Genomic DNA, 72,089 nt, shown 5'->3' on the forward strand with positions numbered 1-72,089 from the left:
TGCCTCTTTCCTTGAAGATGTCTCACCGATTGCCCTCATTTCATAGGCAGTCAAGGAGCCAAATAACTCATCCATTGTGAAGGTTTTCAGATCCTTGGCTTCCTCTATAGCAGAGGCCTTAGTATCATACTTAGATGTAAGTGATCTAAGTACCTTTTTGACAATAATTTCATCAGTAATTTCCTCTCCAAGTCCTCTGATGGTGTTCACAGTTTCATCTACTCTGTGAGGGTAGTCTGCAATCTTTTCTTCATCTTTCATTTTCAAGCCTTCAAGATGACCTCTTAAAGATTGTAGTTTGGCCTCTTTGACTTTGGAATCTCCTTCAAATAATCTCTTCAATTTATCCCAAGTTTCCTTGGTGGATGAGTAGAGCATAACCTTAATAAACTCATTATCTGACAACCCACTTAGAATAGCATGTTTAGCCTTTGCATTGTTCTCATACTCCTTAGCATCTAGATCTATGGGAGGAACACTAGGGACAATATACCCATTGTTGACAGACATCCACACATAAAAACCAAGAGAGGAAATATAGGTCTCCATTCTTCTTCTCCAGAAGGCATAGTTAGTTCCATAAAAAATGGGAGCTTTTGAGGAGGCAGACTCATTTCTTGGCATTGTGTTCTTTGACTAGAATATACTCAAGCTAGAGAAATCTTTGATCAACTGGGACCCTAAGGTTCTGATACCAATTGTTAAACACAATGTACCACTGAGAGGGGGGTGAATCAGTGGTTCCTAAGAAATCTTTATCTTTTAAACCAAGATTTGATCTCACTAGTTAACAACCTAAGCACTAAACAATCAAACCGGTAAGATATGAGAGGATATGAAAAAGGCAAACACACAAATGCACAACTCACAACACCAAATATACAAGGAAAACCTAGTATGGGCAAAACCTCGGTGAGAAATTATGCAGAGTCTACTACTCCAATCCAACCTCACAATAGAACAATGGATTAGAATGATTTAGGGCACCAACCCAAGGAGCACCAACCCCTGCACCAAGCACCAACTAGGTGTAATACAATGAAATACAATTTAATGCAATAATAGCACCTTATTGCAAATGAGTTTTGTAACATCTGATCAAATGATGTATGTCGATTACCAACCTCCTCTGTTTCAGTGGTTCTTCCACTGCTGATTATCAGAATGCTCTCTTTGATCACTTATCGATTACTCTCTACCTTTCTTCTCTATCTCTGAACCTCACCCTACATAGTATCACACTTGGATGCCTTCTTAACCTTTCAATCCCTATCAGTACGCTTGACTGTTAAGACTATAATAGTTCACTAGTTACTATTTTTCTTCTGGTTATAACCTCTCACCAGTTCAGCCTGCTAACACTCATACACTTTGATTTTCAGAAAGATCTTTCTCAAACTGACTTCTCTTTGCTTTCTTAGATACTCACTCTTCTCACCACTGGCATTCAACATCAAAAAATTTAGTCTTCGATTTCACTTATTTATATTTGATGGTCCCGCAAAAAGCAACATTCAAATGCCGACGTGCTAGGTTTTTCCTCTACCAACTCAATCTATATCAGATCTGATCGGATCTGCTTTTTTGGAATGATAATCTGCATCATATCAATTAGCACTGCCATATCCTTTCCTTCCAATGCACGTTTTCTATTTTTAGACATATGTAGCATGTGTTTCGGCCTTTCTCTGTACATCACTATTAATGCTTCAATTGTTTCATAAAACCAACAACCACAAGGATCAGATTGTCTTGCAGGATCAGATTAGTCATTTTGCCTCTCTGTCTTCCTCGAGCTGCAACATCCTACCATCATTCCATAATTTACGGGTTCTTCATTAATGTCGACCTGCTCATCAAACTACCACATCGTTGAAAACTTCACCGACCTCTGCGTGCTTGCTACCTGGTGTCCACCTATGCTCAGACTACAAAGTCATTTTGACATCCTTCACCGACCAAGACTTACTACCGATTCAACTCACCTTACCGGTATAACCTAACTTCACTTATGAACCTTAATACTTGATGACCTCTTCTTTGTCGATTGATAAACTTAGCCTTTCGTCAAACATGTTGGTCCATCCACTGAGTCCATTTACCGATTGTATTATACTTATCTTTTTCTACCGGTGATCACATCCCTATGTTCTTCTTTGCTTCTTTACTTCTTTTCTTCTTTGCTTGCTTGCCAATGGTCCTGCTTTACCGGTAGATGTTGCACTTCATGTTTACTGGTAACATTCCTTTTATGTCTACTTACACACTCCATCCTTCATACTAGTTGACATCACGACTTACTCATCGGTGACCATTCCATACCAGTTGACATCAATGACAACCTAATGCCAACAATATTTAGGTTCAATTTTAGAAATCAAACATACCTCTTCAACAACTATCCTTCTTCTAGTCATCATGCCTTTATTTTTATCACCAATGATCTGATTTTAAAAATGATTCAATCTTACATACCTTAGAGTCTTCTGATTATTTTGATTTATAGGTTCTTGCACTTCTTCACTGGCAACAACAATATCCGGATTAACAGCCTCCACTGGATCATTTTGCTTTGATTCTTCAGTCTGAATTATTGTTGAAACAACATTATCATCATCATCATATTTGCATGCTCTGATTTCTTTTCCACAGCTCTCATCAACTTTCAAATTTTCATTTTTCACTATCTTTATTAGTCTCTTATTGTAGAACTGGTAGGCTTTGCTCTTTGTTAAATATCCCAAGAAAACAATTTCATCACTTCTTGCATCAAACTTTTCTATATCCTCATCTCTCTTGATATAACACTTGCTCCCAAAAATTATGAAATATCTCACAGTAGGAACATGACCAAACCATAACTCATAAGGAGTCTTACTGGTATCACCTTTTATATGTACTCAGTTGAATGTGTAGACAACACTGCTAACAATTTCTCTCCAGTAGATCTGCAAAATATTCCCTTCAATCAACATAGTCCTTGCAACATCCAAGATAGTTTTGTTCTTCCTTTCAACAACTCCATTCTATTGTGGGGTTCTAGGAGCACATAATTGTCTTCTAAACCCATGCTTCACACATAATGAATCAAACTCACCAAAACAAAATTATCCTCCTTTGTCAGATCTTAGACATTTCACCTTCAATCATGTCTCAGTCTCAACCTTTTCTTTGAATATCTTGAAATTGTCCAATGATTCTGATTTTTCCCTAAAAAAGGAAACCGACATCATCCTGGAATAATCATCAATCAACAACATGAAATATTTGTCACCCTATACACTTCATATACTTGTAGGTTCACATAGGTTAGTATGCACAAGATCTAGTAGTCCATTGGATGAATATTTCTTACTTTTGAAAGAAATTCTTGTTTGTTTTCCCATTTGACATTCCTTACATACCGGATTAGGTGGCTTAACAATTTTAGGCAAATATCTAATAGCTTGAGTAAAACTAATCTTAATCATTGAATCAAAATTAACATGACACATTCTCCTATACCACAACCAACTTTCATCAATTTGAGCAATCAAGCAACTTTTATCACCGATAGTCAAATGAAAGATATTTCCTCCAGTCTTAGTTCCTGATACAATCTCTATACCAGAGGCATTTAGGATCTTGCATTTTCCATTCTTGAATTGAAAATGATAGCCTTTGTTAGCCATCTGTCCAAGACTTAAAAGATTATGCTTCAAACCTTCAACATACAAGACATCATCAGTGTTATGCTTACCATCAAGGGAAATAAAACCTCTACCACAGATCACACAGGCTTTGTCACCTCCAAACTTACTATTCCACCATCATATCTCTCCATGTTCACAAATTTTCTTTTGTCACTGGTCATATGATGTGAACAATCATTGTCAATCATCCATTCATATTTTTCTTCAACTTTAGAAGGTAAATCTTTCTCCTCAATAGTGCAACTTGTGGAATCAACAAGTATTGGTCCATCTTCTTTGATATCAATAAACACAATCTCATCTCCTTCTAATTCTTCATCTGTAACACCTTCATCAATAACATAATAACAATTCTTCTTATACTTATACTTTTGATTAGACTTGTAAGGTCTATCATACTTCTCATGCTTCTCATATCTATCATTCCTATCATTCTTATCATATTTGTCATGCCTATCATATTTAGACATTCTATTCAGGCATCTAGAAGAAAAATGTCCTATCTTATTGCAACTGAAACATTTTAGAGGCAATTTTCCACCATACTTACCAGCTCCCTTAGGCAATCTCTGGGCAATCAATGCTTCAAGATCATCCAATTCTCTTTCTTTCTCTCCCATCTCTCTTCTCTCTCTTTCATATCTAGATCATTCATCAGGATCATATTTTTGTTTTCCAGATATAGATGCTCTAAATGTTGTCTCAAACTTTCCATGTGATTCACCAAATTCACTCAGTTCAAATGCAGAAACTTTTCCAACTAACATATCTCTTGTCATAGTACTCACACTTAGGATCTCATCAATAGAAACTACCTTATGTTTGTAAGTAGGAGGCAATGATCTCAACAACTTAGCAACAATTTCATCTTCTTCAAGGGTTCCACTAGCACATCTAATACCTAGGACAAGTTCATTCACCTTAGCCATAAAGGTGTTTATGTTCTCATCTTCTCCCATCTTCAGCATCTCATACTTTTCTTTCAAGCTCTACAACTTAATAGCTTTGACTTGTTTATCTCCTTCATACAGGGTCTCAAGCTTCTTCCAGATCTCATGTGTAGTTTGAATTCCCATTGAATTAGTCATCTCTGAATCAGTCAGGACACTCAATAATACTTCCTTAGCTCTAATGTTATTTTCAAAATCCTTGATCTCAACAACAGTAACCGGTCCATTCTGAGGAATAGAATAGGCATCCTTTGTAATCTTCCAGTAATCCTCTCCAAGACATCTCAAGTGTAGCTCCATCCAGTTCTTCCATATAGCATAATTACTTCCATTGAATCTCAGACTCTCCATCTTAAAGATAACACCTCTAGTTGCCATCCTGGATCTCCTCAAGCAGTCAACCTTCTTTTGGAGGATCTAGCTCTGATACCAATTGTTGGCAACAACAATGAAGGAAAATTGAGAGGGGAGGAAGAATCATTTTTCACCGGATTAACAAACTTAACCACACAAACAAATCTGATAAACTGCACCAACAACAAAGATAAGAAAATTGATAGCACAACACACAACACCAAGATTTTGACATGGAAAACCCAATTAAGGGAAAAACTACGGTGAGAACCTACCGACAATAAGATGATACTCTGCAGTAGTATGTGAAAATAATCACTATAGGAATGCACATGCATTCAAATTCACTACTCAAGATATAATAACCTGGAAGGCTAAAACCTTAGGGAAGTCTCACTGACTTACAAAATATTCAGACAACAATCCAGAATTAAATGAACTGAAAGAATAGAATCTGCAAATGCCTGATGAGAGTTTTGATTAAGCATATATGTCTTCTCTACAACACTCCAATATTTGCTAAATCACAATATCGAAGGATGTATTTTCTTGTTCATACCTTTACCACTCTCTGATAATGTAGACACCACATTAATAAAAAAATTACATGACTTTACCATCTATTTATACAGTTCATCAACCTTGACTACAAGGTCGGCCAAACCCTCAACTCATAATTAGAAAATTACATCACACGATACAAATATTGACCACCAGACCAATATCATGATGTACATGACATAACATGGACCTAAACCAAATGATCAAACATGCAACACCACTAGAAATTATGCCAAGATCCACCACAACACGCTACACCACCAAGAATACCACATAACACAAAGAACATTACTAGATCAACAAAATCACCAAAAACTTGCACAACAATCAATACAGACGATCAAAACAAATAGGACATAATTAAGAAACACCAGCAAGCATGTTAGAATCATCTGTAACATATGCACCAACACCAGTTATCAAATCTTTATCGATCAACATTTGAAACTCAAGAACACTCAAACAATAAAACCATCACAAGGAAAGATAACTTGCGGGGAACCAAATCACGATCCATTTGAAATGAAGATACACAAGAACATCCCAAACAATCTCCCAAAAACTCAACTCAAGGTCTGATCACACCGACATATACCAGAGGAAATACTAAACTCTTGCAAAGCATTGATCAGAAAAATCAAACTGCAAACCGGATCATATGATATGATCAATTAAGTTTTCAGATCATAGAAACCAATACGAAAAGATATAATGATACTAGAAATAATCAATACATCTAACCATGATCCCCATAAACCAGTTTGCAACCACTAGAGAAATAAATTATAGGAATATGTTGACATCAATGACAACAAAATATCCTAGCAGCAGGAATGTCCAACAGGTTCATTATAGAACACCAATGAAACATTCCTATGATAACCTTTAGCATAGAACATAATTAAACATTCATCCATGAGAGAGAGTAGTTGATACCAACACCACACTTCTTAAACATCATTCAAAGATTACATAACTTCTAATTACATTAATTATTATTACATCAACCTCCTAGAGGAGTATTCATAAAATAATATTGTTACAACTACAATGATATCCATGATATATAACATTTGCTAAACATCATTGAAATATCTGTTGGTATTTTGGTATGGTTTTATCATTGATGTCAACACCTACTGAAAACAAGCACTTTGGATCCAGCAATATTCACCGGCAAGCAGTAACTATTGCAATAGTTACTGGTATATGGTTCACTGGCAGGATATAATGTTCACTGGTACCTGAAATGATATGGAAGACACTTGGTAATGTCGAAGACATCGTATGGACACTTTGTTTTGAAGGATTGATCATTGGTATATTCATATTTGCATATTTGCTTTTACTGGCAAATAGGTCCAGGGTTATCTAGGGTTATACCGGCAGGTTTATCTTTTCCAGATCAGCATGGCACGCTATGGAGATGATTTATTATTGATGTAAGTGCATTTAGTGGACATGTTTAATCAGTTATTGCATCAGATATTATATTGTTTGTAAAATGTTTTTATTGTAATATCTTGTAGAGCCGACCTACTAAAATTGGTCTTAGGGTATGGTATAAATGTAAGATCTTATTTGTAAGATCAAGTGTGGAATGCGAAAAAGAATTGAGTGAAGGTATATGCGAGATTAAGCAGAGGTATACATGAAGACATCATTTGAAGGTGAAGTTAGGTTTTTGTAGAAGCATATCAGCATTACACCGGTACTGAATCTAGCATATGAAGATGCTATTTTGTGCAGTACATTCTTATTGGATTTAACCATCCAAATGTAGTCAGTGTGACTCCCATTTGTGATTGAGTAGTGAGCTCTAGGTTGTTGGCCTTTTTGCATGTATAGACCCCTTTTGGTACACTTACTATCTGCAGTAGTATCATCTGATTGTGGGTAAGGTTTCCCACCGTGGTTTTTCCCCTTACAGGGTTTCCACGTACAAATATTGGTGTTATGTGTTGTGGATGACTTTATGTTTATGTTTCTTACATTAATCCTTACCGATATAGCAATTTACTAATAACACTATCTATCGGCACACTTAACTAGTTTACTGGTATTAAGCATTTAGTTGGTTAATTGGTTTTTGGTTTGAATTTATTAGACAACTGATTCACCCCCCCCCCCCCTCTCAGTTGTCTCCAGGACCTAACAATATCTACAACAAGAAATGAGAGAAACTAGAAAAGAGATACAAGATCCACCAATGCACATAAACAAGTCCATTGAATGTCGATGGAGGTAGGCAACACCCACCCGATCATGTGGAACTCTAAGACCCACCTCTCTTGCTAGGAGATAGCACAAGAAACAAGGCTAAAAATACCAACATCTAACAATACACAAAAGATACACATGGAAAAGCAAGACATACCGCAAGGTTCCACTGGAGGCTTCTACAACACCACATGGGATAGGGTTCTAAGAAACAATTAGGGAAGAGTTTCATTGCATATCCTCACTTAGGTTATCCTATAAATTTTACCCTCTCCTAACTCGAGAGCTCGATCCCCATGGAGAACTCATGCAAAATTGAACAATCATTTTCTGACAGTAAGGAAGTTTGATCATGCCATATAGGTCTTCCCAATCTCATCTTGTGCCTAAATGAGCACTTTAGCCCATGAGTGGGGTACCAAAAATTATCTTATTAATGTAAAATTATACCCACCCCCTAATGCATTAAATTAGGTTATCACTTGATTAAGAAAATCACAATGGGTTATCTTGGCTAGCCACTTTAGGGTCTTAGCCCCCATTGAGATCCAGTCCCCCTAACTTGCACCTAGACACCTCTAAACTAAGGTTTCAAAATAGGATTACTACACATCATAACATCTATGGTACACATAATGAATCATCACAATTCCATCTCATAAGAAAACGTCACATAAACTGAAATAGGACTTCCAAATGACCCTATCAACAAAGGGTAAAGTCCTAAATTTGCAAATGTATGTATACAAGTTAATTCTTTATCATCAAATACTAGGATTAAGGACATGATCACTAATACAAGCCATATTAAGCCATACTAACCAAAAAAACATGATCAATAGGCATAAGACCAGAACAAGCCTTTGGAACTAACTAGGAGTCAACCAGACAAAACAACAAGTAGGAATTGTTGAACACAATGTACCATTGAGAGGGGGGTGAATCAGTGCTTCCCAAAACTCTTAACCTTTTGATCCTAAGAGTGAGTATCGATTAGCAATGCAAACACTAAGTAAAGCTACCGGTGAGATGAAGCAGGACATCACAAAGAAACCACACAAAGGCACATCACATGACACCGATATCTACGAGGAAAGCCCAAGATGGGAAAAACCTCGGTGAGAAAAACTACTAGAGTATACTAGTCCAATCCAGCCTCACAAAGAAAACACTGGCTACAACATTTAGGACACCAACCCAAGGAGCACCACTCCTACTGATTTAGGGCACCAACCCCTACTGATTTATGGGGACCAACCCAAAGGAGCACCAACCCTTGCACCGAGCTCCAACTCAATGATAACAATACATAATATCAAAATAATACAATAGTTGTATCTTGGTTACAAATGGGTTATGTAACCTCTGCATGTAATCTCTCTCTATTGGTTTCTCTCCTACTCAGCTTTTCTAGTAGTATTCTCTGTCTTCCACTCTACCACCTCTCTGCCAGTTTACACACCCCTACCTCACTGGTTCAATACTATCTCCTATCACACAACCTCCTCCTTTTTCGATCTCTGCTTACTCTCTTCCTCTCTCTCCTTAGCTTGTTGCTGCTACCTTACTAGTTTAGGCTCTACAAGTTGTCTGTCTTTGCACCTAGTTACTAGTGACTTCCTCAGTACCAATAAAACCCTACTTTGTCCTTCAACTTGTTGGATCTCCTTCAACACTCTTCCTACATGCTTCACTCTTATATGCTTTCTTCACTCTTCTCTTCCCGCTTCACTCTTCTCTATCTTCATCTTACTGGTGCAAACCCTACCGGTTTATAATATTGTTAAACTCTATAACAGTTTATCGGTTCCCTTGGCCTTACAGGTTAAACCACTTTCAATCCTCTTACCGATTGCACCTCCAAATGCTTAGTTGTGTCACTCTCAAAGTTATATCTGTTAGGTCCTGGAGACAACTGAGAGGGGGGGGGGTGAATCAGTTGTCAAACAAATTTAAACCAAAAACAACTTAACCAACTTAATGCTTAATACTGGTAAACTAGTTGAATATGGCGGTAGACAGTTTTAACAGTTAATTGCTATACCGGTAAGGATTAGTGTATGAAACTTAAAGACAAAGTCATCCACAACACATAACACCAATATTTGTATGTGGAAACCCTGTAAGGGGAAAAACCACAGTGGGAAACCTTTACCCACAATCAGATGATACTACTGCAGATAGTAAGTGTACATAAATGGGGTCTGCACATGCATAAAGGCCAAGCACCTAGAGCTCACTGCTTAATCACAAAATGGGAGTCACACTGACTACAGTTGGATGGTTAAATCCAATAAGAATGTACTGCACAAAATAGCATCTTCATATGCTGGATTTAGTACCAGTGTAGTTCTGATTGTCTTCACAAAAAACCTCCTTTAATCTTCAAATGATGTCTACGTGTATAGCTCTGCTTATTCTCACATATACCTTCACACAATCCTTTTTCGCATTACACACTTGATCTTACAAATAAGATCTTATATTTATACCATAACCTAAGACCAATTTTAGTAGGTCGGCTCTACAAGATATTACAATAAAAGCTTTTTACAAACAATACAATATCTGATGCAATAACCGATTCAACATGTCATCTTAATGCATTTACAACAATAATTAATCATCTCCATAGCGTGCCATGTTGATCTGGAAAAGATAAACCTGTCGGTGCATAACCTGGACCTATTTGCCGGTAACAACAAATATGCAAATATGAATATACCAATAACCAATTCTCCAAGACAAGATGTCCAAACAATGTCTTCGACATTACCAAGTGTTTTCCATGCTATTCCAAGTGTTAGTGACCATTATATCTTGTCGGTGTACAGATACCGGTGACTATGCATGAGTCACTTGCTTGCTAGTGAATGTTGTTGATTCTCCAAAGTGCCAAAGTTGATAAGTGTTTAGTAGGTGTTGACATCAATGACAAAACCATACCAAAATACCAACAATCTCCCCCTTTGGCATTGATGGCAACACAAGATGGAAAAACCATCAAAGTGCCAAAACAAAAATGTCAAATACCAAAAACCAACAATCTCCAAAAAGAGATCATAATCAGAAATCAAAATATAGATACAGAGAGTAATAATCTCTCCCAAACAACAATCTCTCCCCCTGGGAGCAACATGTGTTTTCCTTGTGTTTTTCCATACCAATCTCTCCCCCTTTGACATCAAATGCCAAAGTTATTACCAAGCCAAGTTCATATACAAAATACCAATCAATTTAGTATACCAACTACTCCCCCTGAAAAGTAGCTTCCCATCAAAGCCGAAATAAAAGATTTCTCTGTTAATTCTGCCAGTTGATGACAATCATCAACTTCCTAAGTCTCTACTGGTGGGGGTATGACCCCAAGCTGATCTCTGAGATATTCAAAAGTCTCCTTAGGCAGAGGTTTAGTAAAGATATCTGCAATCTGCTCTTTAGTATTCACATAAACCAGTTTTATTTCTTTTGCTTCAACATTTTCCCTTAGAAAATTTAGTTTGATAGAAACATGTTTGGTTTTGGAATGTAATACCGGATTCTTAGATATATCAATTGCTACAATGTTATCACAATAGATAGTAATAGGTTCCTTGCATTTTACCTTTATGTCTTTCAACATTTGCTTGAGCCATAGTACCCGTGTACAGTTAGTTGTTGCTGCAACATATTCTGATTTTGCTGTTGATAAATATGTACAACTTTGTTTCTTACTCAACTAAGAAACTGGTCTATTTCTAAGAAAGGATTACTTTGAAATCTAGAAATAATACATACTACATTCATAATATCAGGTCTGGTTTGTGTCAAATACAGTAAACCTCCTATCATAGATTTGTATCTAGTTGGATTAACAGGTGTAGATTCATCCCTTAGTGATAGTTTGTCATTTGTAGTCATAGGTGTGCTGACCGGTTTAGAGTTTTCCATCCCAAATTTCTTTAGTATCTCTTTTAAGTACTTGGATTGACTCAAGAATATACCTTTATCAGTCTGTAAAATCTGCAATCCTAAAAAGAATTTTATTTCTCCAATCATAGACATTTCAAATTCTTGCTGCATTTTAATAGAAAATTCTTTACATAATCCATCTTCTCCTCCAAATATTATATCAACAACAAATACTTCTATAACCAGGATGTCATCATTAGTCACTTTATAGTATAAATTGTTGTCTGCATTACCTTTAGAAAAACCAATCTTCAAAAGATACTTATCCAATCTTGCATACCAAGCTCTTGGAGCTTGCTTCAATCCATACAAAGCTTTTCTTAAAATGCAAACCATATCTTTGTTATCTACCAAAGAAAATCCATCAGGTTGTTCAATGTAAACTTCTTCTTCAAGATCTCCATTTAAAAATGCACATTTAATATCCATTTGATATACTTTGTAGTTCTTATATGCTGCAAAAGCCAAAAATAATCTGATTGCCTCAATTCTAGCTATCGGTGCAAAGGTTTCATTGTAATCAATTCCTTCTTTCTAAGAATATCCCTTACACACTAGTCTTGCTTTATTTCTGATAACCTTACCATCTTCATTAAGTTTGTTTTTGAATACCCATTTGGTTCCAATTACATTTTTATCTTTAGGTCGAGGAACTAATGTCCAAGTGTTATTTTTCTCAGTTTGTTCTAATTCTTCTTCCATAGCTTTAATCCAAAATTTATCTTCACATGCCTCATTAACTGATGTTGGTTCAATTTGAGAAATAAGACATACCTCTTCATTTGCCAATCTTCCTCTTGTCATAACTCCTTTAAACTTGTTTCCAATTATCCGATCTTCAGAATGATTCAGTCTTACATACCGGGGTGTCTTTGTTTGCTGTTATTCCTTAGTAACTGTGGAATCCTTAGATGATACCGGGGTAACTGGATCTTCATTCTGTACCGGTGGATTTAGTGTAGGTTCATTTGTCAAAATTTCTGTTGCCAGTTCAGAGTCTATATACCTTGAAGTTCCTCTGAATTGTTCATCAATCTGTACATTTGTACTTTCAACGATTTTCTGCAATCTTTTGTTAAAACATCTATATGCCTTGCTTTTAGATGAATAACCAATAAATATTCCTTCATCACTTCTAGGATCAAATTTTCCAATATACTCATCTCTTCTAATATAACATTTACTTCCAAAAATTCTGAAATATTTAAGAGTAGGAGTAATACCAAACCATAGTTCATGACGGGTCTTACCGGTTTCACCTTTGATGTGAACTTTGTTGAATGTATAGACCATTGTAATGACTTCCTCTCTCCAATATACATGTGGTAGGTTTGCTTCTGATAACATACTTCTTTCTGCATCCAAGATAGTTTTGTTTTTCCTTTCAATAACTCCATTCTGTTGTGGTGTCTGAGGTGCTGATAGCTGTCTTCTGATTCCATTTACTTCACAGAATGTATTAAATTCCTTAAATGTAAATTCTCCTCCTTGATCTAGTCTTAGACATTTGATTTTCTTACCAATTTCATTTTCTACCATTGCTTTGAATAGTTTGAACTTTCCAAGTGCTTTTGATTTTTCTCTAAGAAAAGTAACCCAACACATTCTAGAATAGTCATGAATGATTAGCATGAAATATCTATCACCTTGTAAGCTTTTAGTTCTATTCGGACCACATAAATCAGTGTGAATTAAATCAAGAGCATTATTGGATTTTTCTGGAATACTTTTGAAACTAGCTCTAACTTGTTTTCCAAATTGACATTCCTAACATACTGTATTGTGAGGTTTGACAATTTTAGGTAAATCTCTAACTGCCTTAATAGTATTGATTTTCACCATGCAGTCAAAGTTTACATGACAGAGTCTCTTATGCCATAACCAACTTTCATCAATATGTGCAATTAAGCATGTCTTTTCACTGTTATTCAAATGAAAGATATTACCTCTAGTCTGATTGCTGGTTGCAATTTCCAAACCAGTTCTATTCATGATTTTGCATTTTCCATTTTTGAATTGTAACTAAAATCCTTTCTCAACTAATTGACTAACACTCAAAAGATTATGCTTTAATCCTTCAACATAGTAAACATTGTCAGTGTTATGCTTACCATCAAGAGATATTGTACCCTTACCTTTGATCAAACAAGCTCTGTCATCTCCAAATCTCACTAAGCCTCCATTGTATTCTTGAAAGTTCAAGAATTTACCTTTGTCTCATGTCATATGATGTGAGCATCCTGAATCAATGATCCATTCATTCTTTACTTCAACTTTAGCTACCAAGGCCTGTACTACCGATTGAGTAGTAGGTGTCGGTTGATCTTCTGTTATAGCAACAAAAACCCATCCATTGTCTGTCGGATCCTCATCAGAATAATCAGTCACACCTTCATCAGCAATGTAACAAGATTTGTCTTTATTCTTCTTAAATCTGTATCTCTGATATTCAGGGTTAGGCTTGTATGTTCTTCTAGCTTCTTCTCTTAGTCTAGCATGTCTATCAGGGCATCTTGAAGCCATATGACCAATCTTATTGTAGTTAAAACATTTAAAGGGTGCTTTACCTTCAAACTTACTTCCAACTGGACCTTTAGGCATTTTCCTTGCAAATAGTGCTTCAAGTTCTTCAAGTTCTTCATTCTCTTTCCTGCTTTCTTCAAGTTCTCTTGCATAAAAGGCTTTCCAATCAGATTTTTCAAATGATGGAGCAGATGATGTTGATGCTTTAAAGGCCAAATCTATCTTTATAGTAGCAACAAGACCAAATTCTTCAATTTCAAAAGCTAAAAGTTTCCCAATCAATGTATCCCTAGTTACTGATATATTAGGCATTGTTCTTAACTCATTTATAGTAGTGACTTTCATTTTATATGCTGGTGGTAATCCTCTTAAAACTTTTGAAACAATTTCATCCTCACTTAAGGTTCCTCCACAACATTTAATACCCAAAACAATCTCATTTACACTTTCCATATAAGCAGAAATCCTTTCGTCTTCTTCCATTTTCAAATGTTCATACCTGACCTGGAAGCTTTCAAGTTTTGCAATTTTGACTGTGGAATCTCCTTCATTCAGTGTTTCCAAATGATCCCAAATAGCTTTAGCAATAGACCTATCTGATAGTCCCATGATTTGTTGATCAGATAATACGCTCAAAAGTGCTTCTCTTGCTTTGCAATCATTTTCCTCATCTTTTCCCAATGTAGGTAGATTAGGCTGACCAGGAGTAGGAGCAGTATAACCATTCTTTGTAACATCCCAGATATCCTTTCCAATGCAATTTAGATGTGTCTCCATTTTGATCTTCCATATGCCATAGTTGGTTCCATCAAGTTTAGGACTGTCCTTCCTTAAATAGTTAGTAGACATTGGATCTCCTCAAGCTGTTAAACTTCTGCAAAAGAGAACTAGGCTCTCATACAAATTGTTAGGTCCCAGAGACAACTACGAGGGGGGGGGATGAATTAGTTATCAAATAAATTTAAACCACAAACAACTTAACCAACTTAATGCTTAATACCGGTAAACCAGTTCAATATACTGGTAGACAGTTTTAATAGTTAATTGCTATATCAGTAAGGATTAGTGCATGAAACATAAAGACAAAGTCATCCACAACACAATACACCAATATTTGTACGTGGAAACCTTGTAAGGGGAAAACCACGGTGGGAAACCTTACCCACAATTAGATGATACTACTGCGGATAGTAAGTTTGCATAAATGGTGTCTACACATGTAGAAAGGCCAAGCGCCTAGAGCTCATAGCTCAATCACAAAATGGGAGTCACACTGACTACAGTTGGATGGTTAAATCCAATAAGATTGTACTACACAAAATAGCATCTTCATATGCTGGATTCAATACCGGTGTAGTTCTGATTGTCTTCACAAAAACCCTCCTTCAATCTTCAAATGATGTCTACATGTATAGCTCTGCTTGTTCTCGCATATACCTTCACACAATCCTTTTTCGCATTACACACTTGATCTTACAAATAAGATATTATTTTTATACCATAACCTAAGACCAATTTTAGTAGGTTGGCTCTACAAGATATTACAATAAAAGTTTTTTACAAGCAATACAATATCCAATGCAATAACCAATTCAACATGTTGGCTTAATGCATTTACAACAATAATTAATCATCTCCATAGTGTGCCATGCTGATCTGGAAAAGATAAACCCGTCGGTGCATAACCTGGACCTATTTGCCAATAACAACAAATATGCAAATATGAATATACCAATAACCAATTCTCCAAGACAAGATGTCCAAATGATGTTTTCGACATTACAAAGTGTTTTCCATGCTATTCCAAGTGTCAGTGACTATTATATCATGTCGGTGTACCAGATACCGGTGACTGTACATGAGTCACTTGCTTGCTGGTGAATGTTGCTGATTCTCCAAAGTGCCAGAGTTGATAAGTGTTTAGTAAGTGTTGACATCAATGACAAAACCATACCAAAATACCAACAATATCGACTCTTTTCATTCAACTGACATCACACCTTTTGGCAACATCAATCTATTTGGTCTTCTTCTTGCATACTTATAGCTGAGGTTTCCCGTCAAAATGTAGCTTCAAACTATTGGTGCGCTAGGGTTTCTTCCACTGATCACGAGGAGTGTCAGATCCAATCAGATCTCATTTTGCATGAATATCAACAGCCTACAAGAAGTTGGGAATCACCTACCATATCTTATTTCTTCTAAGGCAAGTTTATAATAACTGGCAAACACGGACAGTCTTTTGGCTTGGCACATGGTCAATCATCATAAATGGTTCGACGGTTTGCATCACCAACTTTGATCTGCACCTGGACACTCTGCATTGATCGATGCATCCCATCGATCACCTCTATTCAATCTTCCTCGAGCCACACACCTCTGCAACACATCCCTTGATTTACGAGGTCTGCATTATTATCGATCGACTCTGTAACTACTTCGTCGGTGCACACTCCATCTACTACCTCATGCATGTCCACCATCTCAACTCCACATGGCATCTTTGTTGTCATTTTCTTTGGCTCTCTTATGTTAGTCCGACTTGGTCACTGACTAATAACACACAACTGGTGTATGCTTCACACTACTAGTCCATCTTTGCCTATTGACACTCTAACCTTGCCAGTATATCTTGCCTTACTGGTTAACCTTCTTACCTTTTCTTTGTGTCGATGGATCATGTCACCCCGATCATCACACATACCGGTTCTCATCTTTGTGTTGTCATTGTATCATATTGACCGGTCATTATCCTTGCAAATCAACATTCTCATCTTCATCTAATGGGAGCCTTTCACTTGTGTGCTTTCTTGCATACTGGTAGCCTTGTGTACCGATGGACACTGCATCTTAGAATATGCATAATAACATCATGAAAGTAGTCTTCAACAATCATTTCATCAATCTACATTTGCATTCCGGTTGCACTCTCTGTCTACAACTGGACCTTTCCTTCTCCTTCATCTGACAGGTTCTCCTCTTAGCCGGTTTGTTAAAGTGACAAACTCAACACTCCTTGTTTGTTGTGGTAGCTCATCTGCTTACTTTGTTGATTAGCTACACATCAATGATCTCATATGTTGGAGGCTCACACATATCATCTGTTTGATGGAGGTAGATACACCGTGGTTCACAATCTGCCAATCACTGGTGGGAGAGGATCTATGTCATCTGTTGGCCAATGGTGTGACTTCCCTGTTATTGGGTAGATGCAATTTATCTACTGTAGTCACATAAATCTGTCCATTTTAATTAAATTAATATTTTCTATTTATTTGATTAAAAATCCACTAGCCATCAGTTAATTAAATTAACATTTAATTAATTCATCTTCAAACATTCTCCTATTAATTAAATAAATTATTCATTTTTTTTTTATTAATTCATTAAACCAAAATCAAAATCAATTAAATGAATAAATCCTATTTATTCAATTTAATCCTCTTTCCTCTTTTAAATAAATTAAATAAAACATTTATTTAAATCATTCACCCCCCCCACTTGCATTTTCCTACAAATGCAAGTTGCAACCACAAGTTGAAATAAATTAATTTTATTCTAATTAAAATCCTATTTTTCCTCACCCACCAAACCCACTCGCAATCCTAACCCCCTTCTAGATTCTTCTAAACCCTTCCTAATTAACCTAATCCATCTCCTAATTATTGTCACATTCCTAAGCAACTTGGAGTCACTTCTCAAAGACTTCAAAGTCTTTGAAAAGCATTTAATGCTTTGTGTGTTCAACAAATCAACCTCTAAAGTCTTCCAAACCAATTATGGCTCTTACAGGACCATTTATGGTTAACCCCTAACTCAACCCTCATGTGACCCATGTGTCTTCTCAAGCATTTATTGCTTTGACCATGGTTATCCCTTTAACCTTTGCACAAGAGTTTATCCATTGGATAAAAGCATTATTCTTTGAATAATGAATTTATTCATTCAACCCAACCTTGACCTTAACTCCCAAGTTAACTCTCAGGTCATGTCAAGCATTTAATGCTTATTCCCTCTCCTCTCAACCTATCTCATATTGACACTTGTCATCTTGGGATTGGGTTGAAAGTCCTCACATGGATTGAATATCATTCAATCTTGACCCTTGTTGAGATTACTCAAACTCAACCATCCATTGCTCCATTTTCCCTATCAATAGAGCCCATTTCTTCATAATCCAGATCTTGAAAATTTGTATGCATCTAAGTTATAGAGAATTTTAGAGAGCATTTAGCATAATTAGTCATATTCACTCTTTTGGTTAAAATTAACAAATAGCATTTAGATAACTCATCTTTCTTTGGTTATTAAGCTTGCATTTGCATACTTTTCATAATCATCTATAATATTGAACCTCCATAAGGTATCCATAGTGCAAAAAGCTGCTGAGAGCTACACTAGTTTGGAACTTGGAGATGAGAGGAACAAGGGAGGAGCCACTATGAACATTTTGGTTAGCATTTGGAGGAGTTTAGTTTACCTCCTTTCTCTTTGTATGCTTTTCACTTCTTATTTAGTATCTCACTTGATATGCCTGTGTAGAATAATCTTTTGTTGATAACACTAACGTTTGTTTCTTGTGCTCTTGTGTGTGTTGCCATCAAACAGATTTTCTAACCCATTTTGCAGAGCATCATTTGGTGAACCTGACGTGAATCCAACAACAATTTTTTTTAAAACCAAACTAACTTTTTGACTATTTAGCTTGACACATAGGTCGTGCTTTAGCGCTATTGCCCATGTTGTAGTGCTTTTGACTATTAAGTAGCGCGTTTGTCCATATTTTAGCGCATTTGTATTGCTGTCTAAGTCTTATTCTTTAGCGCTTTTGTCTATACTTTCGTGCGTTTGTGTTAAGTAGTGCTTCTGTTTTTACACAGAGTAGCGCTATTGTAACAGAACGTTGTAAAAAAGGCCATGTAACCGATAAAATAATTTTTCTTAGGCTTGTGGAAGCCCACCATATGTTCAGATTTTACTAACTTTTCGATTCATGTGCAGGTTTTAAAACTCACCCTTTTTGTTATTTAAGATCAAAACTTTCATTTGGTATTTTTAAAACTTACAAAACAAATTTTTGTTTTTCGTGCAAGTTAAAAAACAAAAACTCAAACACTCCATTTTGGTGCTTAAAATCAAACAAATCTTCATTTGGTGCTCTAAAATTTACAACACAATTTGGTTTACTTGCAAGTTAGGAAACAAATCTTCATTTGGTGCTCTAAAATTCACAACACAAACTTTATTTCTTGCAAGTTAGGATTAACTTTTATTTGGTGCTTAAAACAAGACAAGGCAAATCTCATTTCTTACATCAAATTTAAGAAAATTCACAATTAGCACTTCAATTTTTGTCCAAATAAAAGAAACAATCAACTTGTCTCATTTTGCAAAATGATTTACTTCATGCATACGTGTTTCAATTTCAGTTGACCGGGATTTCAAATTCTAGTTTACTCAAACATATTGCCTTTGAAGTTTAAAAGAACATCATGGTTGTTGGAGCAACATCTCCAATTAGATAGAAAATCATTGCAATGACAAGTTAAAAAGAACAAGTGTATTTTGTGTTTGGCACACTTATACAAAAGAGTTTGTCGAGTGGTCCTACTTCTAACATACACTATCCTCTCCCTTGGCTTTCGTGGTCCTAGGTGCAAGAGAAAAGTACTAGTAACACTCAAATTTTATCTTTTTAAGAGAGGCCTGCCAAGAGACACATCACTCTTGGGAATGACCTCGCGCGGTAAATCCTTCGAGCCGCTATAGAAATCATGTGAGAGCAAAAGCTGTAGCCTTGGGTATAGCTGTTCCTACAGTGTAACTTGCCGAAAGGACAAATGGGCCCCACCACAAGTTACAAGGCTCTTAAGTGAGTCATTGCAGAATGAACTTATGTCCAAAAACATCAAAAATTAATAAACACCTTTAAGTAGTAGCCCACCCATTCTATTGATTGAGGATATTTGTGAGAATTTCAGTGCAAGAGCATAGATGGTTTTGCTCCCAAGATACTCACCATACATATTTCCTTAAGTAGAAACATAGCTTTTTGAAAGGTTACTTGTAGCCTGATAAAAGTGGTGACTCCCCCATCATAGGGATCATCTATTTGTTATGCTCGCACAAGACTTAGTATATCACATCCTTACCTACCACGGCGAGATTCATAAGGTATGTAGTACCAAAGTCGAAGAAATATCAAGATGTGGGTTGAAATTATCGCAACTGGCCATTTGACCTTAGGGATAAAGAGTGTTTGAAGTGTTTTCATTTTTGAGTCAAGACCAGTGCAAATTGAGCCGACTTCAAGCTTTGGAAACACCTAAAATACATTTGAAGGAAAGGGTCATAAAAAGTTCAAAAAGATTGGGTTGATCTAGACCCATACTTACTTGTTCCTTTTGAGGCAACATTCTTGTGTTTGTGTGCTTGCTTTGTTTTCTTGTCAAAGAAACATCATAAACCCAAATCAAAATAAGTATTCATCCAACACAAACATTTTCAAAAATACCAAAAGATCAAAAACAAAGAGCAATAACAAAAAGTATCAAACTATATGACCATTCTTCACATCTTGAGAAAGAAGAATCTTCATCAACACATCAACTTGAAGAAAAGACCATTGAGCTCAAAGGCTTTTATCAAAAGGAGGAAATTCTTCTATCTTAATAGACAAATCTTTGTCTCTCATAGAACCTTCTTGCATCACATGCATCTTTACCTTCAAGGGAAATCAAACGAGTTTGATCAAGAATCATTAAACCGCAGAGCTTTTACTCAATATAGAGCTTTGAGTTATCATCAAAATAAGGGAGGCAAGATCAATCTTGTCTTCTTTCCAGATATTTGTATCACATATAACTCAGCTAGGGTAGAACTACCAACCCTTGAACAAGAAGAGGAAGAGCTTGTTCCTTTTGTAACACAAAGTTTCTATTGAAGTTAAAAATCTCATTCATTATCATATTCATCTCATCAAATCCATTCCAACTCTCAAAACATTAAACGGTTTTTGTCCTAAGTTCTATTTCGATGTTGCTTGAATCAAACACAATACATCACTTTTAGAGTGTCTCTACATCTAGGATAAACTCATCCTAAGAGACATTTCTATGCAGGTTAAAACTAGTCTATGAGTGAATCCTCTCATTACTAGGTAGTTGAGTCTGTAACACATCTCAGATCTCTCTAAACCTTATCACTTCAAACTTTGTCAATCAAAACACAACAAGCAATTCAAGGAAGAACTTTGGTAGCATCTACCTTTAGTGCTAGAGATCTGTATGAAAAACACTTCACCAAACATCAATCTTGCATTTCATCACCAACTCATCATCGTTTTCATCAAACTTCAACAAAAACTTGTAAACAAAATGGCTCATACCAGATCCCGGTCTAGACAACAAGAAATTGAAGAGGAAGAGGAGGAAAATCTTAATGAATTCCAAGAAGCCCTTGGAGGAAACGCAAATGATGAAAATCCAAGTACTCCTACTCCTATAGCAATAGAAAGGGCACAACACAACCCTCTCTTTAATAGAATTTTTGATGAAATACTCAGGAGCAATGCTGATGCTCACTTTGTAAGACTTGCTCAAGAGGGGGCTAAACTACCCTCTTACTTTGATGTTGCAGAACTAAGGCAAGCATCAGAACGCCAAAGTCGTAATGAGGATGAAAGAGGTCAAGATCACATCAGATATAACCTTCATCAAGGTAGTCCCCCACTTCCTCCTCCTCCAAATGAAATAGACATGTTGTGGCAGCAAGTCAAAAATCTCACCCAACAAATTCATAGTCGTGTAAAAACCAATCAATTTTTACTCAATGACATTTGTCCCTATCCCTTTGATAGGAATATTCATATGCCACCTTTTCCGTGAGGGTTTGAAACACCCAAGTTTGAAAAGTACAGAGGAAAAGAATATCCTCGTGATCATGTTAGAGAATTCCATTTAGCTTGCCTCGAAGTCGCATACGAGGACACATACCTAATGCAACTTTTTCCCCAAAGCTTGGGAGGAACAACCACATCATGGTTTTCCCAATTACCAGGTGGCATTAGGACATTTGAAGAACTCAACTAGAAGTTCCTAGCATATTACTCACACAAAATTGAACGTGATGTCACCATGGTTGATCTATGTAACACTAAAAAAAAACCAGGTGAGCTATTTTCAGTCTTTCTGCAACGATGGCATCAAATGTCTAGCAAACGTTCCCTTCAATTACTCGAACAAGAATTAGTGGAAATATTTATTTCCTACTTAAATGACAAAATGGAATTTCACCTAGACGTAAAAGACACAGACTCTTTCAATGACATGATCACCAAAGGCTTAAAATGTGAGCGGGCTCTCATCAAAAAGGGGCTTATCAAGATATATAATGAGCCAAAGGATAGCCCTCGCCCATGCTTCAATAGTGACAAGCCTAACTTCTAGAACAAAAACAAAAATGTCATCAATGATGGGGTTGTGGATGCAAGAACCATCAAAAGTGCACAACCTGTTGTTCAATTTGCAAGACAAAACCCCCCACCCAAGAATAACACAGTTTCTCCTCCAAATCAAGGACACAATACATCTCAAGAAGAACCCAGACAACGCCAACAAAATTTTAAACCAAAACAAACATACACTCCCTTAGGGGAACCCATCAAAATAGTGTTATGTCAGTTGGTTTCTCAAAATCTGGTTACCTTACCCAAAACATCAAATTATGAACCTCAAGTCAAACCTTCATGGTGGAGGGATACTGAACATTGCGATTTCCATCAAGGGAAAGGGCATAAGACAAGCAATTGTCACAGATTGAAAGATCTTATTCAGGATCTTATTGACCGAGGTGAAATCAAAATCAAAGGACATGACCCAAAGACAACAAAAAATGATCATCTCATGTTTAAAATTCCACTTCCATCACAAGATCAAAGGGGTCCTTCCACTTCAGGGAGAAACACAGATACCACTGATTATATGCAAGCCGGGTATAATTACACTGTGAATCACCTATATGATGCCAGTGAACAAATTGTAACTATTACCATCAAAAATCCCAGCTCCACTTGCAATGTTGTGACACGTCGTGGCAAGATTACCATAAAAGCAGCTCCACAAGGTACCCCATCTATCCCAAAGTAGTATAACCTTGTGGAACAGTTAGACAAAATGCCCGCACTGATATCTAGCTTAGAGCTATTACACCTATCTCCAGCCCATAAAACAATCTTGGATCAAGCTCTCCAAGAAGCATCAGTCCTTGTAAACCTAAACAAAGGTCAATTCTATGCTATGGCTGGCAATCTAAGATCATCACCTTGTCTCACTTTCTCTGAAAGTGACAACGCATCCTTCCAGCAACCTCACAACGCCTCACTCCACATTGAAGGGTTTATCAACCAACATAGGATCAAGCGAGTCTTGATTTATAATGGAGCGAGCCTAAATATCTGTACACTACAATTAGTCATAGCTTTGGGATATGCAATTGAATTAGTGGATCCCGGCAAGAAGATCACAATCAAAGCCTATGATGATGCAGAGTGTTCATCCAAAGGAGCCTTTGTGCTACTAATCCAAGTGGGCCATGTGGTGAAACACATCATCTATCAAGTTTTGGACCTTCCTCTGCCATACAATTTATTGTTAGGAATACCTTGGATACATGTCATGCAAGCCGTTCCATCCACCTACCATCAGTGTATCAAGTTCCCGCATAATGGTATAGAAATCACAATCTTGGGCGATGCAAACCCTTTTGCATATTGTCATAATATAAGTCATCAACCAGATATTACCATTCCCAACAATAGAGAAGCCATCTCATCCACATCATATGTAAGTAAAACCTTTCTTTCCAATTCAAACACCACTATACCCAAGCAAGAGAAGCTCAAGATGAAAATAGCAGAGGAAGGTCCTGGGGAGTACAATTTGAGCCAACTCTTTTGTGTTGGGAAAATGCTTACTTCTCCTAGAACTCATGGTAAACCTCAAAAGTTACTTCAAGAACCACTGGCCAAACTAGCATGTACTCTGATGCCTTTCATCCATGGAAAGAGTCAAGAAGAAGAGACCAGCGATGATGACTTAGCATAATGGATCTATAAAAATCCCATCACCACAGACATTCCACAAGCTAAGCTTCCCACAGATCAGTATGGTAAAGGCGTCTCATTATGCAAATAATGGGTTATGATGGTCAGAGTGCTTTGGGACCTTGCAAGCAAGGATGACATGAACCATTGCAGCCATAATTAAAGCCCAAAGATAACACAGGACTAGGATTTCAAAAGGAGATCCTTCCTAAACTTAGATTCAAAGGGAAACCCAACAAACCACTCTATCAGCCTATTATAAAGAGGTCACCTTTGGTTATATCAACAACACCACGCACCACACCAACTGCGCCATTAAGGCTAAAAATCCCAGCAAAACCATCTACAACACCCATCATCGCACCAATCAAACCAATGATCCCATCAACAGCAGCAATAAAATCAAAAGCACCATTAGCAGCAACAATAACATCAAAAGCACCATTAGCAGCAACAATAACATCAAAAGCACCATTAGCAGCAACAACTGTATCAGAACCCACAGCAGTATCTATGACACCACCAATTCTAGTAGAACCAGCAGAGTCCACACTACCAATACTCCCCATATTGGATTCATTGATCCCCGTAATCCTTCCTGCAACACCAATCAATTCATCTACAAAGGTACATCAACTGATCACACCTGTAGTGTTTAACTCAAAGGACATCCCATTATGGTATAGTAATCGTATACTAGAAAGCAACTCAGAGACTGACTCACATGAATGGGAATTTGATTCCATCCAGCTTAATACTTCAGATGAGGAAGACACATCACTACCTCCACCCCACAAAGACATCCCTTTTTACGGAGAAGCACAGATAAAGACCTCTTGGGTTCTTGAGCTGGAAAATTCTTCCATAGACCCTACGTCACATCCTATGCCTGATTCTAATAGGGAGAGTACCATCAATGACCTTCACCACAACATCTTAACCCTCACTGACACATCTAACGAACTTAACCTAATCGATGAGGTAATGCCCATTATCCATCCTGAACTCATCGAATGGAACCAACCTAATCCCCCATGTCTTGACCATTTCCAAAATGATGAGGTGATCATTGACTTTTTGGAACTACAAGATAACATACCAAGTGGGGATCACAAAGCTAGATTAACCATTGAACTTAAAAATGCATCATACTTTGGGGCGAATGCTACAAAAATATAACAATTAAACATGGATCTTCCAGTGAAAACCACACCGTGGCACTGTTTGATCCCACAAAAGTAAAAAGAAAGAGTGTATCCAATGGTGAAAAACTCTCTGAGGTGCCTGAGGATGAAAGGTTTGGCATTCTCCCCTCTAGTACATAGCAAGAAGATCAACAATTCTCATTGAAGAGACAAAAGAATACAACGTGGGGACTCCTGAAACTCCTCACCACATACATCTGGCATCTCTTTTAACTCTGGAGGAACAACCTAAGTTTGTAGAGTTCTTCCAAAAGTGTCAGATCAACTTTGCATAGTCATATGGAGATATGCCTGGTCTTGATCCTGATTTAGTCATGCATCACCTCACCATCGCAGAAGGAGCCAAACCTGTCAAGTAGAAGCTTCGCAAGATGCATCCCCAGATGGCGGTATTAGTCAAAGCAGAACTTAAGAAACTCCTGGATGTTGATTTTATTAGACCAGTTGATTATGCGGATTGGATATCCAATATTGTGCCTGTCAGAAAACCAAATGGGGGCATCCGTATCTATAATGACTTCAGAGATCTGAACAAAGCATGTCCTAAAGATGACTCCCCCCTACCAAACATCGACATAATAGTGGACCTAACAACAGGACATGCCATGCTTTCACTCATGGATGGCTTCTCAGGGTACAATCAGATAAAGATCACACCAGAGGATCAACATAAGATGGCCTTCACATGTCCATGGGGCACATACTATTGGAATGCAATGCCTTTTGGTCTAAATAATGTAGGAGTGACCTATCAAAGAGAAATGACCACCATCTTTCATGACATGATGCATACCATAATGGAAGATTATGTTTATGACTTACTGGCAAAATCACTCACAAGAGAAGGTCATCTGGACATATTAGAGAAAATCTTTGATAGATTGGAACAATATCATGTTCGACTCAACCCAAAGAAATGTGTCTTTGGAGTAACCTCTACGAAGCTTCTAGGTTACATTGTCTCAAGCAAAGGCATTGAGGTCGACCCAGGAAAGGTCAAAGCAATCATGGACATGAAAAAACCAAAGAACATTGGTCAGCTAAGGACATTACAAGGGCACCTACAATCAATTCGGAGATTCATTGCACAACTGATAGATAAGTGTCACCCCTTTACACACTTGTTACACAAGAACATCCGCTTTCAATGGGATACCAGATGCCAGCAAGCATTCTAGATGCTTAAAGACTACCTCATGAATACACCATTGTTGATCCCACTAGATCTGAGTAAGCCTCTACTACTCTATATATCAGCAACAAATACAACATTGGGTGTACTATTGGCACAACACAATGCAAAAGGGAAAGAGTGTGTTGTTTACTACATCTCTCGCACACTAGTCAGCTATGAACTCAATTACACACCTATTGAGTGAGCTTGCCTAGCAGTAATATTGGTAGCCACTAAACTAAGGCACTATCTGTTGACACAAAAAGTACAAATTATTGCAAAGATCGATCCACTCAAGTACTTACTCAGCAAAGCAACATTGACAGGCTGCTTGGCCAAATGGGTGATGATTCTAAGTGAATTTGACATCGAATATGTGGACCGTAAGGCTATTAAGGGTCAAGTAATTGCAGATCAATTGGCCGATGCACCCCTCATAGGTGATCATCCTCTCATTTCCAATTTTCCAGGTGAAGAGATATTCATGATCACAGAAGCACAACCCTGGAAACTATACTTTGATGGTTCATACACTAGGCATGGCTCGGGGGCAGGCATTCTGTTTATCACACCTCAAGGTGACAACATCCGGAAGTCTTACAGGCTCACATTTCCATGCACAAACAATATAGCTGATTATGAAGCCTTGATCACAAGACTGAGGCTAGCCATACAATGGAAGTTACAAGAAATACAAGTATATGGCAACTCCCAACTGGTCATTTGACAAGCAACAAATGAATATCAGACCAAAGATGACAAACTCATACTGTACAAACAAATGGTGGACAAATTAAAGGCATCATTTACCACTATCACCATTGAACAGATACCTAGAGATCAGAATCGAGTTGCTAACGCTATGGCTATCATTGCATCTGTCCTAGATCTTCCACAAAATTCAACACGCTACAAGTTCTTGGTAGAACAACTTTGGATTCCTGCTTATGATATCCCCGAATCTGAGATGATATGTCACCTTGTCAGTTCTGAATCCCCATGGTATGGTGAGTTCTACACCTACCTCCGCAATCACACACTTCCTCCTAACCAATCTAATAACCAACATAAAACCTTCATTCACAAAACCACTTGATATACCATTATTGTTGACACCCTATACCGATGCAGTCTTAATGGCTCTCCTTCGATGCCTAGAACAAGATGAGATAACAAAGGCCTTGGAAGAGGTACATGAAGGAATTTGTGGAACTCATGCAATCAGTCCATCACTAGCCAAGAAACTCCTATGCACTGGATACTATTGGTCATCCATGGAAAAAGACTCTTACTACTTTGTCAGAAAGTGCAAGAAATGCCAAGTTCACGGAGACCTGATACATGCACCAGCATATGAATTGAAACCAGTCACAACAACATGGCCTTTTTGTCAATGGGGACTTGACCTTGTGGGTAAAATCCATCCATCTTCATCCAATGACCATAAATTCATTATTACCGCCACCGAATACTTCACAAAGTGGATCAAAGCTGTTCCACTTACCCAAGTCACTGGCAAGCAGATCACCTCATTCATCCTTAATTACATCATCTGCCAGTATGGTGTACCCATGTTCATCATCATAGATAATGGTCTTCCTTTCAAAAATCAAGATGTTCGTGAGCTCTGTGAGAAGTTTCACATCCAACACTGCTTTTCCACTCCCTATTATCTATAAGGCAATGGTTAGGCCGAAGCATCAAACAAGAACATATTGAGAATCCTCAAGAAGATAGTCAATGATGCTATTCATGATTGGCATGTTCAATTGAATCCATCACTATGGGAATATCTAAATAGTATTCAAACCCCTACAGGCACAACTCCTTACTCACTAGTCTATGGAACAAAAGCCATCCTTCCTATTGAGGTCGAGATACCATCTCTATGGGTTTCCTTGCATAATCTCATAGATGATGAAGCATACATAGTGTCACGTCTTCAAGACTTGGAACTATTGGATGAGAAATGACAAGCTGCATACAATCACCTCAAATCCTATCAGCAGCGCATGAGCCAAAGCTATAATCACCGAGTTAGACCTCGTACATTTGAGGTAGGTGATCTTGTTCTTCGAGAGAATCCTCATAACCAACCAAACAGAGAACATCAGGGAAACCTCAAATCAAACTGGCTGGGTCCATATGTTATCACTATTGTATTTGGGTCTGGGGCATATTAGTTGGCTACTTCAGAAGGAGAACCACTAGCAGATCCAATCAGCAACATGCACCTCAAACGGTTTTATACATAAGCTGTACAGAGCATCAGGCTCCCATACATACCGGAAAAACACCAAAAACATTCAGATAAATGTCTTGAAGAAAATACAAAAACATCAAAATAGTAAAGAAAAATCATGCATCCAAATGGTGAACAACCACTTTGGTGACACCTTGGATAAGTGCGATGGTGAAAACCTTGCAAACAGACACCACTCATAAAGGCTATGGCTCCATTGTCTTTCAGACTTGTTGTGATCACATTTATTTCATCCATTTGTCCATCAGTCCAAAACCATGGCTTGTTATTAATCTGCAATCAAGGATAGTCCTTCATGCGTCTTGCATCCCGCTTTTTCATAGTCATGTCTAAACTGGGGGCAATACCCTTAATCTAGTTGATGGAAGTGGATTATGCAATACTTGTGATTCATTAAGTTCTTCATTCAAAATTGTCTCACAAAATCCAAAAACATTGAAAAACAATCATCAAAATACCAAAAACATTGGAAAACTATCTCACAAAATCCAAAAACATTTTGAAAACATCAAAATCAAACAAAAACATGGCAACACCTTGTACATACATTTTTCAAAGCAGATACCAAACAAACATTGTCAAATACTCAAACAATGACCACTTGTCCGATCAACCAAACAATCAACATCTATACACAAACTGTCTAAACAAGGATGCATCCTTCCTTACCAAAACAAAGACAAGATCACATTTTCTTAGACAAGAAAATTTTGTTTAAGCTATCAAGTACTTGGTTAGATTTGTGGGTTATTTATTGAATTATATCAGGTTCCTACACTACTCTGGGATATCCACAAGTGATTAGAGTGGTCGGGATGGTTCCTAGGCATTATTTGCATGTCTTCTATGAATTATTCCGATGAAGTATTAGGGCACATCCTAATGGTGTCTATGTGGGAAGTTCACTAAGCTACGTGATCATATGCAAAATACAGTCATGGATCACTATGGCTTGCTGACTACAGTGTATACTGCGACCATATGAGCATGAACCATTATTGAGGGTCCATATTCTTTATTCTTTATTTATGTTGTTTGTTTGCAGGTACAATGCTCCATCCTTGGTTCTTAATGCCTCATCCAAGTTCGATATTATCATGCTCAATGATGAAAATAGAATCACTATGGATCATCATTCCATCTCATCTATTTATATTACATTCTGTTGCATATCACCCATCCATTTACTCATTCATTATTCATATGCATGGTTTTGTATGCAAGTGTGAACAAAGTTAATATGAGCAGTTATGTGAAAATTGAGTTGGTCTTGGATAAAATCATGACATAGTACTCTGATACATCATCAGTTCATCATGCAAAGTCTACACAACCTTGCATTCATCTATCATAATCACATCTTCATCATTACATTTAGTTTCATTTGCATTGAGTGCATTTTATATCATTTAGTTGCATTTAACTACATATAGTTCATTATCATTTATTGGCATTAGTCTCATTATATCATTTCATCATTACACAATCATGACATTTAGATTCATTTATATGATAAAATTGTCCATGTTTGCATTTACTATCACTATTAACCATTACTATGCATTATCATCATTTAAACACGTGTGTACCATACATTTGTTTAGTTTTCCATAGTTGCATACATTTATATGTCTATCCATTAGTTAAGTGCATTCATTTATCCATTTAGTATATTATTATACTCATTCATTTAATTTCATTTAGGATTCATTACAATGCATTCATTATCCTTTTAATTGCATTAAGGTGCAGTTATTCGTTACCCATGAGTTGCATTATCATTACATCATCATTTCACTTCATCATATTTTTTGCCATTTAGAATCATAACAAAACCATTTGTCTCAACACTAGTTTATACATTATACATATGCATTCATTTAGAAATCATCATTTAAACATTTGTACTTTACATTTGTTTATCCATATCACACTCATCTAACAAACATGTAGATACATTTACATAAATAAATCTTTCATTCAACACATTATAACCTCATTGCATATCATCATCTCATTATCTCATCAACATAAAATCCAAAGTACCATCATAATCATCATTTCATTATGCATATATAATCATCATAGCATTTGCATACATGAGACATTAACATCAACAAATCATGCATATCAACCTGCATCTACATGTTAAGCATCACATCATCAAATATGCATATAGACATCATCTAGGGATAAATCATCATGAAACATGCATGAACATAAGATCATCATATAGAAAGTACAAGTATCCATCTAAGCATAAATCATAAGATCATCATCCCGCATAAGCATCCAAACATATCATCAAAATGCATATCAACACAAAAACATATGGGATCTCCTCATTTATCATCTCATATCGACAAAAACATACATGTATCAAAATACAATGAAGTCCAAAATATTGGCTACCAAGAGCCATCCAAGACGCAGTCCAAAATGAAAATATAACAGCATACAAAAATACTCTCTCAAATGCCACTCTGACCGGATGCTGCACCACCATCACCACCTTCTCCCCCACTAGCCCCCACATCACCTGATCTATCTCTCTATGGAGGACCCATCACACCACCATTGCTCTACATCCTCTGCAATTGCTCTGATCTTGCTCACCACATCTGGGAATAGCTCAGTGCTCGCTGACTACCTGGAACCACCTACTCATATAACCCTCTCCAATACTCTATCTCAGCCTATGCTCGTTGAATCTCCCTCATCACCTCCCCAGTAGGACTCTCTGATCCTACTCCAACTCAGACTCTCTTCTACAGCTCTGCTAATCTCTCCACTGCATCATCCCTCTCCTGCAGCACTACCGTCAGCTCTAACTCTCATGCAAATAGCTGCACATCTCTAGCTGCTACCTCTGCCTCCATATCCTTGAGCCACGTTTGCAAGAATAATATCATATGGTCTCGTAGATCTCCACCTATAGCTCCCTCCCCCATATCCATAGGTGCCTCTCTAGTGGCTCCCTCCCCCATATCCATAGGTGCCTCTCAAGTGGATCCCTCTCCTATAGCTCCCTCCCCTGTATCCATAGGTGCCTATCCCTCACCTACATCCTTGCCACCTAGTCTCATGCCTCCTTGCATCAAAAGTCCTTAAGATAGCCGCAAAGGCTTCCCACCTCTCCCTCTCTGCTGTAATCATCCACCACCCCCCCTCCACCTTCGAATCCACCACCTCCTCCAAAACCCACACCCCCTCCTCCACCTCCTCCATCCCCACCACCACCATCCCCTCTCCCTCATCCACCTACTACTCTACGACCTCCTCTCCTCCTCCATCTCCATCCCCTATCCTCCTCAAATTCTGGAATCGGCTCTGCCAGATCTGATATCTAAGGAATCAAATGTGCTACAATGTATTGTGTGTACTCCTCTGACACCCTAGCATCTACTACCCTAGGCCTCATCTGCCATGGTCTCACTTGTAAGGTGCGGAACTCTGCCAATGCCTGATCATAAGGTAGCATTGGCCCCAATAAGTACCTCTCTCGTACTACCTATGCATACTCTCCTAAACCACTAGGCAATCCCTGCCACCACCCAAACTATCTTAATACTCTTCTAGGAAGCTGTCTCTCCACATTGTAGGTTGTCCTACCAATGAGGTATCGTGTCATGAACACATACGGCAATGCCTCTACATCATCCTCCCATGGGTCACACTCAATATACGGCCTCTAGATCACTATATCCAAATCATCCAGTGCCCCCCGCCACCATTCTAACTTCCCCAGGTGGGGTTGACTCATCATACCTCCATACATGTATACATATGGATGGTCCACTACTCGGAATCTCAAACTAACTGGTCGGGTAGCTGGTAAGTGCTCCCATGCCGAAATATGCAGCAACGTGATCCCCACTCCCAATGAGCTCACCGCTCGGTATGCTACCTCATGAAGATCTCGATATAAGTGTGATAGCACACACGGTCCCCATACAAACCGGGTCCCCTCTGTCATCATCTTCTTGATCACCTGACCCCATCTAACGGCAAGTCCATGCAATCGTTGATCTGGACATAGCAGTCCCCCAACAATCCCTGATGGCACTGCTGGTAATGGCTCATATAAGGCTACTATATCCTCCTAGGCTATCGATCTGTCATCAATGAAGACATCCTCATCAAAAAATATATACACTATTGTTGTCCCCCAAGCTTGGTCATAGCTCACCGGCTCTCCTCAAATAGGAATGTGTAGGATGCGCCATACATCCTCCAGTGTCACTGTCATCTCCCCCTGTGCCAAGTGAAACATGCATGTCTCACTATGCCATTGTTCTGCCAATGCTGTGATCAACCCGTGATTCATCTAAATCATGGGCATATACATAACATCATACAGACCTATCACTGCAATACAATCCACCTTGGCCTCTGTCAGTCGATCACGCAACACCCGTGTGGCGGGATGCCTCTCGCACATCTATAAGATGTGAATATCCTCCTAAACATGTGCATCAACCATCATCATCAGTTGTTTTGTTTCAAACTTTCTTAAGTTTAAACCTAAACTATCAACAGATACTTTGATCAAGTATCTTCGGGTCTCAACAGGTAAGCAATCATGGCACATCGAGACTGCAACAGGCATTTATCCTAATGACCTAAGTCTCATCAGGGCTGCTATGGTTCAAAACAATTCTCACCTCACATCTCCATCCATCCATCATTGGCATCAGGAGATTCTTGTTCAAACACACTGGGGCATCTATTTTCCTACACAACAATGCTAATATGTTCACAAAAGTGCTAAATCAACTATGCAATAGCTCTAAACCAACAATAGCGCTACATTGACTATGCAATAATGCCACCTCACAACAACAATGCTCAATCAACTGCTCAATAGCGCTACATAAACAAAAGCACTAAAACAGCTATACCATAGTGCTAGACTTAACAAAAGTGCTAAAACCACTATGCAATAGCACTATAGCAGCACAATAGCGCTAATTTAGTTGACAACGACGCCAAAACACCGTTTTAGCACTATTGTGTTGACTCAACTTGGACTAAGCAAAAAACATACCAAAAATGCGTGAAATTCAAAAATTCAAATTCACATACCGGTGGTCCATAGTCATCTGGCCGCTGAAATCGACAGACTCACTCTAAACGGTGCTCTGCTATGGGAACCAACATCTTGACTCTCCTTTCTCTTCCAAAAGGTCACTCCCAGAGCTCAAATTTCACTATGGACGTGAATGCAAATGACCTATTTTCACCCCTTCCTCCTCATATATACCCTTTGTCGTAACCCTAAATTTTACCCTGCTCACCACCCTGATCCTCGTGAACTTCTCGAGCCTCCCATTTCTCCATTTTATCTCCGATTTCTTCTATTTTTCACCAGTATTGCTAAATTCTTCTCTTCTACCACCCCGCCAATTTTTATTCTTTTTTGAGAGATCACCCGATTTTTTGAACTTTTCAGCCCATCTCTCAAGGGGGCATACCACCCATTAAATTAACATTTTATGGGGCATATTTCTTCACACCTATTTTTCTTTCTTTGAAATGATGCGATAAACCACACCATCTCAAAGAGGGGCAAATGTAGTCACATAAATCTGTCTATTTTAATTAAATGAATATTTGCTATTTATTTGATTAAAAATCCACTAGCCATCAGTTAATTAAATTAACATTTAATTAATTCATCTTCAAACATTCTCCTATTAATTAAATAAATTATTCATTTTTTTAAAATTAATTCATTAAACCAAAATCACAATCAATTAAATGAATAAATCCTATTTATTCAATTTAATCCTCTTTCCTCTTTTAAATAAATTAAATAAAACATTTATTTAAATCATTCACCCCCCCACTTGCATTTTCCTACAAATGCAAGTTGCAACCACAAGTTGAAATAAATTAATTTTATTTTAATTAAAATTCTATTTTTCCTCACCCACCAAACCCACTTGCAATCCTAACCCCCTTCTAGATTCTTCTAAACCCTTCTTAATTAACCTAATCCATCTCCTAATTATTGTCACATTCCTAAGCAACTTGGAGTCACTTCTCAAAGACTTCAAAGTCTTTGAAAAACATTTAATGCTTTGTATGTTCAACAAATTAACCTCTAAAGTCTTTTAAACCACTTATGGCTCTTACATGACCATTTATGGTTAACCCCTAACTCAACCCTCATGTGACCCATGTGTCTTCTCAAGCATTTATTGCTTTGACCATGCTTATCCCTTTAACCTTTACACAAGAGTTTATCCATTGGATAAAAGTATTATTCTTTGAATAATGAATTTATTCATTCAACCCAACCTTGACCTTAACTCCCAAGTTAACTCTCAGGTCATGTCAAGAATTTAATGCTTATTCCCTCTCCTCTCAACCTATCTCATATTGACACTTATCATCATGGGATTGGGTTAAAAGTCCTCACATGGATTGAATATCATTCAATCCTGACCCTTGTTGAGATTACTCAATCTCAACCATTCATTGCTCCATTTTTCCTATAAATAGAGCCCATTTCTTCATAATCCAGATCTTGAAAACTTGTATGCATCTAAGTTATAGAGAATTTTAGAGATCATTTAGCATAATTAGTCATATTCACTATTTTGGTTAAAATTCACAAATAACATTTAGATAACTCATTTTTCTTTGGTTATTAAGCTTTCATTTGCATACTTTTCATAATCATCTACAATCTTGAACCTCCATAAGGCATCCATAGTGCAAAAAGATGCTGAGAGATACACTAGTTTGGAAGTTGGAGAGGAGAGGAACAAGGGAGGAGCCACTATGAATGTTTTGGTTAGCATTTGGAGGAGTTTAGTTTACCTCTTTTCTCTTTGTATTCTTTTCACTTCTTATTTAGTATCTCTCTTGATATGCTTGTGTAGAATAATCTTTTGTTGATAACACTAACATTTGTTTCTTGTGCTCTTGTGTGTATTGCCATCAAACATATTTTCTAACCCATTTTGTAGAGCATCACCTACAATCCTCAGGCAGCATTGCTTCTTCAATTTTCTCTTCTTCCAGGGACAACATCATTTACTAGTGGGAATCCTGCTAGATGGCATCACACTAGCATACCGCTCATCATCTTATTGGTTAGTACCAACATGTCTACTAACATGTTCATCCACTTATTCACCGGGTACTAGTTTCTTCATTCCCAACAACAACTTGTATACCGGTTGGCCTCAAATACACATACTTGTACCATACCAATTGCCATCATAAACTTGTTGACATCAATAACAACACATTTCCAACAATCCCCGCCTTTGGCATTGATGTCAACACATGTAGTATCCGACATACTACATATTCTCTCTCCCCCTTTGACAACAATGGCAAAGGGCAGTGACATCGGGTAAACTACAAACATTATTTTCTCCCTCTTCCTACTGGTTGCTTCTCCATTTTTTACCACTATGCTTTGCATCATCTCAAACAACAACACTTGAGATGGAGGGTCCAGACACCAACTGACTCCAATCTTATATACCAGTCTGATATCAATTATAGAAGCACCAAAATATTGAAAGGTGTGTCAATGAATACTGCTTACCTATCGGTCAGACTGCATCTTCTGCATCTAATACCAATTGTACATTCTTAATCTATGGGGGTTTCTCAGACACCAATTAGTTGGTATAAAGTATGTACCAATTTGATAAATTGTCCCTCTTTGTGCTCACAAATGGTTAAATGAGACATTTTCTCCTCCTTTGCTGGATGTTCTATTTGTAAACTAGACTGCACTTCCTATCACTCAGTGGCTTAATGACAAATGAGAACATTCTTTTTCTGTTCTATTATACTCTCGGGTAACTTGATTGTGACTTTGATAGATAGACAAATTGAATAGGCACCTTCCCAGAGTCACTAACATACTGGTATGGTCAAACAATTGCTTGATCTGCCACTATGCTCAATATGCCTGATATTAATTAGAGGATATGGCTGTGAACTCCCCCTAAACTGCAGATCTATGGTCTTCTTATCATGTCAGGTCCTATTCTGATGCTTCAATCTGCACCTTGTACCTATAGAAGTGAGCATCTATGAATTGCAGATAATCTACCACTTCCATGATGTCCATCACAATCTTGTGACATCCTCTTCCATGACCACAATACCAGCCTACATTAGCATCATGTCACCTATCCAACTGGACTCATTAGGAAGTGTCCTCATGAGATCAATTACTGGTTCAACACATTGCCAGACAATGCTTCTTTAATATTGCCTAAGGCAAAATTTCCCTTTTCCAAGCTACCGGAGCTATTGCAATGTTACGAAATTCATTTCCTCACATATTCTGCAATACCGGTTACTGTCCCTATTGGCAACATACTGGACATGTCAGTTTACCATGTCAGTCCAATATCTCTGCTAGTATACTTTGTCCACTGGCCCTACTTTTGGTGTCATTCCCACTTTGACACTTGCAGCAGTGTTCCATCTCACCAGTGTGAATGTGTAGCAAAAATAGTAGTTGCACACACTGTCATCTCAACTTCTCCCTCATACCGATAAATGCTCGTACTTTCCTTTCTCCTTCTCAATATTGGGGATGAATGATTTGATCAACATGTAGCTCCCCTTGAGGATCTACATCTCCTTTAAACTTTAGGAGATATCACTTGTGCATTGAATGCATAGTGTCGATCCATGGTCATGTTATTTTCCTTCTTCCTCCATACTTTGTTGGTCTCCCTCCTCTCATTTGTAACCTTTGAAGTAGGTCTTTTCTTCTTTTGTTGATTGGTCTTTTCTTTACCAGGTTCTACAATATGATAGGATATATTGCTATAGAAACATAATACATTCATCCCAATTGGATGTTTGGAAGACCTTCTATCAGACCAGTTTGATCTTCTTCTGAGGGTCATGCCATTGTAGCCAGCTACCAGTTTCAACCGACTTCTTGATCTTGTAGGAGCGTTTCTCCTTTTGGCATAGTTGTTATGTTGGTTTCCATGTGCATGAAACATCTTCTTCCTACACTCATTAATCCTATGGCTAGATCCATTGCAGTTATGTTAGCGAACAGATTTTGCCTTTCTTTAAATTAATGAATTTTTCACTCTGTTGCCTTCTTTTAGAGACAAAAATTCACAATACGGTTGGGTAAGTGTAACATATACTACTTCCCTCTGAATTTTTTTGATAGGTACAACTCCCTTCGTTAGTTATTCAAGGAATAATCTATTTTATTTTCAATTGGTATGCTTTTAACCTGAAAGCACATAAGGCTACCTACCTCATTCTTAGATGAGAGGCTAATGATCTACACATATTTCAAGGAAAAATAAGTTTTTCTTAATGCTTCAATATGAGAAATAAAAGTGGCTAAAACAAAGTTTAGAACACCAGTTTTACAATTCATAAAAACAGATAAGAGAGAGGAAATATCCTATCAAAACATGAATCTTTTAAACATTCATAGGAAGGAATCTCAGAAAAATAATAATATTCTGCACTGGAAAGGTGACCATTGTCATTTGATTTAGATCAACATATGCAAAGATATATCACTACGCAGATGCAAAACTCAAAGGTTTCTCTTTCTCGCAAAATAGTATGATCCTTTATATATTTATCTTATGTAACAAAGACACAATCAATATATCTATCAAACCCTTTTCAATTCCAGATCTTTAAAGTCTGATGACTTCCTTCAACAAAATGACACTTCTCAAAACAAAAAGAAACTAAGTAAAAACTAACAAAATTCTAACCAAAATCTAACCCTTTATCCCATACATCTAAGTCTAATTTATAGTTTTTAGAATAGAGGAGGTCTCCCTGAAAACTCGACCTCCTCTAAATTAGTTATGAAACTAACAGAGTATAATTGGGATAGATGTCCCGGTCTTTTGCATAAACATGAAAGATACATAAAAATAGGGCCTTGATCAATGCGTTATGCTACTTTCCCATCATCATCTTCTTCTCCGCTTTCCTGGGCGTCATGGGTAGTTGTGAGTTCCTGGATTATTGTGTTATCACTGATTAAAAATGGGCTTTTCTTTTCCCATGATTGGCTATGGTTTGTTGAAATTTTGAGTAGGGCACTTTTTCAAATGCTTCAGCTTTGTTTTAGGCCTCAAGGGTTCAGGGGTTTTTGATTTTAGATCCTCCAATGTTTGTTTAAAACCCTCTGGTTTCTATTCTTTCGTTACTTTATTCACTTAAGTAATGGGTCATGGGATCGTAGGAAGTGTCCCCCCTTGTTGTTTGCCTAGGCGGTCATGTTAATTAATCGCAAAATTTATGCCTTATATGTTGTTCTCCTAAAGTTGTCGGGCCCAGTAACTAGTGCGCATCTCACAAATGGATCTATGACTTTTGTTATTTCGCTAGGTGAAGTTGCGCATAGTTTAAAACCAACGAAGTTGTGAAAATGACATGGCATGCCACCTAGATGGTCTAGTTGGTTGATGAAAGCAAATAAAATGGTGGCACGCGGCATAAGTCACAACAGTCAGTAGGTTAGGATTAAAGGCTAAAAGGCAGGCCCCAGAGGTGAGTTAGGTCGTCAGTTAGGAGATGACCTGGCGAATACAGCTATCAAGAATTAACTGGAGCCCAGTTCTTTCTCTCGGTAAATGAAAAAATGATGAGTCAGCTCTGAAGGTGACTGGACGCCAGGTGTTCATAGTGAATTAGAGGGCCCACCACTCCCGAAAGCCTATTCAGATGGTTAAATGCCGATCAATTAAAAGATGATCTGATGGCCTGCGCTATTTCGCAAGGGTAAGATGCTCGTGCTTTATACCCTGCAAAATAGCGAGAGTGAACGAGAGCTGTCCACGTGTCATGATAGATGGTCAAGTCAGTGCTGCAGATGACTAGACACCAAGTGTTCATAGTGAATCAGAGGGCCCACCACTGCCGAAAGCCTATTCAGATGGTTAAATGATAATCAATTAAAAGATGATCTGATGGCCCGCACTATTTCACAAGGGTAAGATGCTCGTGCTTTATACCCTGCGAAATAGCGAGAGTGAACAAGAGTCGTCCATGTGTCATGATAGATGGCAACGTGTCCAGTGACACGTGGTCTTAGAATAAAGCTATGGGCCCACCAAAGTGGAACTGGCGGTATAAAAGAAAGACACGCAGCCAGAATTAGGTTGAATGTGAAGGAAATTTCAAGGCCAATGGTTGGGCGTCACTTGGTATCATGTAGCCAATAGAGAAGTGGGACCCAGCACGGAGCCAAAGTTGTTAGTTAGTCTAACGCTCGATCAAGTTTCTTTTGATCGGATGGTCGGCACTATTTCACAGGACCAAGCTGCCCGATAGTTATGCTTCGTGAAGTTGCAAAAGAGAAAAATGAAAGACTTGTAGGAATGTTGTGACCCGTTGGAGTGAAAAATACGAATTCTCCTATGAATTCAATTTTGAAGGGATGACCGGAGCATGCAGAATCAATGTTGTAGTTAAGACCCTGAGTACAATATTTGATTTCCTATCAACCGGGTGAAGATATCTTTTAAAGAATTTTTGCAGAGGAGCGGATGTAGAGCTATTTTCTTCAAGTACAGAGCAAGTCAGTTCAGTTGCAGAGCAAATTCCTTCAAGTCAAGAATAGGTTTTCTCGTACTCCTATGTAGTAATTCATGTGTGGTGTGTTTTAGATAAGATAATTGATTCATCACAGAAGTGTCTAGGAGTGATATTCATTTCTTACGTTTTCTAAATGGCTCCTAAAAGAGAATTTTCTGGCAAAGTCAATTATTCAGAAATGAGTGTCTGTGATGATTTTTTAGAACAGTTGACGTTGTCAACTAATCAGGCATCAAAGGCAAAAGAATTAGTGCCTAGAGCTCCTCGTTTAAAGATAGGAGAAGGACTGTATGACAAGGGTAACTAGTTGAGAGACCCACAAGTTGGATTGTCTGGGTTGGGGTTATTTAAGATTGGATTTGGAATAAGAAATTCTTCGGCCCCGCAAAATAGTATTTAGGAATTAGATGTTGGGAAATTGGTAGTCCCAGGAGTATTTATGGACATAGATTTGTTGACCCAAATTGCGTTCAACTATGATCCAGTCACAAGAAGCATTCAGGATATAAATGGAAAAACCCTTATTGAGATTAATGTTGAAGAATTCAGGAAAGCTTTTGGGCTTAATGAGTTTACCAATTTTCTAGAACCCATAAATTTCAAATCATTAGCTCAAATTTACAGTGCACAGAGGAGTCATCTTAGGCACGGGCCTCTCAAGGAGTTTTTTGTGAAGATAGGTGGGTTGACAGTTGTAGGACCCAACACACAAGAGCCCTTTTCATTAAGTATGTTCACCCTTAGAGCTAAAGGAATGTATTGGGCACTTTGCCAAGTTTTGGGAGAAGATGCTGAAGCAAATATGCCAAATCACTACCTGTTAATGATTGCTCAGATTTTGAATCCTTCTCTTGCAATTATATTTGATTATGCCTCTTTTATTGCTGAGGCTATCCATGGAGGGTTAACAAGAATAAAGAATGGAAAGGTGGATAGGCCTTTCAGATGGTACTCACTCCTGATGCATCTATTTCTTTTTAAAAGTGGTGATTACTTTGCCAGTGGACTGGACCTTGTCAAGGAGAAAGAAGGAGAAAAAATGCCAGTACAATTATGGAGTACTATGTTGTCATGGGATAGAGAGGATGCCGGTTTCTTGAAGTTTGACAAATACTTTGCATACAAGATTAGGACTCTCCTCTTCTTGGAGAACCCAAGAATCCCCAAGGTTCTTCTGGAATTCATAAGACCAAAAGAATTCACAGAGAACATAAAAATTGTTCATAACTGGGGTGACATTTACTTATATCCAATCTCGACAGTTTTCAGAGTGTTTGGTTTTAGAGGCACCCCATTCTTGCTACCCTACCAGGTCCCTCTCAAAATGGGAATTGTAGAGATCCTTAGACAAATTGGTGGTGTACAAGAGGCAGAGTTGACAGGCAGGGGTAAAGGGACTATTTTCCCTGCAGCTACCATAGCCCACCAATTTGTAATAACAAAGGGAGGTTGGAATTGCTTTGAGGATTTTCTCAAGCCTTATCGTTTGTCCACTGCAGTGTCCAGGTGTGCTGATCCAGAAGACTTCTTCAATGGCATGTTTAGAAAGAAGGAAGCATGCAGAGGTAGGCCCCATCAATTTTAGTTTCCTGAAGACCTCATCAGAAATGAGTTTGATCTAGATGACCAGGAACTAAGGAAGGAGAAATGGGTGGCTTATAAGAAAGCCTTGGATTTCATGCATCAGTTTGATGCCAGCTATGACCCATTGTCTAGCTTTTTCCCTCTGGAGGAGAAAATAAAGTTTTTAATTGTTTGCTTTGAAGATGTGATGCAGACACTAAAGGAGAAGAGGGAAGCTGTAATCAAAAGAAACCCTAAAAAGGCATGAATGATCCTAAGTAGGTTAGCTTCCAGCAAAGCAATCCCTCCTAGTGATTATACACTGCACAAGAAATCCAGTTATAGTGTGCTGATGCCTACGATAGGGGAGCCCTCTACCTTAAAGGAAAGAGGAAGATACAAGATGTCATTGACATCCAAGAAAACCCAAAGAAGCAAACGGTAGGGAAAGAAGTACAATCAGATACACCTTTGTACTCCCCATCCCAATCCCCTATCCATATAGGAAATGAGCAAGCAGCAACTGAGCAACTCCTACAGTTAGGTAGTCTAGGGGAAATTGCTTACACTTATGATGAAGTGGAAGAAGGAATGCCAGAGGAACCCCTTACTGTTGAAATGGATATTACCACCACTGAACTCAAAGGCCAGGAGTGGGATCCTGAGATAAAGCAGGCAAGTAATGCCTTCTTGGCTGACAACAATTTTGTCACATCAGAAGCATTTATGCAGTTTATATGGAAATAGAACATAGATAAATATAATGCTAGATGTGAAAAGAGAAAGGCTGAGCAACCTAATAAAGATCCAACCCTGGTAGAAGAGGAAATAAAGCAAGAGATGATGGAAGAGTTCAAAACCATCACCCCTGAGCAAGGGAGAGATATGGTAGCACAAGCTGGAGTGCTTATTCTACCCGAGTGGGATATAGCAGACGCCCTGGTATTAGACACAGTGAGGAAGGAGACCAAACCCATGGAGGGGATTACTTTCAATAAGGATAATGCTGCACTCGTCATGTGGTCTCTCAAGAGAAATGAGAGTAAGAAAAGCAAAGACACCCCAGGGTCAAGTTACCTTGGTGGGATGATGGTGAAGAGAGTACAGAGTACAGGGGTAGTGGAAGCTGCTAGCACTATGTTAGAGACTCCAAAATTTAGTGTTGCAGTAGCAGAAAAGGAAGCCAAAGAGAAAGAGGCCCTCCAAGTCAAGTTGGAAATAGTTTTGAAGGCCTATAACAATGCTAAGGAGGAGGTAAGAGGTAAAGATAGCATCATTGCTAAGCTGCAGAGCTAGTTGACTGGACAATACCATCAAGGTGAGTCTTCAACACTGATGATCTCCTCTTCTCCTGCAAGACCTCCACCTACCAGCCCTATCATTGAGTTTCCACCATCTCCAGCACCCTCCAGCTCTCAAATGGTTGAAATTACTCCTCAAGAATTAGAAAACTTAAAATAGGCTCAGGCCTTATATGCAAAGAAGTATGAGGAGAGAGTAAGGGCTACAATTTCTAGTTTTGCAGATATAATGAATGTTTCATTTCTCTACAACAATGTAGGTAAAATTGTAGATATATGGAATGAGCTCAGGGGAGACAAGGCCATTTTGACACCTATTTTTGACAAATGGAGGCCTACGGAGCAAGATTTAGAGTTTATGTGTGTATCCTGCGATGAAGCAAGGGCCAATCCCATCATTAGATCCACTTCTGACATCACTAAAGTTTTAGTACAATTAGCAGCAGAGGTGGATAATGTTGATAGGAAGGTTAGTTTGTGCAAAAAGGAGTATACTGATCAAGTTTTTGAGTTGCTCCCAGGAGTTTTTGCTAGCCCGGATCAATTAAAAGACAAACAAATGTGGCTTAAGGAGATAGAAGCTAAATTGTCAGCAAGAGTTAAAGGAATTATTGATTTAGATGATGCTTCTTTCTTTGTTTTGACAATACAAGAGATAGAGAAAATTAAGTCACATTATGGTTTTCTCAATTCAGAAGTCAACAAAATGAGAAATTCTTGGAAAAGGTTGACTAGGACTAAGGATAAAGTGATTAATTTCTCATGGCCAACAAAAGAGGTGTATGATGAGTGGACAACTAAATATGCCACCCATGATACGGAACAGTTGGAGAGTGCCCCTGAAAAGGTAGAAGAGGTTGCAATTGAAAAACCTGTTGAAGAAACTGCAGAGGCCAAAAAGAGTGTGTAACTGTTTTTGCGAAAAGCATGTAACCTCTTTATTTTGAAAGAAATGATTGTAACAAACTCTCCTCAAAAATTCCAAAGCTTTGTGCATCCATGCTGTTATAAATGGATACTAGGACTAGAGGAAAAAGGATCGCAAAAAGAATTGTAAGAAAATGCTACAAAAATTTATTTGAGCTTTTCTAAGTCTAATGGAGAATATTCAAAAACTTCTTGTAACATTTCTTGAACTTAATATCAATATAAAGACCATCGGTTTTTAGTGAAGCTTTGTGTTGTCTTCGAGTGTGTTTACAATTTGTTTACTATTTTCATTTTGAATAATCTAGGGTTATTTTGTTTGAATGGAATTGCAAAGCAATTTTTAGTAGAAGTGTTCACTAGCTTTTTCTCTTTAGGAGGGAGATTAAAGATGCGGGGATCACTCGTACCAGTAAACTCTTTGGAAGGGACTTTGAAATTTGATGATCATAGCTTAATTTGGAATGCATAAGTTCTTTTAGGTGTCAGGCATATACAAGGATTAATAGAAACCAAGCCAACAGGATGCATAAAGATATTTTGTTTGAGGAGTATTATCTGAGTTTAGATGACTCTGTGACATTGGATAAGGCACTGGTATTGATTGAAGTTGTTTATTGCATGTTTTGTTGATCGAAATGCTGAATTTAAGTATAATTTCCATTCGTTGTTTTCAGTTAATTTCAAGGTGAATAGACCCACTGGTTTTCTAGACTGGTTTGTTGTGGGTTTATGTTTGAAAGTGTGAATTCAATTCACAAAGGTATACCCACCTGGGCTCTGAGTAAGTCCGAAGTGTAGAAGGTTCAATCAAACCTTATCATATGCTGTCTTGAGAATTTCCTTATCTTTGATGTCTCTTATGCACTGAGTTTAACCATATTATTTTAAGGATGTTAAAGAGAATCAGATTTTGAAGACAACATATTGATTGGTTCGAAACCTTCATAGCATTGAGTTTTTCTTTGGCCGCTTCTTTGTTCCATTTGTGCTTCACCACCTTTTCAGCATGCTTTGGTAACTGATCATTACTGATAAATGTCATGGACTCAACTCGAGGAACCCGCGTTATATCCTCAGGAGTGAAACTGCCCTTGGCTTTGATTTTCTCCATGTATATCCTAAAACTTTTATCACATCCTGCGTGTTCAGCTCACAAATCCCCAACTGCCAATCATGGTCAGGATTAACCACCTTGTTGTCATTAACTAAACTGCATTGGAGGTCTTGGAGTTCATACACATAAACCTTAGCATCGAAGATCATAGATTTTAAAGTGAGCACCCACCACATTATGGTCTTCTTCAACATGAAGAGTTGACATTCATCTGTTACTAGTTGGATTGAATGTTCCTGTCAAAAACTTGGTAGCTCTGTATTCTTCTATTTTAGTGAACATAGGCAAGACATTCTCCCATTTGTGTTCCTCTTTCTCCCATGGCAAAACCTGGTTTTGAATCTCCGCAATGAGGCTCTGCATTTCATCAAATAATTTCTGGGAGTTCATGATATACTTTTCTCCGTCTTTAATTACTCCTTCAATCCATCTTTCAACAGCCTCTGCAATGCTTTTAGCTTGTTGAACCTAACTCATTAGCTTTTTATTTTCTGGTGAAGTAGGATCAAAGCTCTCTACAGCATGGGATATAGGAAGTTCTCTGAAGCAACCGATGCTATCAATGAATTGAACAAGGATGCTTATATGTCGCTTTAGCTCTCTCTTTTCCCACCCATCTTTCTCCGACTTGGTGAGAATTTTCTTTGCTGATACCTAGAAGAAATGGTTATCTGAATCTCTACTCATGTTTCCTAGATCCACCTTAGCGACCTCAAAATCTTCTGTGTTGACTTCCTTGTCCTCTTCCTTGGGCTTGTATAAAGCAATCTCGGCAACCCACTTTCCGGTCCCTTCATTGCTATCCAGTCGAGCAGTTGTTTTGAACCTTTTTGGCTTGGGGCCCTTCTCTGTGTACTTAACGACCATATCTTGAATTGGAATAGTCATGGGAATGGAACTTCGTTTTCTGTTCACCGAAGTGGTCAGCCATTTAGGGGTTGCACTGGAACTAGTTGCTCCTTCGATCATTTTGGAGGGTGGTGTCATAGCTATGGTAACTGCATGGGAATCTAGGGCATTAGCAACGTCACTGTCCAGATCTTCAACCTCAAATATTTGAGCTTCTAGAATATTATCCTTCACCTCCGTATCCTTAGCTTGATCCATCCTTCTCTAAGCAGCACTTCGTGACCAGGTATGTCGAGAAGTGGAGAAATCCAAAGCTAAATTAGACTTGTGCCTAACCTGAGGCAGATTTTTATCCTTACCTTAATGAACAAGCATAGAAGCATTATTAGAAAAATGCTTTGGTGAATGCAGAGTAACCTCACTATTTCTTGCAGAGTTAGACTTGGTGCCTAATTTCACTGCATTCTTCTTTTCAATCCATTCTGTGTTCTCTCCAAAACCCTTTTTGTTTTCAGCTGTATATCATCTTCTTCTTCCTCACTCCAATTGATATAGGACACTTCGGTTTCAGCTTGAGCTAACTATCCAGGTTCAAACAATTCTAGATAATCTTCCTCAAGCCCGTCTATGTCAAGCTTTACCTGTAATGAAATGACTTGCTCCAACACCATCCTCATGTTTCCCCTTTTGAACACCCTGAGTTCATCACTGCAATCCTCCCAGAAGTCCTCTAATTGTGGAATTGGGAGATATGGCATTTGACCAAGACTTTGGGAGAAACCCTTATTATCAAAACCTTTCCTTTCATGGTACAGGGGAAAATTGAAATTCTTTAGGTTCGCTCCAATACTCAAAGCGTCCGACATTGAACTGCAGGATAGCATACCTAACTGAATGGGAAAATGACCCTTCCATTTGTCTCTGGGTTGAGCTTTTTTAATCACAGTAGTCAGCTGCCTACATACCTCTGCTAAAACAAAACAATCTGAACAAAAATGAGGAAGCTTGAAGGGCTCTTCCTTAAAACCGCCTATCCTTATATAGCAGAAGCGAGTAAACTGGATAAAGAAGCTACCAAACCTCTTCACCAATGCCTATGCATCCTCAGAAATTCTTTTGGTTTTCATATTCTTCAATTCATAGCACAAATCTCCCAGAAAGGCATTGTGTACCCTCCTAAAGTCTTGCAAGGCATTACCTTTTGCAACATAGGGTAAAAATCATATACGGGGACCTCCTCCTCAGTGGGTTGTCTAGGTATTCCAACTATCTCCTTAACACATGCCAAATAGTATATAAGATATGAAGACATGAAGAAATTCTGCTTAAACTGTTTGGCCATACTTAGCTGCTCCCTCATTGAATTGGCAATCAGCTCTACCCATTCAAGGTATTGCTTCCCTTCTAATACTAGCTGCACATAGCAATAAATCCATTCGTCAAAACTGTAGGCTTTTGCAGAGCCTCTGACTCGGTGCAACAGTAACATGACATCATGAATGTGAGGCAGCATATGATTCTTATTGGGATTCTTGGGCAATCTGGAACCACCCCTTTGAGGAACCTTCAACCAATATTTTGCTACGTTATTTTTGTGCCCGGTTTTGTCTTTGTTGAACTCGGTGATTGACTGGGCAGGAGAAAAGTTTGAGGACTGGTAGTCAGGTAGCTTGAAAATAGAGAAAATTACTTCGCGGTTAATGGCAAGGAGGGTTCACCATTGTCTCTCCTGATGGTTTTTGAGGCTGGATTATACCTAGCAATACATTCCCTAACCAATTTTGGGCAAGGGATAGCTGGGGGAAAGGCTCCTGCCTCTATGAGACCACTACTCAAAACTTCCACACCAAAGGAACCATGAATTCCCTTGAACACCCTTTCTTTTAAAACTTCAAGATTTTCCCCTTTAAGGTCGGTATCACTGACTATGGGCTCTGTACATGCAAGACTAAAAACATTCCCGAATAGGTGCAACATGGACTTCATAATTCATGAATGACAAGCCTTATTTTCCTTCAACAAACCTTATTACAAGAGAAGAAATGCAGGTAAAAATCACTAGAGAGGACAAGAAATGGACTCACCTTCACAGTTGAGAGCAACTAGATGACTACCAACAAACAAACCTTCTATCTAAGAAAAATAACACCACAACAATGACGAACAAATTTTCAGAGAATAAATCCTCTCATACCTTATAGCAGGAGCAATAATACAGACTTATTAAGTGCAATAATTTCAATCGTCAGTTTAAGTGTGTTGAGCTTGTGGATTGGACATCGCACACATGCATTGAATGCATGGCGGCATTTTTGAAATAACCACCAATTCCCGAAATGATTACTTCTTCGAAACTCCAACAATTGACATCACCCAAGATATGGTTCACCTTCCTCATACTTGGGAATTAATGCACCATCAAATGTTTTAACTCACGGGACCCACCAAATTTGAACACACATGAACATTCTGAACAGACTTCATTGAGGTTCAAGTAGTTCAAGGTGTACACCGCGTCGAGGAGAATTCTTTTCTGAAAGGATTAACTATGTCATGTGTTGCTGACCATTTGAACTGTGTTTAACATATTGAACATGTCTGAACCTTTTGAACTAGGTTCAAAGAGTTCAATGCCTGGAGAAATGATATAACACATCACCGAACGAGACCAATAAGGAACCTCTTCAAAACACTTTAAAAGATTGTTAGTATGAAAAACCCCCAAGACACCTAGGAACCCGTGGAACCTAAATGAACCTAATGAACCCGGTTAAAAAATGGTTCAATGTGTTCACGCAGTTCGATCGATTACTAAAACTCGACATTTTTTATTTAAAGACAATTTACAAATGGACTGAGGCTTGAACCGAGGCATTGCAAGAAAGACAAGGACTTCGAATGAAATTTTATAGGGTGATTTACTCCTATTATGAAGGATAAGTGATGCAGTAACAAGTTATAACATATATATTTTATATTTCTTGAAGTAGTAAATGGACTCTGGTTAGCATAACTGAAAGTGAGCCTATGCATGTTTCTACATTCTAATGTTCTATGCCCAAGTGCATTACATCTTTTACAAATTGAATTTCTATTCCTAGGAAAAATACCTTTTCTATTCATAGACATCATTTTGCATTCCTCTTCCCTATGGCCATATCCTTTACAAGCAAAACAGTAACCAGATAATGGAGACATATTACTTACAAATTTATTCTGCCATAAATGAGGTGATCTTATCAGTTTGGCTTTTCTACTTCTACTTCTCTAGGGTGTAGCATCTCTTTGTCTTCCACCAGTGGGGAATCTTTTAGGCCACCTTCTTGTATTCTTGTTTTCGGTGTACCTATCTTCTCTCAACTTTCTTTTTCCTTTAGGATCTGCATTATTTCTTCTTGCTGCATCGGTCTTCATCTTTAGTCTCATGTCCTCACTGGTTGTAGTTAGGTTAACCTTCTCTCTTGGTGCACTTATGACTGTGAAGGTCTGACTCTTGTTTTCTCCACTCGAGGAGACAAACTGAATGTCTTTGTGGGAGACATCCTTGCTGGTTGAGCATTCACCAGCACCATATCCTAATCCTCCAGTATCCTTGGAGTGTTTTTGTTTACTCAACATTTTGTCCAAAGGCCTTAGTGTTGCCATCATACTAGATCCTTACCTTGAGCTCATATTGATACTTCTCAAGGTCTTTCTTGATGATCCCCATTTCTTCTTTTAGATCTTGACATTCTTTTTCATTTGTCTCCACTTCTAGTTGCAGCTCCTCACATCTTCTCTCCTTGGCATCCAAGACTGATTTCAAATCATCAGCCATACCTTTTGCCTCTTCAAGTTGAGTTGTCAACAAGATGATGTTTGTGTTTGATTCCTCAATACATATTCTCAACTAATTGCATTCATCATGAACTGATTTTTTATAATTCTTAAATTTATTTCTAAAATTTTGTAGCTCTTCTAGTGCACTTACCAGTTCACCTTCAAGGTCAACTTCAACTTCATCATCACTATCACTCCCAAACACATCTTGTTGGGGAGATTCATCTGCATTGTTAGCTTCTGATGTGTGCTCCTCACTTTTTGTCTCTTGAGCCATGAAAAGGTGGGTTCCTTCTTCATCATTTCTGCTGCAACAACTATCTGATCTATCTTCATAATCTGGACATGTGTTTGTTTCATTGATCTTCTTGCTTCCATAAACTGGTTTTGCAGTGCTAGGTTCATTTCCATTAAGTTTCTTCAACTTGTCCCACAAACTCTTTGCTAATTTGTATCTATCCACTTATGAGGAAACATCATCTAAGAGCCCATAGAGTATAGCCTTCATTTCTTCATCATTACATCAGTATCTTCTTTCTACTTCTGAACTGGTGGGAGGACTGACATGATTAGGGAGACCATTTACAATAGCCATCCAAACATCATACCCTAATAAGGACAAGTAGACTTCCATTTTGCAACACCAAATGGAATAGTTAGACCCATTAAACACTGGAGAAGATATTGAATTAAAACAACCCATTGTGTTCTTATACCAAAATCTACCCAAGGTGGAGAAAACGTATCAACTGGGAACCTAGGCTCTGATACCAATTGTTGAACACAATGTACCACTAATAGGGGGGTGAATCAATTATTCCCAAAACTCTTAACCTTTTGATCCTAAGAGTGAGTACCAGTTAGCAATGCAAACACTAAGTAAACCTATCGGTGAGATGAAGCAAGACATCACAAAGAAACCACACAAAGGCACATCACATGACACCGGTATATACGAGGAAATCCCAAGATGGGAAAAACCTTGGTGAGAAAGTTGTAGGAATCTACTACTCCAATCCAACCTCACAATGAAAACACTGGCTACAACATTTAGGGAACCAATCCAAGGAGCACCATTCCTACTGATTTAGGGCACCAACCCAAGGATCACCAAACCCTACTGATTTATGGGCACCAACCCCGGCACCAAGCTCCAACTTAGTGACAATAATACATTATATCAAAATAATACAATAGTTGTATTCTAGTTACAAATAGGTTATGTAAACTCTGCATGTAATATCTCTATTGGCTTCTCTCCTACTCAATTTTGCCAATAGTATTCTCTATCTTCCACTCTACCACCTCTCTATTGATTCACACTCCCTTACCTCACTGGTTTACTACTATCTCCTATCCTACTACCTCCTCCTTGTCTGATCTCTACTTACTCTCTTCCTCTCTCTCTCCTTATCTTGTTGTTGTTGCCTTACCAGTTCAGGCTCTACTGGTTGTCTGTCTTTGCATCTAGTTACTAGTAACTTCCTTAGTACTAGTTAAACCTTGCTCTATCTGTCACCTTGCTAGATCTCCTTCAACACTCTTCCTGCATGCTTCACTCTTCTTTGCCTACTTCTTACCGGTGCAAACCCTACCGGCTTATACTACTGTTAAACTCTATAATATTTTACTGGTTCTGTTGGCTTTACAGGTTAAACCACTTTCAATCCTCTTACCGGTTGCACCTCCAAATGCTCAGTTGTGTCACTCTCATAGTTAGATCGACTCTTTTCATTCAACTAGCATTACACCTTTTGGCAACATCAATCTATCCAGTCTTTTGATTGAATACTTATAGATGATATTTCCTTCCAAAACACAACTTCAAACTATTGGTGTGTTAGGGTTTTTTCCACTAATCACGATGAGTATCAGATCCAGTTAGATCTCATTCTGCATGAATCTGCACTTGGACACTCTGCATCAATCGATGCATCCCATCGATCACCTTTGTTTGACCTTCGTTGAGCCACACACCTCTGCAATACATCCCTTGATTTACGAGGTCTGCATTTATTATCGACCGACTCTGTAACTATCTCATTGATGCACACTCCATCTACTGCTTCTTGCATGTCTGCCACCTCGACTCCACTTTGGCTCTCTTATGTCAGTCTGACTTGGTCACCAACCAATAACACACAACCGGTGTATGCTTCTCTCTACCGATCCATCTTTGCCTACCGACACTCTAACCCTGTCGATATATCTTATCTTACCAGTTAACCTTCCTGCCTTCTCTTTGTTCTGGTGGATCATATCACCTCGATCATCACACATACTAGTTCTCATCTCTGTGTTGCCATTGTATCATATTGACCAATCATTTTTCTTGCAAATCAACATGCTCATCTTGATCTGATGAAAGCCTTTCACTTGTGCTCTTTCTTGCATACTGGTAGCCCTGTGTACCGATGGACACTACATCTTCCTTCATGTTGGCAACATACATGATAAAATCATGCAAGCAGTCTTTAGTAGTCATTGCATCAATTTGCATCTGCATTCCGGTTGCACTCTCTATCTGCAGCTAGACCTTTCCTTCTCCTTCATCTGAAAGGTTTTCCTCTTAGCCGATTTATCAAAGTGACAAACTCATCACTCCTTTTTTGTTTCGGTAGCTCATCTTCTTACTCTTTTGATCAGGTGCACATCATTGATCTCACATGTTGTAGGGTCACACATATCATCTGGTCGGTGGAGGTAGATACACCATGGTTCACAATCTCCCAATCACCGGAGGGAGAGGATCTATGTCATCTGCTAGCCAATGGTGGGACTTCCTTTTTATTGGGCAGATGAAATTTCCCTACAATCCTCAGGCAGTATTCCTTCTTCAGTCTTCTCTTTTTTGAGGGAAAACATCATTTACCGGTGCAAGTCTTGCTAGATGGCATCACACTAGCATAGTGGTGACATGTGCACTCTGTAATCTTACTGATCATCATCTTACCGGTTAGTATCAACATGTATATTAACATGTTCATCCACTTGTTCACTGGGTACCAGTTTCTTCATTCCCAACAACTTGTATACCAGTGACTCTAGCTTGCATACTAGTTGGCCTCAACTGCACATACTTCTACCATACCGGTTGCCATCCTATACCGGTTGACATCAATGACAACACAATGCCAAAAGGAACTCAACTAAAATATTCCCAAAAGAATATTATGGATTTATTTTTGAACTTATTATTCCCTCAAAAGTATATTACTGATTTATTTCAGATATAAAAATGGATTCACAAATTAACTTGCCAAATCTATAGAAAAAATCAAAACTAGTCAACCAGTCTTGCACAAAGAAACACCAAATTGAATGTAATCCTATAGAACACCATGTGAATTTACTTTCTAATTGTAGATGCGTAGAATTAATTACATTAATATTTAATTAATTTAGCCTTTTTAATCAAATTAATTATGTTAAGATCCTCTTCTTCTTAAAATTAATTAAATTTAATTTAATTAATTTTGTGACTATAGCTCTCATAATTAATTTATCAAAATTAATTATTCTTTATTCTTCAAAATCATTTCAATTCCCATTATTTCTTCTAAATCTAATTAGTTAATTCATTTTAATTAACTCAACTAATCCCCTAATTCCTACAAATTATCCTCTCTAATCCTAATCCTCCTAACATTCCCACTTGCATTCATAGTCCCTCATTTATCCACCAAATCACATTGATAAGGGATGAGTCAACTCCTTGCCATAAATGGATTTTCTATCTCACCTTCCAAACCTTAAATGCACCAACTTTGGCTCTTCCAAGGAATTTCAAATTCCTTGAATCTCCCCATGACTCTTCTTCCCAAGGAATTTTTAATTTCTTTATCCATTTATTCTCCCCACATAATCCATTATATTGAAATTTTTAATTCCTTGTCCTATCTCCAAGGAATTTTATATTCCTTCTTTTCATTCCAAGGTACTTAGGGAATTCTTCCCCATGTACTTGAGGAGTGTGGAGACAAGAAATGTCTTTATGGAAAATCCCTTGGATCTCCCACTTCGTCCTCTCAATCCTTTCCCACCTTCTTTGAATCCTAGCCCTGTGTGTGTGAAATTTGGAATCTGTATCTGAAATACAAACACTCAATAAGTCATAGCATGCATGGTTAGTTGATCAAAATCATTGAATGTAAAACCATAACAAGTTGACCTATTACCTCCTAAAATATGCGAGTATAGATTTGCTCTCAGATTTATCTAAGCAGTGCTGGTGACTAGACTACACCAAGACGGAGGATGTAATCTATATGAATGCAAGATTAATATATATGAAATCTAGATGCTAACATGATTAAGCTATTATGATTAAGCTAATATTCAATAAGCTACGATGCAATATTCTCAATGACTCTAGAGAAAAACCAACATAATAACAATAAAATCTCTAAAATACATTGATTGAGATATGAGAGCCTAAATTTATAGAAAATCTAGAGAGAAAGTGACGGTCGAGATTGATTGTTGATGAGAGGTCAAGATTATCCCAAAAGTAGCAGAATACAGGTGATTTGATGTGATTGGCGCTTTCTCCAAATTTGAAGGAAATAAAATTGAGCTAAAATTGAGATAAAATCAGAAAAATTGATTTATTCCATTTTCCTTTCTTAAAGCAAGCTTTCTTTGATTTTTTCCTTTTTATTCAATTTTGCTCCTTTTTTAAAATTTCTTTTTCAAATTATCTCAAATTAATTCCTTTGTCAAAATAATTTCTTTTTTTCAAAATAATTCTTTTTTGATGATTAATTCCTTTTTGATGATTTAATGGCAAATTGATTTATTAATTAAATATGCTAAGATATTTAAGTAAATAAATAGGATAATTGATTAAAGAGATTTTGATGATTTATTTAATTGAAAAGATTAATTTTCCATGTGATATTGATGATTTAGGAATTAATTAATTAGGTGCTCAAAATTGATTTAATTGTCTTTGGTTAGGACCTTGGTGATGTACTCAAGATTAGGGGCCCATGGTTTAGATGACCATTTTTAGGGTATTATGTTTGCCCCTCTTTGAATTGATGTGCGAGCAATGCATTGATTCAAAGAACAGTTGATGTCGAAGAGATACCGGTTCTGAACTTGATGGATCACAATCGGATAAAGAGTGAGATAGTCAACTTGATTTGAAGCGATGAAAATGAATAGATTGATCAAAGAAATACTGATCTTGAACTGGATTGAACTAGGACTGATCAAAAGTGAAGATACCAATCTTGAACTTGATGGATCAAGAAGCAGGTACCGATCTAGAACCTGATTGAATTAGAATCGGTTGAGCGAAGAGATAATACCGATTCTGAACTTGATTCAACAAGAATCGATTAGCGAAATAGAATGTCCAACTTGATTTGATGTGATGAAACTGAACACCTATTTGGATTGAGCATGTGATCATTGCCAAAAAGACTTTAAACTCTTGATTAGGTTGAAATGAATAACAAACTTGATGAGGTGCGATGAAACTGATTACCATTAAGAGACTGATTCAAATGAGGACAATATCACCTTGATTTGGTGTGATGAAACTGATATGCCCTTAGAGATTGATGTCTTGTTTAATGAGATTTGATTGATGTTTGATTAATCTTTGATTGAAAAGATTTGCTGCTCGACTTTTGATGAAGATTTGAAAAAAAAAAAAAAATCTCGACTTTTGATGATGTAATCACTCATAATGATGATGCAATAAGTATGCCCACTTGGGAGAAAAATTGAAAGATGGTGAGATACCACAGTGATTTGAGGTAATTCGAGTGATAAAAAGATTTAGTGATGATAATTTGAGCACAGAGAACGATTTAAGAATTGATTTGAGATAAATTGAAGGACTTCTAAGTTGATTGAAAAAAATTTGAGTGCAGAGTGATGCAAAGATTGACCTGAAGATGAATGTGCCAAGTGATCAACGTTGTGATAGTTTGACTAGAAAAGTGATGTCAGATTTCGTTTTGATCCCCGAAATGGACTCAGGATGGTCATTTTAACTAGGGGTACAAATTTTGTGTCAATTGGAGCAAGTTTGAGAATTAGGGTTTTGCCTATATAAGGGATTGAAGAATTCATTTTCAATTCATTTTTACCTCTCAAATTCAAAAGTTCAAAAAAAACCTTTGCTGAAAGAAAAATGGCAATTCTAGTGCAAAATCACTGATTTGAGCGCCAGAGACACCACAATCGACCTTAAGATTACACTCCAATGGTAAGTCATTGATCTAAAGCATCGTTTGATCTAAATTTTGTGCATTTTGATTGAGTTTTTCGTACTTTCCATCATTTTAGATCATCCTAGGTCGTCTAGTCATATGGTATACTAGGGTTTGTCATACGAGAAACTGCTGAAAATTCTTTACTCGTATGGGCGACTTAGATTTGTTGTTTGGCTGTTAACCTTGAATCATATGACTATATTCATGGAATCCTCTTTAGCTATCTGATATCAAGGAGTAAGCTTGTTTACTCATATGGACAATAGATAATTATTGTATGAGTTGTTGTCTTTATGTGGTTACTTGTATGGAAAACAATGAGCATTTTGGAGGATCCAATTGTGAAAATTTGATTTTAATTGTTGTTTATTTAGATTATTTATCACTATAGACACATTATTAGGTCAAAGTTGATTGTGCACTGATGATATTTTGTTCAATTTGTAGGTTTAGTTGTCAGATATCCAATTTAGATGTACATATCCTCCCACGATGAGATTATTTCGACAATTGACAGACGCACAGAGGGGTCATATTGGTTTGTGTGGATTCAGATGGTTACTAGAGATTCCTGATATCTGTGTGAATCATGGATTACTCACAACCTTTGTTGAGAGGTTTCATAGTGACAATAACACTTTTCACTTTTCGACTCGGGAGATGACCATCACTCCCAAGGAGGTGTACAAGATTTTGAGGATTGCATTCGCTAGAGACGGGGTGGATTATGATGCCACTCTAGGGTCAAGGATTGAGGCGTTGAGGCGAGTATTTCATGATGATACTATCTTGGATTGTTCTATCACCTGGGATGTTATGATGAGTAGATATGGAGCACAACTTCCTCTTGCTTGTGTGCTGGCCAGGATTATAGGTTGTTTTGTGATGCCGGACAGGGGTCAATAGGGATTCCTCTATTGATGGGGCAGGATGTTGGAGAGACTGGTTACTCACTCTATTAGATTATGATGGGGTTCATGTTTATTGGCCAATATGTACCATGAGATGCACGAGATTTCCTATAGAGGGGTGAAGAGCATGGTGGTCGGGGTTTTGGTATTACAGATATTGGCATGGGAGCATATCCCAGTGTGCAGGCCTATTGCAGATGATACCCGACATGATGGACAACCATTTATTTATGGATACACAAGTTACATGACACAACCCCACTCGGGGAAGACTAACTACTAGAGATGTTAGTTAGGTTATTTGATAGCCATCATCTGGAGGCTGTATAGGGGTTTAGAGCTATGGGATTACTGGAGGAGGCAGTAGAGGGACATGTTCATGACCCGACAACTGATTGGGAGATCCTCAAGGATCATAGAGCAATTTGTTGTCAGTCAGGTTTTGAGGCAGTATGGGAGACAACAAGGCATGTCTCAGGAGTTCACAACGTATGCCCGATTCACAGATGAGGAGAGACATGGATGGGGACCTAGATTATCATATGCAGGGGTCACTCCCTAATTCAAAGATTTTTTTCGTAGACATCCATTCCCGAGATTCACATATCCAATAGAGTGGGCACCTCGGATAGATGAGAGTAATGATGCCCTAGCGCGTGTGCAGAGAGATACAACACCCAAGAGTGTAGGAGGAGATCCTAATGCTAGCTCGAGCAGAGCACCTGTTATAGGATAACAGCGAACATGGGGAGAGGGAGGATCACCTGGAGTAGTGGGAGGTGATCTAGGTGGTGATACCAGAGTGGAGGCTAGGGGTGACGTGGAGATGGGTGAGGGAGTGGGTCCTGATGATGAGGAGATAGCTCGACTGGTTAGGCAGCAGATGGATGAGCCAGTCGGCAGGGGTGATATAGCTAGAGAGAAGACACCATAGGATGTCATTCATGCATTGAGAGGGGGACTTAGGGGTTTTTAGACATAGCTGGCAGTATCAAAGGAACATATAGCAGAGAGAGATCGGTAGTTGCATAGCATAATAGCAGAGCGTGATAGCCTCTACTAGTGTGAGGTGACGCATCAGATGAGCAAGCGGCTTACTATGTCACATCTTATAGTGCAGTGATGCTAGCGGATAAGCAGGTGGTGCCCTATTCACACTATATGGCAAGATCTGAGGGAGTTAGGACATTGAGGTAGGATGATATACCATCACAACATCCCCCACGTCCTCCTCTAGGCGATGAGGGGGAAGCAAAGAGTTAGTTTTGATGTCTCGTGAGATTTTGTATCCCATTTTGGACTTTATACCCTTCTTGCTTTGATGACATTATATATGACATATTGAGATCATTTGTACCCCATTGACATTGAAATTTTTGTTGATATATATATGAGACACATGATTCAACTTCATTGTACTGTGTTGGGTGATGTAGCATGATTCATGAGATGGTTTTGATATGCGTTATTCTATATGATGTCTTATATGTATGAATTTCCTTTACAGTATGGATGTATGTAATGTTGATGATCATGAATGTTTTTTTGTTTTCATATGCAAATAAATGAATTATTGGATAAATATGATGAGTTGGATAAAAATGTGAATGCCATATTTATTTTTCTTCTTCTTTTCAATATGATAAGATGGATGCAAACGAATATACAATGGATTTTTGGATCTATATGATATGCTCATGTATGTGGCTAACATCTCATGTAGGAATTGTGATTTCAATACACAGGTACTCAATCATGTAAAACATGATGATATGTAGCTGACCACTTGGCAGAGAAATGATGATCGTTTCAAATTCAAGATTTATTCAAAGGAAAGAAAAAGTAAAGTTATCAGTCTAAAATTTCTTGAAATGCACAAAGCTTAGTATGAATGCAACCTAAGACTTTAGTCACTGAATTTGTTATGATATTTATCATCACTGATCATTTTAAAATGTCAGAGATAGACATAAGCACCAAGGCACAAAGAGCCAGAATGACCTGAATGTCATGTCCTTTTGATTTAGCAAGCGAACATAAGCACCAAGGCATAAAGAGCTAGGATGAACTAAATGTTTCTTACGTGCAAACACACCAAAAAAAGTAGAGTTCCTTTTTTTACTATCCAATAGTGATTATCTTGTCCATAGTGACCCTTTTATCATTCATATCCTAGGATAGATTAACCATGAATTCAGATTGCATAATAAAGAAAATTACTCAAAACAGACAAGGAAATAGTTCCACCCTCCCTGTAGCATACAAATAAATGGAGTCGAGGTATGTGTGGAAATTTCACCTTGATGTGAAGGCACTTATCACAAACACCCAGTTTATGAGATGTTTTTAGATCATTAGAATCATTCCTTCAATAAGAAAACAAAGAAAAGTATTATGCCCCCAGTCTTTGCTCCTCTTAGTCAAGATAGACTTTCTTGAGTTACTTAGAGGGAATAATAAGTGAAAAAAAATTTAAAAGACAACATACAAAGAAAATTTCAATCATAGCTCAAACAATTTTAGTAATTGTTTTCGTTGTTCTTTCTTTGTGTGTTTGATGAGATGTCAGTGGAAAAACCCTACAGTGGTTAGGAGACAGGTAACTGACTCAGATTGGATGACCCGATACTACCAACATAAAGATGACTTGGTTAAACTACTTAGGATATTTAGATTGATCAATTTCCCTAAGACTACGACATTGATCGGTTTCAAACCATGAGGGTTCCAAGAAGAACCAAGATGTCACAAAAGCGATTGAAGGATATGTACAAGCTAAAGCAAAGATGCAGGAAAGTGGGAAATAAAGCAGGAAATGCCATACTTGTGTTGATAGATGGAGCACTTCAGTACAAGAGGCACTTGTTTACTAGGTATCACCTTCTTGGCAGAGATTCTTTTTTTTTTTTTTTCAAGACTTTCTATGATTTTTTAGGATTTTTTCAGGACTTTTTAGGATTTTTTTCAAGACTTTTTAGGATTTTTATGATTTTTTTCAAGACATTTTAGCTATATAGGTTGCTCAAGTAGAGAATGCTAACTATAGAATTTCTTCAAGTGGATGGTACTGATCAGTTCACAGAGTTGTTCTCCTTTCGGTGCTAAGAGTTGGTAAGTGCTAGAGCCAAAGACTGCAATAACAATGTAGGGACCCAACTAGTTGGGTTCAAACTTCCCTTTTTGTTCCTGATACTATTGATTTTTAGGATTCTCTCTCAAAACAAGGTCACCAACCTGAAATTCTCTATGTCGAACTTTCTTGTTGTAGCCTTTAGACATTGTCTTCTAGTAAGCTCTCAGATGATTGAATATTACTTACCGACATTCATCCAGCAACTCGAGTTCTTGCAATCTAGATATTCTACAATCATCATCAGTAATAAGACCTTGCGAAGAAACTCTCAAAGAAGAAAGTTCAACCTCAATAGGCAAGACTGCTTTGGCCCCATATACCAAAGCAAAAGGTGTAGCCCCAGTAGGTGTTATGATGCTTGTTTTATAAGCCCATAGTGTCGGATTGAGCTATAGATGCCAATCCTTTCCAAAATTGTTGATTGTTCTATGCAAGATGGTCAGTAGATTTTTGTTAGACACTTCAGCCTATCCATTACCTTGAGGGTAGTATATGGAAGACCAATGTTGTTTGATTTTGAACTTGTCACAGAGCTCATTTATATCCTTGTTTTTTAACTGCCCTCATTGTCAGTTACAATTGAGGACGGGATTCCATACCTGTAGATGATGTAGTTAAGAATGAACATAGCCACTTGTTTGTCGGTTGCTTTGATTAGCGGAATTGCTTCAACCCACTTAGTGAAGTATTCGATGGCAGTTATGATAAACTTATGTCCATTGGATGATGAAGGATAGATTTGGCCAATGAGGTCAAACACCCATTGTTGAAGTGGCCAATGTGTGATAAAAGGTATGAGATCCCTTGTTGGAGCATGTTTGAGATTGCCATGTAGCTGGCATTTCTGACAAGTTTTAGCAAATTTTATAACATCTTTTTCCATATCTGGGCAATAGTAGCCAACCCTTAGCAGTTTTTGAGCCAGAGTTAGACCATTTAAGTGAGATCCACAAATACTTTCATGGACTTCAGATAAAGCACATTGAGACTCTTCAATTTCTAGACACCTAAGCAAAGTACCATCTAAACCTCGTCTGTTTCTTTTCTCATTGCAAGTAAGGTTATCAGGGATGACTTGGTCACGTAAGTAGGAGTAGATATGGTTATAGTGAGACAAGTCATACCCAATGATAAAACAAACCATCTGGGAATCAGGGGAATCATAAGAAGGATAGCAAATCTCTTTCACCAGGAACTCATAGCAGAACTGTGTTTCTTGTAGTTGTGGTATAGATGCCAATGTAGCCATAGCATTTGTTGCTTTGTTTGCTGATCTAGGAATCTATTGAAATGAAACAAAGAAAAAGTATTTCTTAAAACCATCAACCATTCTCTTATAGGGCATCAATTTTTCATCCCGAGTTTGATACACATCAATGATCTGGTTGATTATCAGCTGAGAGTCACCATAGATGTATAGCTCAACAACTTTACATTCAATAGCTAGTTTGATTTCATTCACCAAGGCTTCATATTCTACAATATTGTTGGTATAAGGAAAGAGGATCTTGTACGCCTTTGGAATTGAGTATCTCTAAGGAGTAATAAAAAGGATCCCGACACCAGAACCTTGTTGAGTAAAAGATCCATCAAAGAACATTTTCCAGGATCATTGAGTAAGATGCATTTTGGATTCATCTAGAAATTCTATGTTCAGAGGTTGATTATCTTCAAGTAGAGCACCAACAAGTTGATCCGCAATGACTTGTCTTTTTATAGCTTTATGTTCTACATACTCAATGTCAAATTATGTGAGTATCATAACCCATTTAGCCAATCTCCCTATGAGTGTTACTTTGCTTGGAAGATATTTTAGAGGATCAATCTTAGCAACCATTTTGATAGAATGTGCAAGCATGTAATGTCTCAATTTCTATGAAGCAAAGACCATTGCCAAACAAGCTTACTCAATGATAGTGTAATTCATCTCATAGGACAACAACGTCTTGCTAATATAATATATAGCTTGTTCCTTGTTGTTCTCATCCTGTTGAGCCAAAATTACCCATAGTGATGTGTTAGTAGCTGATATATAGAGAATCAAAGGTTTACCTTGAATCTGTGGCATCAAAATGGGTGGATTGGAAAGATATTCCTTAATCTGTTCCAGGTGTTGTTCTGATTCTTCATCCCAGTTGTATGTAACTCCTTTCTATAATGCTTTCGTGAATGATTGAGCCTTATCTACTAGCTGAGAAATGAAGCATCTTATTGATTGGATCTGCCCTTGTAGGGTTCTCATTTGACTTACATTCTTTGGAGGTGACATTTCTATTATAGCTTTAACTTTTTCTGGATCAACTTCAATCCCTTTTCTTGAAATAATGTATTCTAGCAGTTTGCCATATGTAACTCTGAATGTATATTTCTTAGGATTTTGTCTGAGTTTAAACTTTTCCATTTTACCTAAGATTAGACCCAATTCTGAGAGATGTGTCAATCTTTTCGTAGATTTGAACAGGGTATCATCTACATAGTCTTCAATGTTTTTGTGCATCATGTCATGAAAGATTGTAGTTACATCTCTTTGATAGGTAGCACCTGCATTCTTTAAGCCAAAGGGCATGGCATTCCAGCAAAAATTTCTCTAGGCACATGTGAATGTTCTTTTCTCTTGATCTTCAGGTGCGATTTTGATTTGGTTGTATCCAGAAAAGCCATCCATTAGAGAGTACATTTCATAACCAATAGTCATGTCCACTATCATGTCAATGTTAGGCAGTGAAAAATCATCTTTTGGGCATGCCTTGTTTAAGTCTTTGAAGTGTGGAGACGTGGATTGATTTATCAGGTTTTGAAATAAGGACAATGTTGGATATCCATTTAGCATAATCAATTGCTCAGATGAATCTTGCTTTGAGTAATTTCTCTAGCTCAACTTTAACAAGCAATGCAACATGAGGATGCATTTTTTAGAGTTTTTTTTTAACAGGTTTGACTACAAGAGCAATAGAAAGATGATCCATTATAAGGTCAGGATCCAAACCTGACATATCAAAATATGTCCATGCAAAGTTGATATTTTTCTCTATGAAGAAATAAGTAAACTCTTTCAATTCTTCTACTGATAGGGAATGAGCCACATGTATTATATGTTGAATTTCCTTTGTTCCAATGGTCACTATTTGTGTAGGTTAAATTAGTGCTGATGATCACTCTTGAAAGTGATTAGGCAGAATATCAAGCATCTCATCTTCAGGTGCCTCAGGGAGGTTTTCACCATCAGATATGTCTTTTATTTTTACATTTTTCAAATTTGATATCGCCACAATGTGGTTTTCATCATCAGAACACTTGTTTTTCTTGTTTTGATATTTAAGACTAAGATACTTTATATCTGCTTCTGTCATGTTCACACTCTTTTTGTTGATGGAAGATTTCACGGGTTGAACTAAATTAAGGTAACATGCTAAGGCAGAGTCATTGGAAAAAGTAGGGATATCCATGGGTTGGTCTTGTAGAGTACGATCAATAAGCTCAGGGTATACTAGGGATAAGGATTCGATGGGTTCAAGGGAATTCACAGTATTATCATCACAACCTTGGACCATCAAGTTGAGTTCTAGAAGACTACCTTGCATTAGCATATTAAGACCGAGAAGAGTCATAACATGATTATCGAAGCCTACATTAGTGTTTAGAGAATCTAACCCAACAGACCTACCACTAGACCCTTCTCCTACTTCAAACATGACTACATATTGTGGTTCAACAACAATAGCTTCTTCACATAGAGTTTCAACATTCATGACAAAGTAGTCATAGTTCAGTGTTGAATAGGTAATATCATAGATGGAGCTCATTTCAGGTTGATCATGTTAGGAACTGGAAGGGAAACTGAGAGGGGGGTGAATCAGTTGTCAATGAATTTCAACCCAATCATAACTTAATCAAACTTGAAACTTAATACCAGTAAACCAAACTTAATGTTCGTTAACAGATTAGCAGTTAACATCAATACCGGTGAAACTTAATGCATGAAACAGAAAGAGAAACAACATCCACAACACATAACACAGAGATTTTGACGTGGAAACCTGTAAGGGGAAAAACCACGGTGGGAAACCTTACCCACAATTAGATGATACTACTGTAGATAGTATGTGTATACAAATGGGGTCTGCACATGCAGAAAGGACAACCGCCTAGAATAATGTACTACTCAAAATAGCATCTCCAATGTTGGATTCAGTACTGGTTAAACTCTAATAAACACCTTCAAACCTTCCTTGAACCTTCTCTATGGTTTTCTCATATGATCTTCAATATTCTCACATACCATGTTATAATACCATACCTTAACCTTATCATCTACCATATCTCATCTCATAGATGAGATCTTACATATATACAAAACCTAAGACCAAATGTCTAGGTCGGCTCACTAAGAATATTACAATTAGATCAATTACAAATGTCTTGATGCGATGCATCATATCGTCTCAATAAATTTACAACAATATCAAATCAATAAATCATCTCCATAATGTGTCGTGTTGATCTGGAATAGATAACGCATACCGGTCCATAACCTAGACCAATCTGTCGGTAGCAACAAATATGTCAACCCGATTAGACCAATAACCAAAACACCAAAACCAAGTATCCAAATCATGTCTTTGACATAATCAAGTGATCTCCAGATGATAACAAGTCATCATCAGTGTCGGTGAACCATATAACATGTTGGTGAGCATATACCGGTGACTGTGCATAAGTCACTAACCTTGCTGATGAACACAATGTGCTGATTCAACATAACCATAGATCTCCAGAAGGATAAGTGTTGACATCAATGACAAAACTAATGCAACACATCCATAATACCAATAGATCAAAGTTAGAAGATGAAGCATCTGACTCCTCTTCAAGCGACTCGGTAAAAGCATGTATGGTATCAATATGAACATATTTTATGCTGCAAGTTTCTTCTTGTTCTAGTTCAGTGATAACATGTAGTTGACATACCTATTTACATAGCCTTGATGACTCTGTGAGTTTCTGTCTTCTTTCCCTTTCAGCTTCTTCTGGATTGATGACCAATCTTTCTTGAATGGCCTCCAGTTCTTCAGTTGTGTTCCCATACCTAAATTTTTTTGTCTCATTAGATGGAGATACCGTAGGTGAGTGATTTTCCCATGCCTTCTCTTTTCTTAGCTATTTCTCATAAGCTTCTTGTCTTTTTAGTCTAACTTCCTCTATTTACTATTGTAGCTTCATGTGTGTTATTTCTTGTGCTTCATCTATAGTATCATTAGATTCTTCAAGATTTTCTTCAATAGATGCATTTGATAGAGGTTCTGGAACCTATTCATACTCATTGGAGTATGTTTTTGAATCTTCTTCTGACATCATTCCCGTATATGTGACATGAATGTTTAAAGGTGCAAACATTTATTTGATTCTTTCTACATGTTCTCTCATTTCTTCTGGAATTTCTACTTCTGGTCTTTTTCCTGCTGGTACCTTTGGAACTTGGTTATAAGCTTCTTCTTCTATTTTTATTGCCATCTCTTCTTGTTCTTTCTCATATTCTTCCTGAGTTTGATATCTTTTTACTTCCTCTGGTGTTTGATGTGGCTAATAAGATTGTCACTTTTGACTTGATGGTTTATCTAGTTGGTACCCAAGTCCAGTTTTGTCCTTTGTAGACTTGGTTTGCAACTTTATGGTTTTGGTAATTCCTTCTTGATGCTTTTCTAGAGGACTTGTATCTGAATACCCCATGTCTTGGATTATCTAATAGCCTATACCATATTGTTCAGGGGAGATTTTTACAATGTTGTACTTCTCTATCTTCATTTTCCCCTTTGTAAAGCCATTCAAGAACTATTGCCTCTTATGTTTCATTTGAAAAGGAAGTAGAGGATTGCACAAAAGTACCATCATAGATGACATTTGTAGGTGAAGTTTGTGGTTTCATAGCTTCAGATGGTTTTCCAGACTGTCTAGGTGATGGGGGAAGAGACATTAGTGAAGGTATAGGTTCTATCTTGTATCTGTCCATCCTGGCCTCCCTGATTTTTCAGTTTCTTTTCTAAGTTCTTCATCATAGCTTCTAAACTCTCAGCTATAGAGGCTACTCTATTGTGAGAAGCAAGAGTATTAGCACATTGTTTTAATGCATTGCAAGTGTAGTTTGTATCAGCAAGAACACTGATCTCAACTCCATTATAGGGAAACTTCAAGCACTGATGGTATGTAGATGGCACTGCTTGCATATCATGACTCCATGGTTTGCCTAAAAAAATGTTGTAAAATAGAGGAAGGTCAAGCATCTGATAGATACCATCTCTTTTCACGGGTTCTACCCTAATTGCTAATAGCACCAGACCCTTAGAGGTTCTCTCTTCTTCATAATAAGCTTTTATTGTTATCTTCTTTCTTGGATCTATATCATTCTCAGAAAATCCCAATTGTATGAGTAGATTGTAAGTACAAATGTTCAACTCAGCACCTCCATCTATCAAAACATGTTTGACTCGGTGTTTGTGGATCATGGCTTCAATGTGTAATGGCTGATTATGTGGATGAATCAAGGAATTATCATCTTCTTCAAAGAAGGACAGGTAGTGAGGTGAAGTTAGGTGACCCACCACAGATTGAAACTGATCTAGATCTGTCTTTAGGGACGTTGGTAGTGAGCAAAGCTTTATCTAGGATCTCTCTATGAATAGGAGATATTTTAAGCAGTTCAAGAATAGAGATTTGAGCAGTAGTTTGTTTTAGCTATTCAAAAATGTTGTAACCAAAAGAAGATTGTGAAACCAACTGTTTAGATGGGGAAGGCTTAGGAGTGTTTGTAGCTGGTTGTGTGTTTGAAGATGTTGGCGTTTTTTAGGATGTCAGTGGATTTGATGATGACGTTTGATCGAAAGATGAGGAACCAACTCCTTTGAGAGTAACTTTTCCTTGAGAATGGGTCACAACATTTGCAGCTCTTGGTTTGTTTTTCTCTTCTTTGACTATGATTACATTGCAATGTTATAATTGAGAAGGTTCAAGCATGTTGATGGTGTTATCATCGTTGGTATAGGTGTAATTTATCTTGGCACCTCCCTTGGGTTTAGAGGAATCTCCTTGCTCATTAGTAGGAAAGGGATCTTTGAAAGCTTTGTGATCAAAATTGGTTGCATGATTCCCAACAATAATTTTGCCATTATCGATAAGATCTTGAATCTCATGTTTGCGTTTCCTACAGTTATTAGTTGTGTGACCCTTGTTTCAGTGATATTCACAGTAATCATTTTCCCTCCATCATTTGAGTTTGACTTCAAGATCATATGGTTTGGAGTTGTCAAGAAATGTGATAAGATCACTTGCCAACAGAGTCTTAAGAGTTATTTCATAGGATTCTCCCAAAGGAGTGAAATCACATTTAGGCTTTGAAATCCAAGGCTTATCTTTAAACCACTCTTTCGATTTCTTAGGAGGCTTTTTGGTAGCACTTTCAAAAGCTTTGAGGGCCTGTGTGCCAGTAGTCAGATTAAATGTTGTTGGTTTTGGTTTTGGTTTGGCAATATCAACAACTTCATCATTCACATTATTTCTATTATTATCTTTGCCATATTTCCAGTATTTGTTTTTCTCTTTAGAGCTAGAGCCATGTCGTGTTTCCTTATAAAGTGAGATTTCTCCTTTCTTCACAAGTACATCTTCTATTTTGAGAGCACTGTCCACCATCTTATTGAATGAATGACATACTTTCATTTGAACATTATATTGTAACTCAAGAATCAGATTGTTAACAAAGATGTCCATCTTTTCAGAATCAGGAATGAGTCATGAATATCTAGAGAATATTTCTCCAACGTTGAAGGAAAGTGAGGAAAGGTTATCCTGTTCTTTGCTTTGTATTGTAGAGGTCAATCATGGTGATTTGATGACATATGTTTTAGGAGTATTGTTAGGGAAATAGTTTGACCAACTCCTCAAAAGATTTAATTCCCGTAGGCAGTTTTGAAAACCACTCCTTAGCTTGTCCTCCTAGACTTCTTGGGAAGAGACGTATAAGATTTTTTTGTTCATGCATAAATTCCATACATAGAGCACAAAATTCTTGGACATGATCTTGAGGATCCGAGTTGCCATCATATTTGTCAAATTTAGGAATTTTCATTCTTGAAGGAAATGGAGGCATGTGAAGATTCTTGTCAAATGGAAACAGGTAGATTATGTCCAAGGAATACTGCACAGAAGATTTATCTTTGCCTTTCATTTCTTTGATCTCAGTTTGTAATGCTTGCAATTGTTTGGTTACCAACGACAGTGGAATCTCTTCTTCTTTAATGATAATATTTTCAACGTTGTACTCAATGAGAAGTTTGGCTCCTTGTTTAACTAATTCTAGAAAGTGTTCTTTTTCTCGGGCCATGATAATTTTCATCTTTTTTTCTGAAATCCTTGTCCTTTTGACATTTAACTATAGTATCTTCTTGAGGTTCAGAAGGTTCAAAATCACTAGATGAGGTGTCACTATAGGTAGCTTTAGTGCTAATGTTATCTCGAGCACTGCGTTTAGAAGCCTCTCTTTCTTGTCTTTTCCCAGACATATTGGAAGATAAAGGTTGATCAAAATTTGGTTGGCTTGAGGATGAAGGTTTTTCAAAGATTGGTTGTTCTTGAAAGAATGGATTAGTTTCCAATGAGAAAGACTAATTATTATGAGAGCTCCTAGTTTGAACAGGCATTTACAATTGATGTGACTAAGAGCTAGAAGAGATACAGATGTCAAGATCAAATCGAAGCTAGATGTTTGTTTGAGGTGATGATTGGATGAAGAGATTGAGACCAAGTTTGTTTTCAGGAATGATCTATCCTGTATAAGACGTTATCTAAGTGGATTAGATTGATTAGATTGATGGATGATTGATTGAACTTGCTAGGATATAATCAACAAAATCATGTAACACAATGGCCAGGGCATACTATCAAGATGTTATGCTCAGGATGAAAAATACAAAGTATATGTTGTCCTATGATGTATTTGGACTTACTAAGAAAGTATGATAGAGGTTTGTAAAAGATGTCAGAATCATGCAAACAAAATTTTGTTGGACCCAGGAAGATAGATTTTTGTACAACAAAATACCTAAGCTCATACGACAAACTAGGTTACTCATACGAGATGCTTCTATAAGTGTTCAAAGAAGACAGTGAAAGTTACAGGCTCGTATGACAATTCTCAGAGACTCATACAAAAATTCTCAGATAGCAGTATGACAAATTAGGTAATTGAGGTTTTGAGTCGTATGGAATAGGATTAGATAGGAAATGAGATTTGACAGAAAATAGGGTTTTGACCACTAAGTTTGATGCTTCAGTTGATTATTCAGGTTTTCCAGTTTCAATTTCAGATTGTTTAGTGATAGTTTCAGATAGTTCAAGGATAGAGACACAACAAGCATGCAAGATGTAAAATGAATTCAAGAACAACACGCTAATCCTAAGGAAGTTGGCTGAGAGAGAAAACCTTTTCTTGCAAACTTAGGTACACACCCAATAGCTAATTGGAATACGGCCGCTGAGTCTCATGCAATGGATTTTCAATGTCATATTAGCTGACTCCAAATGCTAATAGGGGCATGATATGGAAAGTATCTTGGGAGAATTACTATCTCTCTTGCACAAAGATTATCCCCCTTTCAGAGGTGAACCAGGTAGCTTCTATCCTAGAGTTCTTACTAAGGGTTTCCATTCGAAGTTACCCCTTGAAGTCATGCAAGAATGATTGAGCCCTATAGCTCAACAAGGTACCAAGAAAGATGTAGTCAGACATGTGTGATTGAAACCATGAGGCCCTACAAAATGCTTAATATGAGAAATCTCAAAGAGAAAAATCAGATAATTGCGTCCTCCGAGACTTTAATCTCAAAGAGGCCTATTTATTATAGTGAGTTGGAATGCTTGGGTCTAGTTGTACTCACTTGCATCATTCTCATAGGGTGATTACTTTTTCCCACTGTTACAAGCCCGCTAAAGGAACACAAATCTCAAACTAGAAAATCTTCAAGGGTCTGGATTTTTGATTGTCTATGCAGACAAGAGAATACTCCCCTACCTTTTAGACTTTTCTCAAACATGAAAAACATATTTATTTATTTACCACATCGCAATTTAGGTGCCTAGAAAACAATTAAGAATACACAAAGTTTGCTTGAATCTCCTTAGACAACCTACAAAAACAACAAATCAGTAATCATATTGTTTTTGAGCGATACAGGTGTATTGTTGGACAAACGTTCTGTAAAAACTTGTCAGGTTGTGAAAATCACTTAGATAGGCAAAAAATGGATCAAGGTTAGCATTAGCATAAGAAAATTCATGTCAAAAAACCCCCAAAAACCTCTCTATTTCTTATATGAGAAAAAAGTAATTCCTACGAGTTTTCTCACTTGACCGTATGACAGAAGATAGAATATCGTACTGTAATGAATATAATGTCGTACCTATTTTTGCAGAGAATGTACAAACAAAATCCGAAAGATGAGAATTTGATGATTTGAAGGTTGAAAAATTAAGTTTCCTGCTCTATGGTGGGTGCCAAAATGTGTGTGTGAAATTTAGAATTTGTATCTGAAACACAGACACTCAATAAGTCATTGCATGCAGCGTGGTTAGTTGATCAAAATCATTGAATGTAAAACCATAAGAAGTCATCCTATTGCCTCCTAAAATATGCGAGTATAGATTTTCTCTTAGATTTATCTAAGAAATACCAGTGACTAGACTACACAAAGATGGAGGATTTAATCTATATGAATGCAAGATTAAGCTATACAAAATCTAGATGCTAACATGATTAAGCTATTATTATTAGGCTAATATGCAATAAGCTAAGATGCAATATTTTCAATGACTAGAGAGAAAAACTAGCATTGTAACAATAAAATCTCTAGAATAATTTGATTGAGAGATGAGAGCCTGAATTTATAAAAAATCCAGAGAGAAAGCGATGGTCGAGATTGATTGTTGATGAGCGGTCAAGATTCTCCCAAAAGTAGCACAAACCAAGTGATTTGATGTGATTGGCTGCTTTCTTCAGATTTGAAGGAGATAAAATTAGAAAAATGGATTTATTCCATTTTCCTTTCTTAAAGAAAGCTTTCTTTGATTTATTCAATTTTGCTCCTTTTTTGAAATTTCTTTTTCAAATTGTCTTTGGGCATGTAGTGTCACGGTTTAAAGACTTTGTTGGTGAAGTGGCCACCAAGGTTCAAATCCCTGTTGGGTCAATGTGCTCGCAAGGCCTTGTGCCTTCGCTAGGCCATTGTGCTCGCGAATTTGAACAAGTGAAGTGTGGGGATGAGGTCCCACATTTGTGGTCTCACTAGTTCATAGCTCCGGGTCAAAAGCGTTCACGTGGAGCCGGAGGGTGTGTCATGCCAGCATCACCGGTCATGTTAAAAAGTTTACCAGGCATAGTTTTAAAAAAAATTCTTTTTCAAATTATCTCAAATTAATTCCTTTTTCAAAATAATTCCTTTTTTTTAAATAATTCCTTTTTGATGATTAATTCCTTTTTTTCAAATTAATTCATTTTTGATGATTTAATGGCAAATTGATTTATTAATTAAATATGCCAGAATATTTAATTAAATAAATATGATAATTGATTAAAGAGATTTGTTGATTTATTTAATTGAAAAGCTTAATTTTCCATGTGAC

Source organism: Cryptomeria japonica, chromosome 7 (assembly GCF_030272615.1).
Source record: "Cryptomeria japonica chromosome 7, Sugi_1.0, whole genome shotgun sequence".
NCBI lineage: Eukaryota > Viridiplantae > Streptophyta > Pinopsida > Cupressales > Cupressaceae > Cryptomeria > Cryptomeria japonica.